The sequence below is a fragment of the Nicotiana tomentosiformis genome, chromosome 1, assembly GCF_000390325.3.
Source record: "Nicotiana tomentosiformis chromosome 1, ASM39032v3, whole genome shotgun sequence".
In the NCBI taxonomy this organism is placed as follows: domain Eukaryota; kingdom Viridiplantae; phylum Streptophyta; class Magnoliopsida; order Solanales; family Solanaceae; genus Nicotiana; species Nicotiana tomentosiformis.
In genome coordinates this window covers 48,987,059-49,059,147 of record NC_090812.1, presented here as the reverse complement: position 1 = coordinate 49,059,147, position 72,089 = coordinate 48,987,059, and the positions used below count along the sequence as shown (strand labels likewise).

General features: G+C 39.0%; 1 protein-coding gene and 1 long non-coding RNA gene across 2 annotated transcripts; one reads left to right on the top strand and one right to left on the bottom strand.

Moving 5' to 3' along the window:
* Nucleotides 1-36,452: 36,452 nt before the first annotated feature.
* LOC104105485 (ferric reduction oxidase 2-like) lies at nucleotides 36,453-40,525 on the bottom strand. Its single transcript, XM_009613796.4, has 8 exons — nucleotides 40,309-40,525; nucleotides 39,370-39,472; nucleotides 39,081-39,272; nucleotides 38,749-38,983; nucleotides 38,318-38,645; nucleotides 37,967-38,210; nucleotides 36,935-37,641; nucleotides 36,453-36,603 (listed from the first exon to the last, which is right to left on the bottom strand). Exons 1-8 carry the CDS (start codon nucleotides 40,514-40,516, stop codon nucleotides 36,464-36,466), a joined length of 2,157 nt encoding a protein of 718 aa, XP_009612091.1. The 5' UTR covers nucleotides 40,517-40,525; the 3' UTR covers nucleotides 36,453-36,463.
* Nucleotides 36,519-36,960, top strand: LOC138896843 (uncharacterized). Its single transcript, XR_011410264.1, has 2 exons — nucleotides 36,519-36,653; nucleotides 36,926-36,960. It is a non-coding gene; the product is annotated as an uncharacterized lncRNA (long non-coding RNA).
* Nucleotides 40,526-72,089: the final 31,564 nt, after the last annotated feature.

Below are 72,089 nucleotides of genomic sequence, written 5' to 3'. Positions count from 1 at the left end.
AATCGTTTTTACTTTACCTTTAATTTTAACACTATCTTATATAGAGTGTGAGAGTGAGAGCGATTAATGTTGGGAAACGTGTCAGGCTAATAGAAGGGAAAAAATATTTGAAAGAGAAAAATACTAAATTAAACAAGACAAGACAATAGAAGATTTACGTGGTTCAACAATTTTTGTCTACTTTTCTTTCTTTCACATACAACATGTTTGCTACTATCAATCTCCCCCTCAAACCTATGTTACATCAAGAAAGAAATTAAAAAAAGATTTGCTATTCTCTGGTGACGCCTTCACGCTATCAGTCTTGAAGGTTAACTGAGGCAGTGCACAACCTCAGTTTGTTAACACCGACAACTTTGATCAACATGTCTGACGGGTTCTTTGATCCTCGTATCTTCTGCAGGGAAAGAGTTTCTTCACTTATCAACTCTCGGATATGATGATCATCTCAATTGGATATGCTTCGATCTTGCATGAAATACTGGATTCTTGGCAAGATGAATTGCACTCTGGCTATCGCTGAAAAGCTCACAGTTGTCCTGCTCTTTACCTAGCTCTTTAAGAAAATTCTTGAGCCAAATTATCTCTTTTCCAGCTTCTGAGATTGCTATGTATTCTGCTTCAGTGGTAGATAGAGCAACACTTTTCTGAAGTCTGGACATCCAGCTAACAGCAGTACCACCCAAGGTGAACATGTAGCCTGTGGTACTTTTTCGACTATCCAGATTGCCGCCTAAATTTGCATCAGCAAAATCGTGTAAGATAATATTGCTCCTTTTAAAACAAAGTGCCATACCTGAGGTGCCTTTGAGATATCGCAATATCCATTTTACACCTTCTCAATGCTCCTTTCCTGGATCTGACATGTATCTACTGATAACTCCAACTGCATGGGCTATGTCAGGTCTAGTGCAAACCATAGTATACATCAAACTTTCTATTGCTGAAGCATATGTAAATTTAGACTTGTACTTCCTTTCTTTATCTGTCTTAGATGATTGGTCCTTCGACAGATTAAGATGGCTTCCGAGTGGAGTGCTTCTGGTCTTTGCATTATGAAGACTGAACCTGCTTAGTACCTTCTGTATGTACTTTTCTTGAAATAATTTTAAGGTTCTTTCAGACCTATTTCTGCTAATCCTCATCCCAAGCATTTGCTTAGCTGGTCCTAAGTCTTTCATTTCAAACTCCTCCGCCAGTTGTTGCTTAACCCTGTTGATCTCATTTATGCTAGATGCTGCAATTAGAATATCATCAACGTATAACATTAAAATGATATAAGATTTTTCAAGATTTTTAATATAACAACAATGGTCCATCTCACATCATGTGAAATTATTATTTTGCATGAATCCATCAAATTTTTTGTACCATTATCGGGGTGCTTGTTTCAAACCATACAAACTCTTTTCAACTTACACACAAGGTTTTCTTTACCAGATATTTGAAAACCTTCAGGTTGCTTCATGTAGATGTCTTCTTCAAGGTCACCATGCAAGAAAGCCGTTTTAACATCTAGCTGCTCCAAATGCAAATTTTCTGCAGTTACGATACTTAGCACCAACCTGATAGTAGTTAATTTGACTACAGGAGAGAAGATCTTAGTGTAGTTAATCCCTTCCTTCTGCTAAAAGCCTTTTCCTACTAATCGTGCTTTGTATCTCTTCTTACCATCATGTTCTTCCTTGATCCTGTATACTCATTTGTTTTGCAATTCTTTATTTCCTTTTGGTAACTCTGTAAGTATCCATGTTTTATTCTTTTGAAGAGAATTCATCTCTTCTTTCATGGCTAGCTTCCACTTATCAGAGCTTATCACCAGCATTGCTTCAACAAAATACTCTGATTCTCTAGCATCAGTCAGAAGTAAATAGTGGAGAGAGAGAGTTAATCTATCTTGAGCATTCATGACTCTTTTGGATCTCCTTAATGTAGGTTCAGGATTAACTGATCCCGAATTTGATTCAAGTCCTGACTCTAGACTTGGTTCTCCATCTGATTCTATCTCTGGTTCTAGTTCTGATTCTAATCCAGATTCGGCTTCTGGTTCGGCATCTTCAATTTCAGATCCAGTTGTAGTCTCTCTAGCCACTTTATTTTTTGAGATTTCTTCTAACTCAACTGTTTCAGATGTCTGTCTGCTGGTGCAGGTTGGTTCTACTTCAAGCTTGTCTTTGTACATCACCTTTTCATTAAATGTGACATTCCTGTGTCTTAGCATCTTTCAATTCTGATCATCCCAAAATCGATAACCAAAATTATTATCACCATAGCCCTAAAAAAATATTTCTTAGCTTTAGGATCAAGCTTATATGTAACGACCCGACCGGTCGTTTTGAGCTCTAGCGCGTCATTCATCGGTTTGAGATCCTGAGCAGCTTCCTTCAGGTATTAGGACTTGTATGCTGTCACACCCCTTTTATACCACCCAAAAAGATATGTATTATAGCTTGTTGTAGGTTAAAGAGTTTTTTCAATTAAAATGACAAATTTGAGTAGGGATTATTTTATTTATAGAGTCGCCACTTGGAATTAATTTTTTTGGGTGTTACAAGTCACCTTTTATTTGAATCCCTAGTCAAAGGAAAGTTTGACTCTATTATTATTGGTCTGCGAAAATAAAGTCCGGGTAAGGAATTCTGTTGATCGGGAAGAAGGTGTAAGGCATTCCCCGAGTCCCGTGGTTCTAGCACGGTCGCTTTATTGACTACATTTGGCTTGAATTAATTTTGAATAAACTATAATTTATTGGTTTTCGTGCTTTATCTATCCGCTTTTAATTATTAAAATATAGAATTATCTTTAAAACGAATCACGTGTGTGAATCCGTTTTGTTTATTGTGCCAAAACCATGCCACGCGTACGTGTACACAATGAATAGCATTTTATTATATTAAGATTGTTTTGACCAAAGTTGCGCGAACACATACTTCAGTTTTAATTTTGAAAATCACAATTATGCTACGCGAAGGTATACATAATCGCGATAAACTACATAAAAGCGCGCCTAAAGCACTCTAACGATGTTTATTATTCTTCCTAAACTTTGAGATTATTGTGAGGTCATGAATTATGGAATTACTTGTTGAAGAATTGTATGATTTTAGATATTTGAATAAATAAACCATCATATACCAATACCCTATAGCCCAACAATTGAAGCCCAAACTTATTAGGGTCCAAATCTTCCCAACTTTAAAGCAAGCTTGAATACCATATTTCTAGAAACATAATTAAGCATATAACTTTTAAGGACTAATTTATATTATTATTTATAAAATTTAAAGGCAAATAAATAAAATCACATGAAATAAGATAAAAAGAACAGAGGAAAGAATAAACCTTTAATGCAAAATTTTCAATTAAATGAGTCTTCAAGAACAAGTACAATAACTCAGACGAACGCCGAACAAACATAAGCGAAGAAGAACATTAAAGCTAATGAACGAAGCTCCAACGGAATTCTCGACCTCGACTATTGACTCCACTGTTTGGCGTGTGAAAAGGGATGTTTTAAAATATTTTTTATTGGGTTTTGGGTGATGACTTGCTGGATTTTTCGAAAGAAAGACGAATAAAGAATCCAACGAGTAGAAATTCTCTTAGCGTAGAAGAAGAAAAATAATTTCTCTCAATTACCTCCTCCCTCCCTTCCTTTTTTTTTTCTTTTCTTCTCTCTTTTCTACTCACATTTCTCTTCTATTTATAGAAAATATTTCGAATTTTTTTTCCAGATTTTATTTTATTTTATTTTATTATTTTTTAATTAAAAATAATTCCCACTTTCCTTTTTTTAAAAATAATAAAAATAAATTCCTCACTTTCCTTTACTTTTAGTTTTTAATTTTCCATTTTTTTACTTTTATTATATTAAAATTACCACTTTTTATTTACTTTTATGTTTTTTACTCTCCACTTATTTTACTATTTTTTTTTAATTTTCCCTTACTTTTACTTTCTTAAAAAAAAATTCAGCTACATTTACTTTTATTTTTTAATTCTAACTTTATTTTACTTTTCATTTTTAAAATTTTCACATTCTTTTACTTTTATTTTTAAAAATTTTCACTTTCTTTTACTCTTTTATTAAATAATTTTCACCTACTTTTACTTTTACTTTTTTATTCCATACTTTTAATTTTTCTATTATTTTCCCATCCAATGTTTTTAAAACAATATTTATTTTTTTTGGTTTTTTTTAAATTTATTTTATTTTAAAATAAAGATAAAGATAAAAATAATATTAATATTAATAATTTGACCTTTTAAATTATTTTTAATTCTTAACCTATATAAAAAAAATGTAACAAAGCTAAAAAAAATATATACTAAAATTTTAAAACTATTTACATAGTAGAAGGTGGTAAAAATTCAAATATAGTCAAAAATTAGGTGCTCACATACGCGTGGTCGGAATTTAATTTCGGGACGTTCAGAGTTGATTTGGAAACAAAAAAAATTCTAATTTCGGAAGCTTTAAGTTGGAGGAATTGACTATAGGGTGATTTTTGAGTAAACGACCTCGGAATCGGGATTTGAAGGTTCCAACAGGTTCCTATGATCAACAGATTTGTATGATGATTTTGAACTTGGACGTATGTCCGGATCAAGTTTTGAATGACCCGGGAACATTTCAGTGCCTATTGTGGAAGTTGACATTTTGGAAGGATTTCATAAATTTGGGTTGGATTGCATTTCTATGCTATCGATGTCTGTTGGGATTTCTGAGTCTGGGAATAGCTCCGTATGGTGATTCTGGTATTGGGAGCGCGTCCGGATGTGGATTTGGAGGTCCATAGGTCATTTCATGGAGAAAGTTGGAACTTTAAAGGTTTTTTTGAGAAGTTTGAAGGTTTTTTGAAGGTCATAGAAGTTTGACCGGAACTTTGAAGGTATTATAAAAAAGAAACTAAACAAGTCTTTCATCTATGAGTTATAAGATTACTATTTATTTGTCTTCTGAAACTTGATCTTGAGTTTTGATTGGTTCTTCATGTAGACTCTGATCTAAACCTTGATACTCGCTAGCTGTAGGTGCTAGTTCATTGTTCTATAGCTTCTTCTAATCAAAACGGGACTCCAATACTCGTGGCTTCAGTCATGTCTTGAGCACTCAACATCTTTCAACTACTTTTGCATTTTGGATTCACCTATTTTTCCTTTTCTTTTATTCTAAATTGAGACTTCATATTTTGGCCATCTCGAATCATGTGCCTCGAGGTAAAACCTACTCAGACACCAAAGCAAACAAACGAACAAAATTTTTCTGCCCCAGTTTGCACTAGGAAACTTTCGTGAGTTATTGTAACAAAATTCTAAACTACTTTTTTATATAAAAGGTCGGGAATGGTGTGCCCTGAAAAACAACAGAGGCTAGGGAATGGATATCCTATCTCTAAAATGAAAGAAACTAGGGAGTGGAGACCCTATATTGGAAAAACGACTAGGGATTGGTGTACCCTGATACTGGTAAGGAAATGTAACCAGGGGTTGATACCCTGTATTACAGAAAAAGAATGTAATCAGGGGTTGGTACCCTATATTACTGAAAAAAATATAGCCATGGGATGACGTCCTGTATTACTGAAAGGAAATGTAATCAGGGGTTGGTACCTTGTATTACTAAAAAGAATGTAGGCATGGGATGACGTCCTGTATTACTGAAAGGAAATGTAACCAGGGGATGTCACCTTGTATTACGGAAAGGAAATGTAACCAGGGGATGACACCCTGTATCGCGGAAAAGAAATGTAACCAGGGGATGGTGCCCTGTATTACTGAAATGAAAATGAATCCCCTAGGCGAAAAGTTTCTACCTAGATTAAACTGCGAAAAGCGAGCCTGGGCGAAGAGTACTTCTACCCGGAACTATGAGCTGGATCCCCCTAGGCGAAAAGGTTCTACTTGGGTTAAGCTACGAAAAGCAACCTGAGCGAAGAGTACTTCTACCTGAAACTATGAGTTGGATCCCCCTAGGCGAAATGGTTCTACCTAGGTTAAGCTACGAAAAACAAGCCTGGGCGAAGGGCACCTCTACCTAGAACTATAAGTTGGATCCCCCTAGGCGAAAAGGTTCTACCTGGGTTAAGCTACGAAAAACAGCTTGGGCGAAGAGTACTTCTACCCGAAACTATGAGCTGGATCCCCCTAGGCGAAAAGGTTCTACCTGGGTTAAGCTACGTAAAACATCATGAGCGAAGAGTACTTCTACTCAAAAACTATGAACTGGATCCCCCTAGGCGAAAAGGTTCTACCTGGATTAAGCTACCTAAAACAACCCGAGCGAAGAGTACTTCTACCCGAAAACTATGAGTTGGATCTCCCTAGGTGAAAAAGTTCTGCTTGGGTTAAGCTACGTAAAACATCCTGAGCAAAGAGTACTTCTACCTGGAACTATGAGTTGGATCCCCCTAGGCGACAATGTTCTACCTGGGTTAAGCTACGTAAAACATCCTGGGCGAAGAGTACTTCTACCCGACACTATGAGCTGGATCCCCCTAGACGAAAAGGTTCTAGCAGGGTTAAGATACGTAAAACAACCTGGGCGAAAAGTACTTCTACCCGGAACTATAAGCAGGATCCCCCTAGGCAAAAAGGTTCTACCTGGGTTAATCTACGTAAAACATCCTGGGCGAAGAGTACTTCTACCCAAAACTATGAGCTGGATCCCCCTAGGCGAAAATGTTCTACCTGGGTTAAGCTACATAAAACAAGCCTGGGCGAAGAGTACTTCTACCCAAAAATATGAGCTAGATCCCCCTAGGCAAAAAGGTTATACCTGGGTTAAGCTACGAAAATAATCTGTAATAGTGATGCATGCTAAAAATAAAAGAAAATAGAGATTTTGCGAAACTCAACTTTGGTGAGATTCGTCCTTTAGGAATCGCCATTCTGCACTACTTTGTTCCTGCTGCAAACAAAGAAAAATTGTGAGTTTTAAAAGTGGTGGTCGGTTTGTGGCTTTGATGTCTTTGGCAGCTTGGCTTTGTGCCACTAGATGCTTCATAAATACCACTTGCATTTCTGGCCCCAGATAGCCTTTGACTTTTCAAACTTTTACATGACGGTTGGTCGCATGGGACTTAACTTTTTCAACTTTATTTTGCCTTTGTGGCATTTCACTTTCGAATTCTTTCCTCGAAAACTTCACAATTTCAGAGCATTGGGCAACCTTTAGCTTTTCAAACTTTGCCAAAATAGTTAGCCACTTGGGGCTTAACCTATTCAACTTCATTTTGCCTTGTAGGCACTTTCAATTTGATTTCCTCCTTACAGGAGTTTTTGATTTCTAAGCATCGGCCGCCATGGCCAGTCGGGGTCGACTTGATGCCCCTGCCGAGTCTGGATGCCTTTTTTGCATATTAGCTTGTATTAAACGAGAGCGCTGTAAATTAGTCTTGCCATCCCTTCTTTGCCTTAGTTTTTGGAACAGATTTAGACCGAAAGGGATTCAAATAACAACAAACAATGGAATGGATAATGAATATAGACAAGAGGTATCCCTTTCAGGGAAAGGAAAGGACTTATGTGAAGTACATGCAGACTTCAATGAACATGACATTCCTTTTGGACTGGATGCCTGATCTGTGTACATCGTCTGACTCTTAGAAATTCACCACCACTTTTGCCTCAAAATCGAGAAACCTTGCCCAGGATTGTGTCGATGCCAATGGTTGTGAGGATCCTCTTTTTGATCAGTGGCGCCCTTTGTGGGTTTTCACCAGTTGACCTTTCTCTTCTCACCATCGCCTTATAGTGCTCTTTGCTAGTTTTCACTAACAAGACTCTCTCATTTTAATTTCTCTGCTCGCCATCGCCCTACGGTGCCCGTGAGGATTTTCACCAATAAGACTCTCTTATTTTATTTCTCTCATTTGGTTGTATTAGATCCAAGTAACTGTATCCTCCAATTCTTGAACATTCTCGTTGATTGATTAGAAGGACTTGAAAAGGATTTGGGTAAAAAGGATTTGGATTGAGTTACAACTTTGGAACCTTTCAGGAGAAACCATCGCCGAACCAATTGTAACATCTGCCCCAGTTTCAATTTCTTTTTTTTTTTTGGGAATATGGATTTTTATGTTGGTGTGACTGAACCTCAGAGAGAGGCTGCCTACGTATCCTTTCGGAATCAAGTCGAACGTAGTTCAAGTGTAACATGAACTGCTTTTTTTTCTTTTGTCTTTCTGTCTGTTTTGTTTTCTTTCTCTTTCCTTTTTTTTTTCTTTCTTGTTTTTTTTTCTTTTCAATAACTCCTTCAGGTTCCAAAGAGGGTAATCAAAGAAAGGTAACCGGCTCAAAGGGTTGGCAAAAAGGGTTAATGGTATTTGGGTAGCGAGAATGAAAGCCTTCATCATCCCAATCAAAGAGCATTAAAGCTGCGTGAAGTTTGACTGCATCAATTTGGAGCCAATTTCCTTTAGCTTCTTCATGATGCAAGAGGATACATCTCAGAACGAGTTGCCCCGCTTCAAATTTTCTGGGCCGCACTTTCTTGTTGTAGGCACTGGCCATTCTTTGTTGGTACAACTGCCCGTGACAAACAGCGGCCAATCGCTTTTCATCAATCAGTGTCAATTATTCCAATCGATTCTTGACCCAATCTTTATCCTCAATCTCGGCTTCAACAATGATCCGAAGAGAGAGAATTTCAATATCTTCTGATTTCATTCAGACTTGGCCTAGGCCTACTGTTCCAATTCTTTATTTATTTTCTCACAAGCCTTATCTTCAATACATTCTTCTTCTTGATTCATTATTTCGAGGTCTAACAATATTTTAAGATATAGGCATGAAGTCCGCAAGCATGTCATGTTATTAAAATCTGTATTAACAGAACTTTAAAAAGAATAAGGAATGTGACAAGATTAAGAAAAGAGACATTCCTCTACAATGAAATATTAATTTCATTTGATTTGATTTTTTTAATTTTTTTTAAAGATAAAAGGGTTTACATCAGAAAATAAGACAATAAAAGTAAAACGTTCGGATTACACCCTGAAATAATCCAGACGTAGAAAAGATAGCTAGACCGGCTACCGAGACTCCCATCTGAAAGAGAACTTTTCAGGTTTGGCGCCCGTTTTTAGGTTTCTCTTCTGTCGTAGCAATGGCTACTGTGGCTTTCAGTGCTTGATCAAATTCCTCATCTTCACAGATCATTCCGACTACTCGCCCATTGGTGTGAGTAGGCAGAGGATTGTTCATTATATTAGGGACCTCTTTATCTCTAAGCACTATTGCCTTGACCTCGATGAGGTCTTCCACTGCTCTCTTAAAAATCCAACAGTCTTCCGTATCATGTCCCACTGCTCCAAAGTGGTATTCATATCTAACATTACCCCGGTGCGAGGGTGGGTCTCAGGGTTTGGCCGGTTCGGGGCTTCTAGCTGCAGTAGACCTAGCTTGACAACCTTTCGGAACATGCTCGAGTATGATTCTCCGACAGGGGTGAACTGATTCCTTTTAGGGAGGCTCTCTTTTTTTCTTCTTTTTTTCTTATCTTGATTTTTTTTTGTTTTTTTTGTTTTTCTCTGTTATTTTTTGTCACTCTTTTCTTTCTTTTTCACTCAATGTTTTTTCGGTTTATGTTTTTACTCAATTTGTTTATGGATATGATCGAATCCGATGGAGATTGCCTACGTATCATGACGCCGCATGAATCAGATCATTACATTGTTCAAGAGAAGATCAAGAATAATAAATAAATAAACTAACTCTTTTTTTTATTCATATACAAAACAGACCACGAAAGCTTCTAACAAAGAAAATATTTTTGATTTTTGAATTTTGATTTTTTTTTGGGGAATTTTTTTTGAAAGGAAAACCTCTTTAAGAATAAAGAAAATATTTTTGGATTTTGATTTTTTAAATATATTTTTGTTTATGTTTTGTTTTTTGTAATTTTAGAAATAAAGAAAATATTTTTCTTTTGGATTTTGATTTTGTTTTTGAGAATGTTTTAAAAGAAAGACTTCTAAAGAAGAAAGAAAATATTTTTTTTTGAATTTAGATTTTTGTTTTAGTTTTTCCGAAGAAAGACTTCTAAAGAAGGAAACCAAATATATATTTTTTGATTTTAGTTTGGTTTTCTTTTTCGAGTAAAAGACTTCTAAAAAGAAAGAAAATATTTTTGGTTTTTTTATTATTTGGGATTTTCTAAGGAAAGATTTCTAATGAAGGAATTAAATGAAAATATTTTTGGATTTTTAAAAATTGGGGCCGGAACCGATGAGGTTTGCCTACGTCTCTCACATCCGGTGAGAATTTGACCCGCGTAGTTCGGTGAAAACAACTGTCTTTCTCTTCTTTTTTTTTTTAATGAAAATTAATCTTTAAAAACCATATGCACTAGACCACATCATTTGTTTTCTTTTTTTTCTCTGTTTATTCAACTGATTTGTGCTAAAGTCGATCAACATGCAAGCCTCCCAAATAATGCAACAAATAACACATAACATGACATAATGGTCTCAACAAGGTACCTGTCCTAAAACAGGACTCGGCCCCTGTGCCGACCCTTGCTAAGTCAATTGCACGTGATGCAAATAAAGCAAACCTACTAGGAATATCCGGCATGAGGTTTATTCTTCTAGGTTTAAATCCTGATGGAGAAGGTATTTAGACTGGCTTACTCGAGCGGACAACTCGAGCCGAGGAGGGTCAGCGTACCGGCAGCATTGCTTTTCGGCTTAGCTGGTGGTGCTCCCTGCCTAAAATATGTGTGACTTAAATACTTCACCGGGTGACAAACACCTCGGCTATCTCAAAGAAAGTGGGCTATGTCAAGAAAATGCCCAATTAATTTCAAGAAGACTTAGATGGGTGCGTGAGAAGATAATTTATATGTACAGTTCAACAATATCAAAGCGGTAAAAAGCGGGGAAGTAGCATATTAGGCACCAATAAATTATAATATATACAAAATTAATAAAGCCAAATAAAAGTCAATATGTACAAGCTCGAATTCTAGTTGAGGTCCCCAGCAGAGTCGCCAGAGCTGTCACACCCTTTTTATACCCCCAAAAAAGATATATGTGTTATGACTTGTTGTGGGTTAAAGAGTTTTTCCAATTAAAATGACAAATTTTAGTAGGGATTATTTTATTTACGGAGTCGCCAGTTGGAATTGATTTTTTTTGGGTGTTCCAAGTCACCTTTTATTTGAATCCCTAGTCAAAGAAAGGTTTGACTCTATTATTATTGGTTTTCAAAAATAAAGTCCGGGTAAGGAATTCTGTTGACCGGGGAGAAGGTGTAAGACATTCCCCGAGTCCCGTGGTTCTAGCACGGTCGCTTTATTGGCTACATTTGGCTTGAATTAATTTTGGATAAATTATGATTTATTGGTTTCCGTGCTTTATCTATCCAATTTTAATTATTAAAATATGGAATTATCTTTGAAACGAATCACGTGTGTGAATCCGTTTTATTTATTGTGCCAAAATTATGCCACGCGTACGTGTACATAATTAATAATATTTTATTATATTAAGATTGTTTTGACCAAAGTTGCGCGAACAAATACTTCGGTTTTAATTTTAAAAATCACAATTATGCCACGCGAAGGTATACATCATCGCGATAAACTAATTAAAAGCGCGCCTAAAGCACTCTAACGATGTTCATTATTCTTCCTAAACTTTGAGATTATTGTGAGGTCATGAATTATGGAATTACTTGTTGGAGAAATGTATGATTTTACATATTTGAATAAATAAACCATCATATACCAATACACTATAGCCCAACAATTGAAGCCCAAACTTATTAGGGTCCAAATCTTCCCAACTTTAAAGCAAGCTTGAATACCATATTTCTAGAAACATAATTAAGCATATAACTTATAAGGACTAATTTACATTATTATTTATAAAATTTAAAGGCAAATAAATAAAATCACATGAAATAAGATAAAAAGAACAGAGGAAAGAATAAAATCAACCCAGGAGGAGCCATACGGTAGGGAGGAATAGAAATGGGCTGAGTGCCCGGCAACAAATCAATGCCAAAATCAATATCTCTGTCGGGCGGCATGCCCGGAAGATCAGCTGGAAACACATCTGGAAATTCCCTCACTATTGGAACTGACTCAACTGTACGGGTAACAATACTGACATCTCCCACATAGGCCAAATACACATCACACCCCTTCTCAACCATTCGCCGAGCCTTAAAAAATGAAATGACCCTGCGGGGAGTATACTCCAAGGTACCTCTCCACTCTAATCTCGGCAAGCCTGGCATAGCCAGTGTCACGGTCTTAGCGTGACAATCAAGAATAACATTATGGGGCGACAACCAGTCCATGCCCAAGATAACATCAAAATTTACCATACTGAGTAATATCAAATCGGCTCTGGTCTCAAAACTACTAAGAGCAATCAAACACGACCGATATACGCAGTCCACAATGAGAGAATCTCCCACGGGAGTAGATACATAAATAGGGGAACTCAAAGAATCTCGAGATATCCCCAAATGTGGAGCAAAGTAAGAAGACACATATGAATACGTAGAACCTGGGTCAAATAATACTGATGCATCCCTATGACAGACATGGACGATACTTGTGATGACTGAGTCTGAAGCAATGACCTCTCAACGGGCTGGAAAGGCATAGTACCTGGCCTGGTCTCCCCCTCTAGGGAGACCTCGACCTCCCCGACCTCCGCCTCGAGCTGGCTGAGGAGGTGGGGGTAGAAGTTGGTGCTGGAAGAATGGCCAGAGGACCTGGTGGAGCACGTGGAGGCTGATAAGTCTGTGAGGGTGCACCCCTGGCCCTGGGGAAATCTCTAACCAGGTAACGAGTGTCACCACACTCAAAACAACCTCTCAGAGGCCGCGGCGACTGAGACTGACTCGGACTTGGCCTGCTGGACTGGCCGGTAATAGCACCTCGAGTAGGAGGTATACTGGATACTGGCGGTGCAAAATAGGGCTCCTGAGGTCTAGGAGGAGCTGGAACACCGCTGGCTGCTGGAAGAGCTGAATGAACAGGGCGACTCACAAAACCCCTACCGTAGCGTGCTGCTGGTGCACGAGCTCCTGAGTAATGACCAGTCTCTCGAGACCTCTTGGCCTCTCTCTCCTCTATGTCCCGGTCAAACATGCCCTCCATTCTCCTGGCAATGCTCACTGCCTGTTGATAAGTGAAGTCCATCTCCAACTCCATGGCCATACTGATCCGAATACTAGGGTGGAGTCCCTCAATGAAGCGATAAACCCTCTCTCTGACTGTAGCAACTAGAGCTGGTGCATGGCGAGCTAACTCACTAAAACAGACTGCATACTCCGACATAGTCATAGCACCCTGACGCAACTGCTCAAACTCTGCGCGCCAAGCATCCCGGAGGCTCTGAGAAATATACCCACACAAGAAAATCTCTGAAAACTGAGTCCAAGTGAGTGAGGCTGCCTTATCCAGACTACTCAGCTCATAGGCATGCCACCACTGATATGTTGCTCCCCTCAGCTGAAATGCGGTGAAAGAAACCCCACTCATCTCCACAATGCCCATAGTATGGAGAATACGATGACACTTCTCAAGAAAACCCAGAGCATCATCTGAAGCTAGTCCGTTGAAAGTAGGTGGGTGGTACTTCTTGTACCTCTCAAGTCTGAGCTGCTCTGCCTCAGAAGCAGCTACCATGATCTCATGCTGAATCGGAGCCACTGGGGGCATAAGAATATACTCTGGGGCCTGATCAACCTGGACCCTTTGCTTAGGAGTACAGGCTGCGGGAGTCTGTGCCCCTCCCCTGGCCTGAGATGTAGCGGGAGCTATCGGAAATAGTCCAGCCTGAGCCAGAGTGCTGAACATGCTCATGAACTAAGCTAAAGTCTCCTGGAGGGCCGGAGTAGCAATAGGGATCTCCGATGCTGGCCCTCCAGCTGGAGCTGCTGGGGGCTCCTCTGACGCAGCTCTCGCAGGTGCTTGGGCTGCATCGCATGGTCATCCTCTACCCCGACCCCGACCTCTGGAGGCTCTAGCAGGGGGCTTGGGTGCATGATCGTCGGTCCTCCCATTACGGGTCCTCACCATCTGTGAGAAAGAATGGAATAGAATCTTTGAATTTTTTGGTGTCAATAACTCGCACGACAAGGAAATCAAAGAAATATGATTGTTCTTAACAGTTACATAGCCTCCCGAAGATAAGTACGGACGTCTCCGCACCGATCCGCGAGACTCTAATAAACCGGCTTGTGACTCGCGACTCCTATGAACCTAGTGCTTTGATACCAACTTGTCACTATCCAAATTAATCCTCTGTGAGGTGTCGTGATGACACCTAGTCTTTACGACCAGGTAAGCCTAATATTACGAAAATTATAAAGAAAGAACAATATTTTAAAGATAAATAGCATATTGTGAATAGCCAAGAGTAGTACCACTCGACATATACAAAATAATTTTTCAAGACCCGGAATATCACTAAGTCACAAGTTGCTATAATCTTTGTAGCTCTATACAAAAGTCTGAAGATAATAAAGAAAGTCTCTAGGCGAGGGAGTAGAAGGGAACTCCGAGGATCTGCGGATTGCATTTGGGTTGGATTGCATTTCAATGCTATCGATGTCCGTTGGGATTTCTGACTCTCGGAATAGCTTCGTATGGTGATTCTGGTATTGGGAGCGCGTCTGGATGTGGATTTGGAGGTCCGTAGGTCATTTCGAGGTCATTTGGCGAAAGTTGGAACTTTGAAGGTTTTTTTTGAGAAATTTGACCGAAAGTGGACTTTTTGATATCGGGGTCGGATTCCGATTCTGAAAGTTAGAGTAGGTCCGTAATGTCAATTATGACTTGTGCACAAAATTTGGTGGTTTCGAGAGTTCGAGCGAGTCCGCTATATGATTCTAAACTTGTTGGTATATTCGGGCAAGACCCCGGGGGCCCCGAGTGTCAATCGAAAAAGGCTCGAACCAAGTTACAAGCTTGGAGTAACATCTGAAGCTCCCAGATCTGCATAATCGCATCTGCGCTTGGCCAGCCACAGGTGCGGACTCGCAGGTGCGAGCCATGAGCCGCTGAAGCGAGAAATTGAGGGTAGCCCAGAATCCGCAGATGCTGAAGATTGGGCGCACCTGCGTGAGCGTAGGTGCGAGAGACATGGTCGGAGGTGCGGCTAGGCTCACAGAAGCGGTCCTCCTTGTCCGCAGATGCGGAGCCCGGCCAGGTGAGGGAAAAGCGCACCTGCGAGGCATTTGTCGCAGGTGCGAAAGTCGATGGGCAGTTAGGGTTTATTTAATACAGGACTAAGGCCATTTTTTGTCACATTTTCATTCACTCTTGGGCGATTTGAGATCTTTCAAGGAGGGCATTTTGGCCTAGCTTTGTGAGGTAAGTAATTTCTACTTAATGTGAGTTTAATACATAGATTATGGGTAGAGTTTAACATGAAAATTGGTAAAAATTGTGGAATTTTGATAGAAAACCTAAAAATTGGTATTTTTGGAATTTGACCACGAATTTGGATAGGAAATTGGAAATAAATTATATAGTTGAGTTCGTGAGGTTATGGGTAATAGTTATCTTCGAAAATTTAAGGAATCCGGGCACGTGGGCCCGATGGTTGCTTTATTGATTTTTCGAGCGGAGTTGGAAATTGTTATAAATTGATTAATTATGAGTATTAGAGTACTTTTGATTGGGTTGCATCTTAATTGCCTAGTTTGGAGCGACGAGCACCGGTTTGAGGTGTTAGAGAGGCTTTGGAGCCGGTTATGGAACTTTGGAGCGAGGTAAGTCTCCTGTCTAACTCTGTGAGGGGGAAACTACCCCTAGGTGTTGTAATTGATATTTGCCACTTGTTGCGGGGGCTACGTACGTACGAGGTGACGAGAGTCCGTACGTAGCTATATTCATGTTATTATCCGGGTAGACTCAAGTTCATGCCATGCTATAACTGTACTATTTGAGTTGCCTCTTGCCTATTAGGTCCCTTATTACATGTTAAAATTTGAGACTAGACTTGTGTAGAGCAGTAGACTCGTTATTGTAGAGATCAGATGAACTTTATGACTTGCCACAGAATAATTATACTCCTCTTACGAATTTCCCACGCGTTACGTGTTCTCATCGAAGGGCTTTCCCCAAAGCTTTCCTAAAATTTATCTGTCCCTTCGTGAGTGGGGTCAACGACCCGTCAAAGCTTTCTTATTCTAATGGGAGCGGGCCGTTCTCCTCGGCAGGATATATACATCTATGGTTTGTGTCGTTCGACCCTTGGCAGTGCGCACACTTTATGGGATCAGGCTGTACGCCTCAACATTTCTGTAAAAATCCTTCTAGGGAATCATGCGTATTAATTGTACAAAGGGTTAGTATATCTGGGAGTTTTTCTGATTTGAATTATGGCGACCCATATGGTGAGGTCCATTATATATATATATATATATATATATATATATATATATAGGTGACTGCTAATCGAGAGTTGAGTTTATTGTTGAGAGGAAGATTGTACCACATATTTATATTTGTTTAATTCGCGTATTTATTCTGCCCCATATCTGTTTTACTTCTTATTGTATTTGCCTTATTGGACCACTAGTAAGCGTCGATGTCGACCCCTTGTCACTATTTCTCTGGGGTTAGGCTAGATACTTACTGGGTACACGTTGCTGACGTACTCATACTACACTTGCTACACATTTTTGTGCAGGTACATATATGTCTAGAGGCCATATGAGAGCAGAGGCGTGTATACATGCGGGGACCTAGGTGAGCTGCATTCCATTTGTCGGCCCGCAGCCAGCAGAGTCTCCTTCAGAGTATTTACATTTTTACTGTCCAATTTGTATTCTGGACAGCTGCTGTATTTTATTTTATATTCCTAGTTAATGATCATGCACTTGTGACACCGAGTTTTGGGATGATTATGGGTTGTTCTGTATTAAATTTGTTAAAAGTATTATTATTTACTCTGTGAATCCCCATTCTTTACTATTTAAATTGAAGGAAAAATATTATTTCAAAAATAATATAATGAGAACCCAATTAAGTAATTATAGATGGCTTGCCTGACAGTGGTGTCTGGCCCCATCACGACCTTCATCGATTTTGGATCGTGGCAGTTTGGTATCAGAGCATTAGGTTCACTTGAGTCTCACGAGTCATGAGCAAGTCTAGTAGAGTCTTGCGGATCGGTACAGAGACGTCTGTACTTATCTTCAAGAGGCTACAAGGCTGTTAGGAGTACTTCCCTTCTTGTTTCCTCATCGTGCAATTTGTTTCTTTTGAGGCTTATGCCTTTATTTCCTTCCTACTCAATCTTATGCGACGTGAAGCACTTGTTATCGATTGGGAATCGAGGAATTGTAATTGTATTGTGGATGTGGTGCAGGATGTTTCTCCCTGCTATTTGATCAGGCTATTATCTTCGCCTTGCGGAAGGATGTTCTGTCGTTTCAGTTCAGTAATCGGTATTGCTTATGGTTTAGAGGTAGGACACTGATTGTTATGATGATTCGTGCATTGCATCACACAATGTTGGTGTAATGGTAGGGTGCTCATGTATGGGTCGCGACAGTGAGTGACTTGAAAGAAGGATTTCTCAGTTCACGGCTTAGAGGTTGAACATTTAAATTCCAGCGGAGGGAAGGCAATAAGACTATGGATGTTCAGGCCTTGGTTGGTGAAATGACAAGACTTGGTATTTTCTAGCAAGGTGAAATTCTTAATTGTGATGTAGCATTGTCGTCCTTGTTAAAACATTAAGGTTCGCCGGTGTTATGGTCTTCTTTGATTTTTGGCCTTCGGGGCAGGGTGTTGCGAAATGGTGCCCGATGAGCGGTTGTCAGAGATAGCGGTGTGTCACGGTTCGAAATCGAATTGGTGTTTCTAATATTGATGGCTCAATAAAGATGATCTTCTAGGAGGTTTAGAGTTGGTAGCGACTCATTTGTTAAGGTGCTACAGGTATGTATTTGATTTGGGGCAATATTCGGGCAGCGAAGTTTGAGGAAGGGCATGGCGGGAGGTGTTTTGCGGTGGTTGAATTGCTATAAGGTCAAGAATGAAAAGCAAAAGTCGAGGATTTGCTTAAAGGAGAGGGTTTAACCAAAGTGGGAGAGTGGCAGAGTAACATATGGGTTCTGTGGTAGGATAGGCACACGCCTTGAGGAAACTTTACATCAATTTGGGGATACATAATGGGCAATGACTAGGTTCATGGATTTTATTTGTATGCAACATGACTTCGAGTTTGGGATGTATTGTTGCACTTTCAGCTGATGTCAATGGGGGAGAAGGAATCTCGGTGGGTCCCAAGGTTATGTAATTGTAGCTTCAAGCTAAGTGAGAGAGCCCCACCATTTATAATTGGATTGCGTGGTTGTCTACTCGTGCGGTTTCTGGTTATCGGTGTATTGGTGGGTTATTACGACTAAGGAAAGAAAATATCAGTGGTAATTTGAGCAAAGGATTGGAGGAATGTGTTCTAAATTTGGCCTTATCAGTTCATGTCCAGGTTTTGGTAAGACTCGGAGTCTATGCTTCGTGTGGATGCGATGTATAAAGAAAGGAATTCAATGGGTTGCTTCACCGAGAGGGTGTTCATGTGCTAGCAGAGCCTTAGAGTTTGATTATATTCGGGGACAAGCCAGAGTGGGTGGCTCTCAACAATGGTCCTAGTAGGTTCAAATTTTTATTTTTAATTAAAAGTGTGGTGCCTAAGGATTTCGAGCCAGTAGTATGGTTAAGTATTTGAGCTTTTGTAGTGGATTATGAAAGGTGGCTTGGAGTGTTCTACATTATTGTCGGTCTACGGTATGGCATTTGAGGAATGGGATAAAATAACTTCGGATTCATAGAGGGGTTTTCAGAATGGGTATAACAGTTGAAGATGCAAATATGCGTATAAGGAGGGTATGAGATGGTTCGTGGGTTTTGGAGACAACGTGGTCTCGTGAAATAAGGTCACTCAGGATGAGTGCGGATTTGGGTTCATGATGTTTTGAATGGATCTATCATTATTTCTAGGGCAAGTCCCGAGTAAATTAGAAGAAGTGGCTCGGTTGGTAATGGTTGAATCATCACGGTTATGGCAGTGGACAGTTTCTCCAGCGTGAAGTTATACATGTAGTTTGTGGTTGTACACTTGGGCTTGAGCGCCACCACAACTTGGTTGATTTGGGAGGTATTCGATTCGTATGGCTTTGTTATGTAAAGGGATTTTCGGAAGAGTTATGACAGTTTTGATTACTACATGAGGTAATATTTTTTGCAGTTTGGGAATTAGGTTGTGTGTTGCATTGGTTCTTCCGAAATGAGCTAAGTAAAAGATTTCTATATGATAAAGTGTTTATCCTATTAGTGGATCATGGGTTATTATGGAATTCTGGTACTGTCACGTATTGGCATGTTAGGTGCAACGAGCGACATGGGAAATTGGAAGCTGAGGATCAAGGTTGCGGTTCAGTGTTGTCAGGAATGTCACGAGCTCGGATGATCAGGGAATAATTCAGATGTTTAGAGCAAGATGGTATTGTCTTTAGCGTCACCTGAGATCGATGTCCTGTGTAAGAGGCTTTGTGTGCTGATTTGCGGCTTCTTGATTTGCTTTACAACATTAGTGTGACCGGTGGTATGGATGTGTAGACTTGTTACCTGATGCGGAATGCGGAGGGTCGTGGGAGTGTATCCCACGGAAAGATTGTATAAGTGTGACATGTAGTCACTTGATTGATTAAAGATTTAAAACCAAGTATGGAGATTGTGGTATTATCGCTAATGTGAGAATTTATACCTCAAGAGCGCTCGGTTCATTTGGTTGTGGAATGTGGAAGTTTGTTCCGAATTTGACGACTGTTCTTATGTGTCGTGAATAGGTCATTGTGGGTCCTTGAGAGGCTATTTAGCCAAGCATGGTATGATCAGAATCGGTTGAGGACCGTGGATGGATCTAAATGTGAATGTGGGCTCTATATCAGGCCGAATGTGCTCATCTCAGCATAGCATTATTTTCGGAAGGGTCTTCGGGCCTTGGATGTTATTCCTATCGTCAGCTATCCCGTATAATCTATATTATACCAAGTGGGTTGTGAGGTGGTTTGAATATTCGCACTTGTATTGAGATCCCGTATAGTTTATGGTATTTTGTGAGCAGGATGGCTCTCGAGATGCAGGTCATATATCGCACCTTAGTGGTGCTTGAGTATTGTAGAGCATGACGCTACCCGTTTCCCCAGGATTTGTATTATGCATTTGGTGTTCTTATGGTTGATATTCGAGCATTTCGTGTGTTTGAGCGTTATGGCTCGATGTATGTTTTCTTTAGATTATTATGTGTGGATCGGGTGGCACGCCGCCATAAGTATATGGTTGGATTGGGTGGCACGCTGCCACAGATCTGTTGATTGGATCTGGTGGCACGCCGCCACGGGTATCATGGTTGGATTGGGTTGCACGCTGCAACGGTATCATATGTGGATCGGGTTGCACGCCGCAACATTGTGTTATTGAGTACAGTTTCCCATATCTATTATTGTGTGTTTTGCTTCTCATTTCCTGAGGAAGGTTCATAACATCCTTTCAGTTGTTTAATTAGTTACATGGGTTGAGTAGTTCTTTCCATAGTTCATTTTTCCTTATGTATCGCCTTCGAGTCTGTAGCTTATTGGCACATTGTAGCATTATACGAGATTTTTGGCAGTGTTTGAGGTGGCTTATTGTCTGAGTAGCTTGTACTGGGTGAGACGAGATTATTGGACCTGGGATCAGTGCGATTAGATTTATATGAAGAATATTAAAGAGTAAATATTGTTATTCAGTCTAGAATGAGGTTATGGTTCTTGTCGGGAGGAGAGACTCCATAAATTGTGATTTGGAAGGTGGTTATGAGTTCTACACATCTTCTCTGTCGTGCCAATATCGCAAGAGTTGGAACATGACTTATATGGGTCATGAGGCGTGTTGTGAGCATCAGATTCGTGGGATTTCAGTTGTTGTTATTAGGGTATGTTATTATGGTCATGTGAATTATGCGGTGCATGGTTTGGATTCCACGAAGGTATGCAAACATGTATTAGTGCATTGTGTAGTGACCAATACGGTGTTCGTATGTTGGAAACAGATCTGGTAGAGGATTTCAGATGTTGGAATTTGGCTCTAAGGCTTATTTGACTAGATAAAAGTGAGGATTTTTAGGTTTGCTCGAGCAAATGTGATCAACTGGGTTATGGTAGCACGAGTAGGTGCACGAGGTGTTAAACAACAATTTTAGACAACTATAGAGCAATTTTTAGCACGTTCGCGGATGAACGTATGTTTAAGTAGGAGAGAATATAACGACCCGACCGGTCGTTTTGAGCTCTACCGTGTCATTCAGCGGTTTGAGACCCTAATCAGCTTCACTTCAGGTATTATGACTTGTACACGTGGTCGGAATTTAATTGCGGGAAGTTCGGAGTTGATTTGGAAAGAAAAAAAATTCTAATTTCAGAAGCTTTAAGTTGGAGAAATTGACTATAGGGTAATTTTTGAGTAAACGACCTCGGAATCGGGATTTGAAGGTTTCAATAGGTTCGTATGATGATTTTAGACTTGGACATATGTACGGATCGAATTTTGGATGAATCGGGAAGGTTTCAGAGCCTATTGTGGAAGTTGGCATTTTGGAAGGATTTCATAAATTTGGGTTGGAGTGCATTTCAATGCTATCGATGTCCGTTGGGATTTCTGAGTCAGGAAATAGCTCTGTATGGTGATTCTGGTATTGGAAGCGCGTCCGGATGTGGATTTGGAGGTTCGTAGGTCATTTCGGGGTCATTTGGCGAAAGCTGGAACTTTAAAGGTTTTTTTGAGAAGTTTGACCGGAAGTGGACTTTTTGATATAATGGTCAGATTCCGATTCCGGAAGTTGGAGTAAGTCCGTAATGTCAATTATGACTTGTGCGTAAATTTTGGTGTCAATCCGAGTAGTCTAAGTATGTTTCGACGCATTTTGAGTGAATAGAAGAACTTGAAGTTCATAAGATTGATTCTATTGGTTTTGGGGTGCGATTCTTAGTTTTAATGTTGTTTCAGGCATTCCGAGGGTTCGAGCGAGTTCACTATATGATTCTAAACTTGATGGTATGTTCGGGCGGGGCGTCGGGGCCCCCAAGTGTCAATCGGACGAGGCTCAGACCAAGTTGGAAGCTTGGAGTAATAGCTGAAGCTCCCAGATCTGTCATAATCACACCTGTGCTTGGCCAGCCACAGGTGCGGGCTCACAGGGGCGAACTACGAGCCGCAGAAGCGAGAAATGGAGGGCAGCCCAGAATCCGCAGATGCGGAAGATTGGGCGCACCTGTGTGAGCGCAGGTGCCAGAGACATGGTCGCAGGTGCGGCTAGGCTCGCAGAAGCGGCCCTCCTTGTCCACAGAAGTGGAGCCCTGCCAGGTAAGGGAAAGGCGCACCTGCGAGGCATTTTCCACAGGTGCAGGACCGCATATGAGGCCCAAAGCACCGCCGGTGCGAAAGTCGCTGGGCAGTGAGGGTTCATTTAATGCGGGACTTAGGCCATTTTTATCACATTTTCGTTCACTATTTGGTGATTTGAGAGCTTTCAAGGAGGGGATTTTGTCCTAGCTTTGTTATGTAAGTAATTTTTAATTAATGTGAGTTTAATACATAGATTATGGGTAGATTTTAACATGAAATTTGGTAGAAATTGTGAGATTTTGATAAAAAAACCTAGAAATTGGTATTTTTTGATTTTGACCACGAATTTGGACATGAAATTGGAAATAAATTATATAGTTTAGCTAGTGAGGTTATGGGTAATATTTATCTTCGAAAATTTTTGGAATCCGCGCATGTGGACCCGAGGGTCGCTTTATTAATTTTTTGGGCGGAGTTGGAAATTGTTATAAATTGATTAATTATGAGTATTAGAGTACATTTTGATTGGGTTGCATCTTAATTGACTAGTTTGGTGTGAAGGGCACCGGTTTGAGGTGTTAGAGAGGCTTTGGAGCCGGTTATGGAATTTCAGAGCGAGGTAAGTCTCCTGTCTAACTCTGTGAGGGGGAAAATACCCCTAGGTGTTGTTATTGATATTTGCTACTTGTTGTGGGGGCTATGTACGCACGAGGTGACAAGAGTCCGTACGTAGCTATATTCATGTTATTGTCCGGGTAGACTCAGGTTCATGCCATGCTATAACTGTATTATTTGAGTTGTCTCTTGCCTATTAGGTTCCTTATTACATGTTAAAATTTGAGACTAGACTTGTGTAGAGCGATAGACTCGTTATTGTAGAGATCAGATGAACTTTATGACTTGCCATGAAATAATTGTACTCCTCTTGCGAATTTCCTCCGCATTACGCGTTCTCATCGAAGGGCTTTCCCCAAATCTTTCCTAAAACTCACATGTCCCTTCGTGAGTGGGGTTAAGGACCCGTCAAAGCTTTCTTATTCTAATGGGAGAGGGCCGTTCACCTCGGCAAGATATATACATCTATGGTTCGTATCGTTCGACCCTCGACAGTGCACACACTTTATGGGATCGGGCCGTACACCTTGGCATTTCTGTAAAAATCCTTCTAGGGAATCATGCGAATCAATTATACAAAGGGCTAGTGTATCTGGGAGTTTTCCTGATTTGAATTATGGCAACCCATTTGGTGAGGCTACTCCGGGGGAGGAGGTGACTGCTAATCGAAAGTTGACTTTATTGTTGAGAGGAAGATTGTACCACATATTTATATTTGCTTAATTCGTGTATTTATTCTGCCCTATATCTGTTTTACTTCTTACTGTATTTGCCTTATTGGACCACTAGTAAGCGTCGATGTCGATCACTCATCACTACTTTTCTGGGGTTAGGCTAGATACTTTCTGGGTATATGTTGCTTACGTACTCATACTACACTTGCTGCACATTTTTGTGCAGGTACATATATGTCTAGAGGCCATATGAGAGCAGAGGCGTGTATACATGTGGGGACCTCGGTGAGCTTCATTCCATTTGTCGATCTGCAACCAGCAGAGTCTCCTTCAGAGTATTTATATTTTTCCTGTCCAATTTGTATTCCGGACAGCTGCTGTATTTTATTTTAAATTCCTAGTTAATGCTCATGCACTTGTGACACTGGGTTTTGGGATGATTATGGGTTGCTCTGTATTGAATTTTTAAAAAATATTATTATTTACTCTGTAAATCCCCATTCTTTACTATTTAAATTGAAGGAAAAATATGATTTCAAAAATAATATAATGAGAACCCAATTAAGTAATTATTGTTTGGTTGCCTGACAATGGTGTCCGGCGCCATCACGGCCTTTATGGATTTTGGGTCGTGACATTATCTCTATCATTAGAGTTTACATGCACATAAGGAACACAACCAAAAATTTTCAAATGTGAGAGAGTTACCTCCTTGTAAGGCCCCGTTAAAAAAAATCCTAATGATTTAAGATTTTAAAGTGAGCCAACGGAATTCGGGAATAACATATTCGAGTATTAAAGGAGATCCATGGGATAGAACCACATCATTTTGAAATGAAAATATGTGTTTAAGGTGTGTTGGAACATACTAAGGAGTTTTGTGAATGGAAAGAACTTGTGTGGAACAAGTTGGATACATTAAGTGGAAAGGATGTTTCAATTAGCACAAGACCCGACTTCAAACGAATAGAACTACCATAATATAAAGACTTAGGTGGTGATATACCTATCAAATTAAATCCCTTTGCGTCTAGTTTCCAACGCATCGAACCGTTTGTCATTTAGATATTTCTACAGAAGGTTATGGCTATTTTACCGGACATATGTCATATGCGTGCCCAGATACGCGGCCGTGCATATTAGAGGGTATTCTGGCTTGTATGCGCGGTCAGTTGCCCAGGTGCGCAGGCGCACACATAGGAGCCTGTTAAATACCCCCAAGGCCAGGTAGAGAGAGGGAATATGTCATTTCTTAAAGACTAGGTCTTTCTCTCCATCACCCATCCAGCCAACGCTTCCAATACACACCTAAGGTGAGTTTTTAAGTGTGTTTTTATGAGGATTTCACTTCTCAATCACTCGTTACAACAAGGTTTTGATTGGATTCCATATGATTTATTCAAAATCTCAAGAACACCCCAAAAGTTGTCTTTCAATATTTGGTGTACAAGAGGTATATCTACCATCTCTAACTAATCTATAGAGATTAATTATGTATGAAATATATGTTATGACTTATGGGATGGTGATTGGAAGCCATAAGTGCCTAACCTAGGTTGTGTTGGTATTGTAGAGATTGTAAAATGAATTAATTGATAACATTTATGGGTTGGGAGTGAAGTGTTGGGGGTGCGTGTGCTAATGGAAGTTGTGACGTGAATCATTGGTGTGGGAGGTGATTGTTAGGTGAAGAAATTCCATTGGAGGAAGTTGTAGAAAGATATGCACACTAGATGTTTGATAAAATGTCTAAATGACTTAAAGTATATAAATCTTGCTAATATTGGTGCAATTGTGTTGCATTATTGTAGATTGAAGTTGTTTAGTGTGGTGGAACGTCGTAGTATTATTAAGGGGCGAATTCCAGGTATGTTGGCTAAACTCCTCTTTTAGAATTGAACCCCACAATGGCCCTGTAAGTCCCGTGTTGCTCATTATAAATTAATTATTCCGAATAAGCCTTGTGTTAGGAGATATATGCGTTCAATTTGTAATCCAAATGTACTTGTTATGTTGAGTTACTATTTGAGAAGGTAATTAAGCGTGGGTTGTGTGTTAATATACTATGATTTGAAAACGTGATTCTAATGAAAACTAGCATGTCGAATTGTGAAAGAAATCACATGTGCCTAAGACCCTTAATTTGGTTAGTTTCTCAAATGTGTATTTAAAGTCTTGAGTAGAAATGTCTTATTGTTGATAATCTACAAGGATGCTTGAAATTGAAAGAAATGGGTTGGAGATATAAAGTGTGGCCAATGTGCCAAGAATGAAAGTTATACTTGTGGCCAATGGTGCCGAGAAAATGAAATGATGTGAGAAAGGTTACGAAATATGCCTTGATTCAACTGTCCCAAATTGACTTCAAAAATAGATGTTCCTAAAAGCTTATGTGCTCAGGTCATACCCAAATGTGGTTGTCTTAATTAATGCTATGCTTTGTAAGTATTTACAAAGTATTTTTAGCTCATATATGTTCATGAGTTGAAATTTTGTATTACCCTTTTTGGAAAAAAGTATTTCAAGAATGAATGATGTGTTAAAGATTTTCTAATGTGACTTAATTATGTTATACCCACTTCTTGGGATGAAAACCTTGTATGAAACAAATGTAATCAAACACTTATTTCTCATATGATGAAACCTTATGAACCTACCCTTGCTAAGGCCAAACGTGTGAAACGGTTGATTGGAAGAGAACCCATTGTACAAACTATTATCATTTTGGGAATCTAGAGTTTTGGTGTTACGATTACACCTCCACCCGCATATATTGGGGTGAGGCGGCAGGGCCTCTTTGTATAGGGATTGTGGTATTGTGATACACCTCCACCCGCATATATTGGGGTGAGGCGGTAGGGCCGCTTTGTGTAGATATTATCGTATTGTGATACACCTACACCCGCATATATTGGGGTGAGGAGGCATGGACCCTTTATGTAGGGATTGTGGTATTGTGATACACCTCCGCCCACATATATTGGGGTGAGGCGGCAAGGCCTCTTTGTTTAGCGTTGAGGGTATCGTGATTGTACCTCCACCCGCGTACATTGGGGTGAGGCGGCAAGGCCGCTATGTGTAAAGATAGTTGTAGAGGATCCCCGACTTAATAATTTATAAATGTTATTTAAAGCTTTTAATAATTTGCTATGACTTTAACTACTAACTTTGATTCATCATATTCATGTTGTATTTCTACGTCCTAGAATAGGTGTTTTGGTTTTCATACTAGTACTATTCCATATGTACTAATGTCCTTTTTGCCGAGGGCGCTGCATCTTCAATGGATGCAGGTGGTTTGTCAGCGGGCGATTTTGATCCTCGTTAGCAGTTACTCTCTATTCAGCAGATTTTGGTGAACTCTGTTCCGGGCTTCATGTCATTTGACGTTGTACTTTTTATTTTGAGGTATAGACGGGGCCTTGTCGCCGGCACTTATATTCTTCTCTTCTATTGTACTTAGAGGCTCCGTAGACAGGTTGTGGGTGGTGTTTGATGTTGGGAATTGAACTTGTAAGTGTTGGTATTTGGGAAAACTTGTTTTTCATCATATCTATAAACGTGTTATATTTTGGAAATCGTAAATGAATATCCTTTAGTAATGGGAAAAGAATGGGGAACATTTCACTCTCCTCATATGTATTTCTTGATACTGATTTTATATTGTTCATGGGTAAGATTGGTTAGACGACATCAAGTAGGCTCGCGCTCCTAGAGGTCGAGGCGTGACAAACTTGGTAACAGAGCCTAAGGTTTTAAAGTGTCCTAGGATGTCTCGGAGCCTTGTCTAGTAGATTCTTTCTTATCGGTGTGTTGTCGACCACATCTATAATGAGGAAGCTACTTGGACATTTAGGAATTTTACACTTCTTTGATACTCTAGATCGTGCGATAGAGCTCAAGATAGGAAGAAATTTCTTCGTCATGTCTCATTTTCCAGATGAGTAATCCACGTGTTCGAAGCAGCAATGAGGGAATGACCTTGGCATTGAATTTGGGGGAGATTACACGAGAGTTCGTTGGGAGAATGTGTCGAGCCGTGGAGGGATTGGAAGAACTTGTTGCTAAGGGTAGTGTCCTTATTCCTATTAATGTCACCACGGCACCAAATCATATGGTGAGAACACCTAAGAAGCGAAAGAGAGTTGTTTGTACCAATAAGCCAGAATGTTTGATTTGTAAGAAGCGCCACTTAGGGACGTGTTGGATGACTCTTGAAATATATTATGGTTAGGGAAAGAGGGGGCACAAGAAGAACAAATGCCCTAGGTTGGGTACACCTAGCCCGGTCTGCCCGATATGCGGGCGGGAACATTTTGTGTCATGTTGTGAGTATGCTCAGGAGTGTGTAAAGGGTGGCAGGCTTGGGAAATTCGAAAGGCCCACACAACAAACCGGTATAGAGATTGTTACTCCCACCATGAAGTCTTGGAGTAAAGATATTGGGAATGTTTTTATGTATGCAAAAGGGTGAATATCAGGTCGGTGGGGCGAGTCAGTTTAAGGGACCTCATCCATGTTGTGTGAAGTGTAGGAGATATCATTCAGGGGTATGTCACTATGGTACCAATGTATGTTACAGATGTGGAGTCGAGGGACATCAGTTAAGGCACTGCCCCGTCAATCTAAAGTTACCAAGTAAGTCACTCCTTAGTATATCATTCTGAACACCACATGATTTTCCTTGTTGTATATGTACATCTATATCGAGAGCCTATATAAATCTGGTCTTAACCAAAATGTTGAATCACAAAACATTGCATGTACCTACTTTTTGAATGAGACGTAGTATTCGTGAAGCCTCTTGATCACAATTCTCTTATTTACGACCTCTTGAGGAATTGAGTTCTATAATTATGTCCTTGAATTGAGTTATAACTCTAGGATTAATACTTCCCACCTGCTTTCCTAAATTCTCAACAGGGGATTATACCTGATGAATTTCTTGCAAGAACCTTTTGATTCAAATGGATAACATCTGCTCACTTGATCTATGTATGCACAATAATAAAGTTTACCTATGTGGTATCAAATCCAATGTATATCGACCTATTGTTGAGATCCTTCTTGAGCCACTCTTTTATCTCTCCGGTGTATGTGGCTCCTATGGTTTGAACAATCATTTTACTCCTTTGTGAATATTATCATGAATCCGTTTCACTGTCTAGTAACATGAGAGCATATCTCAGCACCTATCATATGTGTACCTGTTAGTTGAAAGAGGTCACTTACCAGCATAAAAGTTTTTGGGAAATTTGAGATTTTCACAAATTCATCACAGGTAGATGGTTTTGTTTGCCCATCTCAGTATGACTTTCATGTCCACTTAGATCATTCTGCAGTAAGTAGATCACTTTGTTCCTAGTATTGTAGTTGCCTATGAAGTGGCCTGGTATCGCAACTTGAAAGTTATTATGGCGGAAATGTGTCTAGCTCATAGCAAAGTGTTCATTCTCTCTAACAAACATATGATTTCATCCCAACATTAAATTGTCATAGCTACATGGTTTCCCTTGTGTGTGGTTGAAAGTTAAGTAGCCTTACCGCGACCTTTCCCTCCCAACCTCAGGTGGAAGTTTAAGATTCTAGCACATATCATGAGCATATTGATTTGAAAGACAAGTTTGTTGTATCTCTAGTCCTCTCATATAGGATCAACTATCGTGAAGGGTTAAGTTGTCAGAATGATAATAATCTCACAAGTGTTCAACTTCTTTTTTCATCCTCATGGGCTTGTGGCATATCTATTCCTTGTGTTAGTTAATGTTAAGAGCGTAATGCAACTACATGAATTTTGAAACCCATATCACATTCAGGGTGCCAGAATATTCTCATTTCGCGTTAAACTGATTTTCCCTACATTCCAAGAGGCGACTGGTGTCACATACTTGGCTATTTCTCTTTGAGGCCTACTATTGCCGAACAAGGCACATATAGAATGAAACAATTGTTGTTGTCGTTTTCATGACTCATAGTCTTCCAAGAATAATTGACGCTAAGGTCTTTATCCTCCCGACCATGCCTCTCATATGTCACATGTCTAAAATGACTCATTTCTTTTAAATCTCAGAATCATGAACATGGTCCCTACATTATCAATGCCTACTAGGAAACTCTATGCCTTATTTGTTGAATCAATGATGTCATCACAATGATTAACCATGTCAGCACTATTGGTATCAACCTTCCTGTCTCTTAGGATATAACCTCCTAAAATGCCTTGCTCAGCACATTGATGGATTCTTGAAAAATTCCCGCCCAATCTGGAACCTCGTTGTTCTTATTTATAGTAAACCTATGGGGGTTGAAGGTTCAAACATGTTAAAGAAGAAGAATCATCCCGTGATAAAATATATTGGATAGAAAATTTTATGGTCATATTCATGCTAGCACATCTTAGAGTAATTGTTGGAGGTCTCCAAAGGTTTAGTTTGGGTGTTGGGCATAGGGATTTAGAGTTGAAGAAAGTTAACGGGTTTTTCTCAAAATGTTATCTATGAATATATTGGGTGAATTGTTAAGGAAGGTATAGTATGTGTAGTCACATTAGGCCTTATGGAATATTGAAGGAAATAGGCCAAACTATGAGTATGATGTTTTCCCATCGTTTTCCTCCATGCACCCGATGCATCATGTATCTAGGTTCCAGAAGGTTGTTGGAAATCTTTTGCCTATCGTTCCGGTAGAAACTATTGAAGGTGAAGTTAATGGGTAATTGGCTTATAAGAGGTATTTAGTTGTCATCCCTGTTAGATAAGTCCGGAAATTGAGATCTGCCTCCGTCAAAGTAAAGGAAGTATTCTCACTTGCTTGTATAACCAAATGGTTGTGGTTAAAAAGAGTACTTGTTATGTGTTATGATTTAAATATGTGAAACTCATGTCTAGATACCACTTCTCTTAATGTAATGCCCTTAATGTTGAGATCATTGTTGTTGATATATACTGTGACACTTTGTTGAGTTATGGATATGTTGTTAGGGTGGTTTTGGGATTCTCTGGCAGATGGATAGGCCCCAATTACAGGGGAGACTCTGACAAATTTTTTGAAAATTTAGGGAGTTAGTCAAAAATTTGGAACTGTTGGTATGTGTTATAGCAACTGAGTCACATTGGGTGCTAATGGTGAATTTTTACCCTCATTTGAGGACGAATGATACTAAGCGGGGGAGAATGTAAGGCCCCATTAAAAAAATTCCTAATGATTTAAGATTAAGTGAGCCAACGGTATTCGGAAATAATATATTCGAGTATTAAAGGAGACCCATGGGATAGAACCACATCATTTTGAAATGAAAATATGTGTTTAAGGTGTGTTGGAACATACTAAGAAGTTTTGTGAATGGCAAGAACTTGTGTTGAACAAGTTGGATACATTAAGTGGAAAGGATGTTTCAATTAGCACAAGACCCGACTTCAAACGAATAGAACTCCCACAATATAAAGACTTAGGTGGTGATATACCTATCAAATTAAAGCCTTTGAGTCTAGTTTCCAACGTATCAAACCGTTTGTCATTTGGATATTTCTACAGAGAGTTATAGACATGTTACCGGAACTATGCCATATGCGCGCCCAGATGCGCGACCGTGCATATTAGAGGGTATTCTGCCTTGTGTGTGTGGCCAGATGCGCGGTCACTTGCCCAAGTGCACGGCCGCACACGTAGGAGCCCATTAAATACCCCCAAGGCCGGGTAGAGAGAGGGGCTAAGTAGTTTCTTCAAGACTAGGGCTTTCTCTCTATCACCCATCCGACCAAGGCTTCCAATACACACTTAAGGTGAGTTTTTAAGTGTGTTTTTATGAGGATCTCACTTCTCAATCACTAGTTACAACAAGGTTTTGATTGGATTCCATAGGATTTCTTCAAAATCTCAAGAACATCCCAAAAGTTGTCTTTTAATATTTGGTCTACAAGAGGTATGTCTACCATCTCTAACTAATATATGGTGATTAATTATGTATGAAATATATGTTATTACTTATGGGACGGTGATTGGAAGCCATAAGTGCCTAACCTAGGTTGTGTTGGTATTGTAGAGATTGTAAAATAAATTAATTGATAACATTTATGGGTTGGGAGTGAAGTGTTGGGAATGCATGTGCTAATGGAAGTTGTGAGGTGAATCATTGGTGTGGAAGGTGGTTGTTAGGTGAAGAAATTCTATTGTAGGAGGTTGTAGAAAGGTATGCACACTAGATGTTTGATAAAAAGTCTAAATGACTTAAAGTATAGAAATATTGCTAATATTGGTGCAATTGTGTTGCATTGTTGTAGATTAAAGTTGTTTAGTGTGGTGGAACGTCGTAGTATTATTAAGGGGAGAATTCCAGGTATGTTGGCTAAACTCCTCTTTTAGAATTGAACCCCAGAATGGCCTTGTAAGTCCCGTGTTGCTCATTATAAATTGATTATTCCGAATAAGCCTTGTGTTAGGAGATATATGCGTTCAATTCGTAATCCAAATGTACTTGTTATGTTGATTTACTATTTGAGAAGGTGATTAAGCGTGGGTTGTGTGTTGATATGTTATGATTTGAAAACGTGATTCTAATGAAAACTAACATGTCGAATTGTGTAAGAAATCACATGTGCCTAAGACCCTTAATTTGGTTAGTTGCTCAAATATGTATTTAAAGTCTTGAGTAGAAATGCCTTATTGTTGATAATCTACAAGGATGCTTGAAATTGAAATAAATGGGTTGGAGATATAAAGTGCGGCCAATTTGCCAAGAATGAAAGTTATACTTGTGGCCAATGGTGCCGAGAAAATGAAATGATGTGAGAAAGGTTATGAAATATGCCTTGATTCAACTGTCCCAAATTGACTTCAAAAATAGATGTTCCTAAAAGCTTATGTGCTCAGGTCATACCCAAATGTGGTTGTCTTAATTAATGCTATGCTTTGTAAGTATTTACAAAGTATTTTTAGCTCATATATGTTCATGAGTTGAAATTTTGTATTACCCTTTTTGGAAAAAAGTATTTCAAGAATGAATGATGTGTTAAAGATTTTCTAATGTGACTTAATTATGTTATACCCACTTCTTGGGATGAAAACCTTGTATGAAACAAATGTAATCAAACACTTATTTCTCATATGATGAAACCTTATGAACCTACCCTTGCTAAGGCCAAACGTGTGAAACGGTTGATTGGAAGAGAACCCATTGTACAAACTATTATCATTTTGGGAATCTAGAGTTTTGGTGTTACGATTACACCTCCACCCGCATATATTGGGGTGAGGCGGCAGGGCCTCTTTGTATAGGGATTGTGGTATTGTGATACACCTCTACCCGCATATATTGGGGTGAGGCGACAGGGCCGCTTTGTGTAGAGATTGTGGTATTGTGATACACCTCCACCCGCATATATTGGGGTGAGGCGGCAGAGCAGCTTTGTGTAGAGATTGTGGTATTGTGATACACCTCCGCCCACATATATTGGGGTGAGGCGGTAGGGCCGTTATTTGTAAAGGTAGTTGTAGAGGATCCCCGACTTAACAATTTATAAATGTTATTGAAAGCTTATAATAATTTCCTGTGGATTTAACGGCTAACTTTGATTCATTGTATTCATGTTGTATTTCTATGTCTTTAAATAGGTGTTTTGGTTTTCATACTAGCACCATTCCATATGTACTAACTTCCTTTTTCCCATGGGCGCTGCATCTTCAATGGATGCAGATGGTTCGTTAGCGGGCGGTTTTGATCCTCGTTAGCAGTTACTCTCTATTCAGCAGATTTTGGTGAGTCCTACTCTGTTCCGGGCTTCATGTCATTTGACGTTGTACTTTATGTTTTGAGGTATAATTGGGGCCTTATCGCCGGTACTTCTATTCTTCTCTTCTATTGTACTTAGAGGCTCCGTAGACAGGTTGTGGGTGGTGTTTGATATTTGGAATTGAACTAGTAAGTGCTGGTATTTGGGCAAACCTGTTTTTTATCATATCTATAAACGTGTTATATTTTGGAAATCGTAAATGAATATCCTTTAGTAATGAGAAAAGAATGGGGAACATTTCACTCTTCTCATGTATATCTCTTGATATTGATTTTATATTGTTCATGGGTAAGATTGGTTAGACGATATCAAGTAGGCTTGCTCGACCGAGTTATCTTGATTGAGCATTGGTCGCGCTCCCCGAGGTCGGGGCGTGACAGTCCTTTCCTGTCCATACCTCCCCAGGAATTTCAAAATTCAGCGGTAGAGAGGGTCCCCTGTTTATGAGGTAAGCTGCCGTGTTAACAGCCTCAACCCAAAAATACTTCGGCAATCCAAAATGTATTCTCATACTTCTGGATTGTTCATTCAGGGTTCTGTTCATCCTCTCAGCAACGGCATTTTGTTCCGGTGTTCCAGGAACTGTCTTGATCATTCTGATCCCATTCTCAGAGCAGAATGCTTTAAACTCTTGACTATTATACTCTTCTCCATTGTCAGACTTCAGATATTTTAATTTTAGACTTGTTTGATTTTCAATTTCAACTTTCCATCTTTTAAAGGTAACAAACACATCAGATTTGTTTTTCAGAAAATAAACCCATATCTTTCTTGTGGAATCATCAATGAAGGTGACGTAATAGCGCGAGCCTCCTAGAGAAGTTACAGGAGCTGGTCCCCACACATCTGTATGCACTAGTTCTAGCTTCTCTTTCTTTGGCGTCCTTCCCGCCTTTGAGAAACTAACTCTCTTTTATTTCCCGTAAACGCAATCTTCGCACAAACCTAATTCAACATGCTTCAGGTTTGACAACTTTTCTTTGGATGCCAATAATTTCATTCCCTTCTCACTCATATGCCCGAGCCTCCGGTGCCACAATGTTGTATCTCGACCATGATCAACTGTTGCTATAATATCTCTCTGTATTGAAGTTACATACAGTGTTCCCTTCTTGAAGTCTCGTGCCACAACCAAATTTCCTTTGGTTATCTTCCACGATCTGTTACCGAATGTTGTATATCCTTCACTGTCAATCTGACCCATAGATATCATATTTTTCTTGAGGCCAGGAACATGTCAGACATTTTGCAATTTCCATAGCGTGCCTTGTGAAGTCTTTATATGAACTTCACATTTCCCAACAATGTTCAGAGGCTCGCCGTGTGCTAGATAAACCTTTCAGAATTTTTCATCAATATAATTATGCAATAATTCTTTGCATGATGTAGAGTGAAAGGATGCACCTGAGTCCAAAATCCAAGATTCAACTGGACTATCTGCACAACAAATTAGTGCATCACCGAGTTGTTCAACAATTAAATTTGTTGAATTTTCTTCCTTGTATTGATCGTTCTTCTTCTTTTTTGGCTCTTTACACTGACTACTGTAGTGACTCTTTTTATCGCAATTCTAACATGTAATGTCTTTGCGATTTTTGGATTACCCTCTTCTCCTTGACTTTGATCGGCCACGACCATGACTTTGTCCTCTTTGGCTGCTTCTCCCACTGCTTTCGGTATTCAAAGCAAATCCTGAGGAATCACTTGATTCTCCCCGGCGAATATCTTCGCTTAGAACCAAGTCTCTAATATAATCCAATTTGAGTTTGGTACTTCCCGATGAACTGCTAACTGTAATTACTGTTGCAGACCAACTCTCCGGTAAAGATGATAGTAGAATCAATGCCTTGACTTCATCATCGAATGTTATATTGACAGAACTCAACTGAATTAATATTACATTAAACTCATTGATATGTTCTGTAATATATCTACCTTCTGTCATCTTTAAGTTGAACAATCGACGCATCAAATAGACTTTATTTAAAGCAGATGGCTTCTCGTACATATTTGATAACGCCTTCATTAGGCCTGCTGTGGTCTTCTCGTTAATGATGTTAAACATCACATTTCGTGTTAGCGTCAAACGAATCACACCAAGAGCTTGACGATCTAATAGATCCCAATCCGCTTTGGCCATATTCTCTGGTTTTACCTCGGTCAGAGGTAAGTATAATTTTTTCTGGTACAAATAATTCTCTATTTGCATTTTCCAGAATCCAAAATCTTTGCCATTGAACTTGTCAATCTTAACCTTCCTTTATTCCAATGCCATTTTTCAATTTTTTATGTGAATAGTGTGTATGAATAGTAACAATGATCAATAGTGTCATACTATTCTTGTGATAGTACGTGCATCAATACCGTACTTTTCTATCAGAATTACACTGTCTGTGCTCTGATACCAGTTGTTGGGAAACGTGTCAGGCTAATAGAAGTGAAAAAATATTTGAAAGAAAAAAGCAATAAATTGCACAAGACAAGACAAGGGAAGATTTACGTGGTTCGTCAATTTTTGCCTACTCTACGGTCACACAAAGAATAGCTCTTTATTAATTGAAGAGAGAAAGAAGAAGTTGAGGGATGATATGCAAATGAAAATGCATACCTCTTTTATAGGCATTTGAATGCCCTGTCGACGTAAGTACTTACATCAGAGGAATGCCGATGTAAGCGCATACATTATAAGAATGTCGATGTAAGCGCTTACATCATAAGTTATCTCTTTTTGACTTTTTTTAATTTTATTTTGTCTACTTTTATTTCTTTCACATACAACAACATGTTTGCTTTTATGGATTAAAACAGAGAACATACAGTATCTTTTACATTTCACAACAAAGGAAACTTGTTATAGGAGCACTTGAAAAAGCTCAATCAACCGGAGCATAACAACACACGCAACAAAAGATACTGTTATCTTATTTTTCCCTTTGTGTAGGGGGTGGGGGAGGGATGAATTTTTTTGTCATTCTATGCATAATGCATTATAGTCTCTTGAAATTTAAAAAAAAATAAAATCACCAACTGAAGCTGATGGACTCGAAATGAAGGTTGGAAGCTAAACCAGAGGAACAGATGTTTGCAACTTCATGTCTCATCTTCTTCGGGCCACACACTAGAACTCCAACACTTGATTCTTTCCTCTCAAACAATAACCCTGCAACATATTTACAACTTATTAAAGCAGAGTTCTTCAAATTGGAGCAGGTAAGAGTCTCCAATAGATCTTTAAACTACTAGTAAGGTCAGGTAATTTGAATAAGAGTTTCTTTAGCTATGATGATCTTGGGATATATGTTTTAGACACTAAAAGCAGTAAAATAAATTTACACCATCAATTCAATTTAATTGGTTATAGCAGGTTATTTATCTATTTTCCGTGTTACTAGTATACCAAGCTTGATATATGACGGGTTAATGTTGTTGTAGGTTAACTTAAGCTGGTGATATAAAAAATCCATATATTGTCAATACTGCAGGTAACTTACTTTTGAGGTCTGGTCTTTCACCAAAATGGAGATTAGTTGACTGAAGAAGTGACTGTTGGGGCAAACTCTCCATTTCCCTATCTGCATTATAGAACCAAGAATTAGGTGAAGCCATTGGAGTTGCTCCTTCCATGTTCTGAATTTGGTTGGCTTCCACTCCAGTGTGTTTCTTGTTCCAAAGAAATGCTGCAGTACTTGTGATGACTATGGAAATGCAAATGAGAAGCATATTCAGCACAGCCTTTATCGGATAAGAGTAGATCTCGTTGGTATTTTTATCGATTGGGTAAATGTAGTATTTATCCAAAGCCCCTAAGGAAATCAAGAAAATGATGAAGGAAGATGATATGATAGCACCAAGCCAAAGCCAATTGTTCTGGCCAAGAATTGGAGTGATGGGCTGATCAGATGGGTTGGGTTTGAACCATATGGTCCTCAAGTTCTTCTTGTCTTCTGTTGTTGATTGCTTTTCTCTTGTTACATAAGCCTCAATTTGTAGGCCTAACTTAGAAGTTTCAGATGGGGCACCAGAAATGGGAAGGAGAAGGTCTAACATGGTAAGGTCTTGTGAGTTCTTGAACACACTTATGAGTAGGATTTCTGGTGTCTTGCATTTCTGTGACTCACTTGTGTGGATTAGCTCCCTTATTATGGAGATGAAAGGAGTGATTCCACTCCCGCCGCTCACCATAACCAATAAATCATGCCTGCAACAACGAAATAAAGAACTTTAGTTTATTATTGTAACATACACTATGAAATAGATCTAGAACGGATACTGAACACACCGACTCTAAGTTAAGCATTCGCTTCTGCTATACAATATAATATTTTCAATCATGTTCAGTTTGTCAACACATCTTGTCATGTGACAATATCACCAATTTCATTACCAAACTGACCATGAACCCTTAAATTTCCAGCCATCCCCACATCTACTGATGGCATGTATGAGGGCATAGTAGTCAATTACAGTGCAACTTACTGGTTACTGGACTCTAATGAACTCTGTATTATATTTTTCAAACATACCTTAGGAAATGTGTGGAAGGAGGTCCATAAGGTCCTTCAACAGAGACATTAAGACGATCGACAGAATTAGGGGAAGAAATAATCTGGTAAAGCTTCTTGGACCAGCTTCCTTCACCCTTAATGACAACACTGAGCTTATCTGCCTCCAAACTACTGCTTGAAGTGATTGTAAAAGGATGCCATTGCATTTTTGAAATGCTAGGTACATTCACAAACATGATGCTAGTTGGTGTATAACTTAAACCTGTGGATTGAAAAAAGGATAAAAATGTCAATTTAGCTATGTGAATTATCTTATAACATTCTACCTCAATCACTGTCAATGTAAATGATGTTAGTTCCTTCAGTTACCTTTACTCTTGGAGAAGTTTAGCTCAACAGTTTCACATGGTAGAACTCGAGCTGAGACCAAACGAACATTTGATCGCGACTGTAAGAATCTCAAGTATCGATCAACAATGAAGAGGTAGAAACCGGGAAGCATAATTCCAGCATAAGAGACGCCAACATGGAAAACAAAGAAGACGACGAAGAGAATGTAGAGGTGGTGAGTGTAGAAGAAGAGCTCAAACATCTTTCTCCTAATGCGAGGGAATGTTGCTATCCACAAAACCAATCCAGAAAGCAGTGACAATTCTCCAGCCAAATTTGAGATATCGGTTTTTGCCCATTTAAGCATCTGTTTCATTTCAATCAAAGAGTAATTACTACTAATTAGAAATTCACCAATTGGACTTAGTTGTATTTTAGTACTTCTCATGATAAATCCTACTATAAATTACCTCAGACAATTGATGAGTGGCAGCCCAATAGATAATGTAACAAATTCCATGAGCAGAGAAAAGGGTCATTACAATATGGCCAAGCCATATATGGTATTTAACACTTGCTTCAGAAGTCAGACCAAAGAGTTGCAACACTGAGGAACCTCTTGCAACTGGAACAAACAGAAATGTAAGCACTACATTTCCTACAAGTCCTAACATCAGTCCTGCTTCTTCAAGCTTGACTTCCCATCTGTCATTACCAATTTAAAATTGTAAAATAATCGGATAAAATGTCATACACATTATGATAACAAATTATAAGTACTATATAGAGGCAGATTACTTACACTTTCTGCCCACTTTCGGCAACAGACTGTGGTGTGATAAAGGGAAAGGCAGCGTGCAAGTAAGACGCATAAGACCAGACTAAGAGTGCGATAAACATTACAAAAAAGCAAAGTTCAATCCTTGTAACAATCCCTAGCCCCTTAACTATTATCGGTCTCCTCCATATTGCCAACTTTTGTTTTCCCTCGACTCTGTTAATCAGAAAATACAAAAAAAGAAAATTATTACATATATAACTAGTTTTGCATATTTATATCTTCGTACTGGAAAAAAAAAACTTTTTCTTACCTGTTGGTGTTTTTATCACTGGATTTCTTCCTTAAGTGGAGGTATATACACCCCAAGACAGCAATAAATAAGAAAGGAAACGTGTCCAACAACAATGACATTCCTGTAAGAAAAAAAATGCATTTAAAGAAAATCGATAAACCGCACCAATCCGATAATCCGAGTCAAACCAGATAAAATAACCCGATTGTGATTTGGTTTGATTTGATTTGATTGGTATTGAGAAAGAAAACTCGACCATAATTGGTTTGGTTTGATTTTAACTGGAAAAAAAATCAAACTGAAACCAAACTAACCCGACATTATATATATACAATTGTTAAATATTTTATATATAGAAATATTTATTATAATGTAATTTATAAATATTTCTTAAATAATTTCATAGTTTTATCTTTTTTACATATTATTTTAAGGTTGGACTTAATGTAATAACTCAAATAAAGTTCAAATCAATATTAATGCTAACAAAAGAAGTTCAATTCAACAAAAAAAGGGTAATGTATAGGATATCTATATTTTAGTTTTGCATTAGTTTGTAATAAAAATACATAACTTAGTTCATTTTTTTCTTTAGTGTTTAGTCATGTATTTAGCTGTTCTTATTTTAGCATGACTTAGTATTTTTAGATTATGTTCATTTTATTAAGGCTTATTAATTAACAATATTTATTTTTGCGATTTCATTATCTTTATTATTGAATATTTAGTACAATGCTATATTATTTTCTTGGAAAATACATTATGAAAACTTTACTAAAAAAATTGAAAACTATGAGAGAAACCGAGATTGAAAAACCCGAGTTGATTGGTTTGGTTTGGTTTGGTTTGGTTTATAGATTTAAGAATCCGGCACCATTAGTTTGGTTTGGGAATTAAAAAATCCGAACCAACCCGGCCCATGTACGCTTCATAAATAGAACAAACACGTAGGATTACCTTGAGCTCCAAAGTACGTGGAAGTGGCTGCCCGAGCTTTAATCTTGGGTGTCCATATAAGATAATACATATTGGTTGGTGATACGATCAAAACCAGAAAATAGCCAAGTATAACGGTTACCACTAGAGCCATTATAACTGCTTGGATAAAGCCATTGTTGTCACTTGATGAAGGAGATGATGATCTTTGAGCCATTCTTGAATCCATTTTCTTTGTTTATAGCTCCCTCTCCTTTTCTTAGTGATAATGAGTTAAAAAAACCTTTTGGATGGAAAGTATGGTAAAGGAATGAAGTCTTATATAGTAGTAAAGTAGGAGAGAATTGAAATAATATTTTCTAAATTTTCAAGTGTACACAAATTAAATATGTGAGCTCGTGTTCTTGAAGTATAGCAAGATTCATGTCCCTACTCTAAAGTATTACGGCTGGGAAAATTCCTTTCTTATTATTCTGAATCTGATACTATATATATAATAACGTGTAAAATTCCATGTTGAAGTGAAATACATATAGTATAGAAGTCAACAGGAAGATAGGTGGGGGAGGAGAATGTCACGTGGATAGCCCCATTGTACACAACTGCAAGCTTCATGCAATGTTGCTTCATGTCACTTGGAAGATCTTAAATAACCATTTTATAGTATCTTGCAAAATTCTCTAACAAAGACATTTAATAATTGTAATTACTGTGTTTGAGTATTTTGTCTAAAATAGTAAAATGTATTTTCTCTAAGTAGAAGAGAGTTGCAGACTTGCAGTATGCTTATTACTTGCTCTCTATAAGACAGTACGCAAGAAATTGTTGGGATCGTTAATTAACACAAAAACTTAAGGGGAAGAAAAGAAAAAAATTGCATTTAGATGAAAAGTGTAGATTCCCAATTTTAAAGCAGTTTTTTCGTTTAGATGCTAACGTATATAGTTTGTAAAACTTTTAAACGATGTAGATACTAGACAGTATCAATCGACATCGCCCAAAATTCACCAAAATCCAATGAAAAAATAGAGATGCATAAAAATTAATCTAAGACAGGGTCAATCGGTAAATCAAAGCGTGGGGATCTTGTGTTTTCTTGAGGACTGCGATGCACTGTTAATGTGGTGGATGTGTGTTTACACGTGCCCATTAATCTATTTTTGGATTCAACTTGGGATATAATTCCCATAATTAATCAGTTTGTTTACTTTCATTTTGTCATGCAAAGTCCTTATAATATTAGATCTAATTTTCTTTATCTTGAGTATCGACTAAGTATTCTTTGATCATCTGTTGTGAATCAAATAAATATATCCAAGGATAGTAAGGCCGTCAACGGAAAGGTTTAGACCTATTTTAACTTGATTGGTTCAGTAAATTAATTAATTTCAAAGAGAGATAATCAAAGAAGAAAACAAAGATTGCTTATTATATTACAATTCACACACAGTGTTACGTGAAACTTTATATATATATATATATATATATATATATATATATATATATATATATATGATGGCAAGCATATGTAGCATGAACTAGTGTTCTAACTCCTTTTTCGATAAAAATTTACCCGCATTCAATATTTATTCCAAAATATACTAAAGTTTGCGGAGGAAGAGATTAATCATCATTTCTAGTTACTTATCCAATGATCTATTGAAAATTATCTTTCTGTAAAAGTAAAAATAATCATAGACATAGGTTTTCTACTTTGATGTTATCATTCGATGTTGATGGGGGAATGTAAAACAAAATTGGAGCCTTATCAAGTTGCATATTGCCAAAAGTTTCCAAGCAGCGTGCAGAAAGTAAAGAGGAATTAAACTAAATAATACCTACAAATTACTATCACATAGATTTACTGTTTGTTTATCATAATAAGAGTAACTAATCATGTGATGAAGACAACGAGAAAATAACTAATCAGGTTCGGAAGTAGGTAGCTGAGGTTGTGTTAGGTGTGTGTGAACAAAGTTCCACATGCAAAGTAGAAAAGAAAAAGATTATACTTATAAGGAGTTAGATACTCTTAATGGTGTGGGGTCTTTTGGAAAAATCGTGCGGGCTTGGCTCAAAGTGGACAATATCACACCGTATTAAGAGTATCTTTGGGCTGTTTTAACCCGGCCAACACATTGATCATTGAAACTAACTTCATAGAAGTAATAAACATTTTGTAAAGTAACAGTAATTATGTAGATGGTAGAAAACCTGAGAATTAATCATGTCTAGAGAGAGGCAAACATTGTTGCTAAGGATTAGTAAAGCATAGAGGCAGCATTGAAGTTTTCGAAGGCTTGAAGAATTAAGAACTCCTATCTTTTGTTTTACTAGTTTTTGTCCAGATAACTATAACGGATTGTTAAGTCTTATCAAGTTCACCACGCTCGAGAATATTAAGTCTCGTTACTCCTTAAACCAAAGCCTAAACATTTATAGTCCAATTATTTTTCCTCCGCTGGGATTAAATGCCGAACCTCTAAACCATACACTCAGAAATCCTCATTTCGAGTCATGATTCACTGTCTCGACACATAAACAAGCACCCTACCATTACACCAACATTATGGGATAACAACACATGAACATTATAATAATCTGTGCATAGCTTCGAAACCATAAGAAATACAGATACTGAGCTGAAACGACAGAACACACTTCTCGAGCTGAAATGACAGAACAAACACGTTTGCAGTACCACTACAACTCCTCTATGCCCAATTGATAACAAGTGCTCCACGTCGCATAAGATTGAGTAGGAAGGAAATGAAGGCATAAACTTCAATGAAATCAAATCGCACTATGAGGAATCAAGAAGGGAAGTGCTCCTAACAACCCTGTAGCCTCTCGAAGATAAGTACAGACGTCTCCGTACCGACCCGTAAGACTCTACTAGACTTGCTCATGACGCGTGAGACCCAAATGAACCTAGAGCTCTGATACCAAGTTGTCGCGACCCAAAACCCACTATAGGTCGTGATGGCACCCAACGTCGCCGTTAGGCAAGCCAACGGTGAACTAACAACTTAGTTATTCATTTTATTATTTTTGAAATCATGAATCTTGTTAGGTGGAGACATAAATGCGTTAAAGTCGTAGATAAATACCATTTAAATATTATACAAGTAAAAGTGTATCGAAGTTAAGCAAACCATAAACAAATTCTAGAATCATCCCAAAACCCGATGTCACAAGTGCATGAGCATTTACCAAGGAGTACAATAATAATACAATATCTGTCCAAAATATAAATAAGACAGAGTAAAGTAAATAGTACTGTAGAGACTCTGTAGGCTGCGATACGTAGCCTAGCATGCAGCTCACCATAAAATCTCCTCAGCAGCTGCGCCTACGCGCCAAGATGACCACTAATTGAACCTGTCAGATCCTGCATATTTAGTGCATAAGTGTAGCATGAGTACGTAAATTAATGCGTACCCAGTAAGTATCTAGCCTAACCCCGGATAAGTAGTGATGATGGGTCGACATCGACACTTACTAGAGGTCCAATAAAGTAATATGATAAATCATAAGCAAATATGAAGCACAATAACCATAATGGGGTAAAACTGTAAGTTACATAATCTTCCAAAAATTTTTTTTAAAGATATAAATTTTTCAGTCTTGTATTCTATCTCAATAGCTCAGATGTATCAAGTGCCAGTATCAAACGGATAAAGAATGCCATATAAAATGTCAGGCATCAGTGGAAGGATAATCTCGTGAATATTCGGACGGCTAGCGATATAACGCACGATTATGCCGAGGTCGTACGGCGTGATCCAGAATAATATGTACACTACCAAGGGTCGACCGACACGAACCATAGATGCATCTATTATACTGCCGAGGTATTCGGTCTACTCCACAAGAAAGAAAGGAACTTACCGAATTACAAGACACGTGCTTACAATACAGTACGTGAGCATAAGATGACCTTTACCTGTTTCTCAATTAATTTGCTAACAACTCAAGGTGATAAGGCTCGGCCTAATATATATATATATATATATATATATATATATATATATATATATATATATATATATATATATATATATATAAATTTCAATTATGAATTCAATTAATTAAGCTAACAGAATGAGTTCAAATAATTCAAATATTATATGATAAAGTCCTAATTTTACCCGGATATATACTTTAGCTACGTACGGACTCTCGTCATCTCGTGCGTACATAGCACCTACAACTAGTAACACATAACAATTACATCACCTAGGGGATAGTTTTTCCCTCACAAGGTTAGATAGGAGACTTACCTCGCTCCAAAGTTCTATAACCGGCTCCAAAGCCTCTCTAACATCTCAAACCAATGCCCATCGATCCGAAACTAGTCAAACAAGGTGCAAATCAATCAAAATATACTCCAATGCGTATAATTTAACAATTTATAATAATTCTCAACTCTGCTCGAAAAGTTAACAAAGTCAACCCTCGGGCCTACGTACCCGGATTCCGAAAATTCTTGAAGATAATCATTACGTATAACACCACAAACTCGAATAAATAGTTTATTCCTAAATCCATGTCCAATTTCGTGATAAAAATCCAAAAATACCAATTTCTAGGGTTTTTTCAAAATCTCACAATTTCTACTAATTTTCATGTTTAAATCCTTGTAGAATCCATGTAGTTAGCTAACAATATCAGGGAATTACTTACCTTGACATAGATAATTAAAATCTTCCCTCCATGAGCTCCAAAAATCACCCAACCAAATGAAAATGAGAGAGAAATGAGCTAAGTCCCGTATTAAATCAATCTGCCCAGGCTTGCTCTTCTTTGCAATCGCGGAAAAACCATCGCGATCGCGAAGGCCAGAATCAATGCCTCAAAAATTTCCTCTATGCGTTCGCGACCTCCTCGTCGCGTTCGTGAAGCCTTCTGACCCCTGCCCTTCGCGTTTGTGGGCCACGAGCTATGTTCGTGAAGGCTTAGCGCCTGTCAGGCCCCAACTCCCCTTCTTTCTTCGCGTTCGCGAACTCCAAATCGCGTTCGCGTAGGCTACCCCAGCCTCTTCTCCGCGTGCGAGGCTCCTACGTCGCGTTCGCGATGAGCAATTCCCAGCAGCCCTAAAATCCTTCTTCGCGAACACATGAGACCCTTCGCGTTTGCGAAGAACAAAACCAGACACCAGCACCAGTAGTTGCAAAACAAGAAAAAATGGCGTGAAATCACTCCGAATCAACCCGAGGCCCTTGGGACCCTGTCCAATCACACCAAGTCCCAAAACACAACACGAACCTGCTCGAGTCCTCAAATTACACCAAACAACATCAAAACTATAAATCGACAATCGAAACCTTCCTTCAACTTTCCAACATTCAAACTTCAACGAACGTGTCTGATTCATATTTAAATATTCTGGAATGACGCCAAACTTTACGTGCAAGTCATAAATCACGATATGTAACGACCCGACCGGTCGTTTTGAGTATTTGCACTTCGCTCGGTAGTTTGAGGCCATGAGTAGCTCCGTATAATGTATTATGACTTATGTGAATCGTCGGTTTTAGTTTTCAGGTTATTCTGAATCGATTTGGAAGAATGAATTTCATGATTTAAATTTTAAGCTGGAAGAGTTGACCAAGTTTGACTTTTTTGAATTTGACCCCGGAATAGAGTTTTGATGGTTCCGTTAGGTCCGGATGGTGATTTTGGACTTGGGCGTATGCCTGGATTTGCATTTGGATATTTCTAGGAGGATTCGATGCTAAGCAGCGAAAGTTGGAAATGTGTGTGTTTGTGTGTATATATAAATACAAAATTAATTAAATATTAAATATTATAATTTAGGATATTAAATTAATTAAATATTATATACATATATGTATATATACATACAGAGATAGGATATAGTGTCCATATAAAAATAATTTAAAAAAATACACACACACACACACAGATATATATAACAATTAAGTATTAAATATAATTTATTTAAAAGCTATTTATATAAATTGACTAAAACCAACCGACTTCGATCGGTATTTTTATTAAATTAATATTATAAAAAATTTAAAATTTAAATACCGATCAAATTCGGTCGGAAATGTGGGGTCAAATGGTCAAACACTCCACTTAAAATACCGACCGAATTTTTCGACCGAAGTCGGTCGGAAAATTATAATTTAGGGTGCCCAGCAACGGGTTTCTTCCCCATTTTCTCTTTTCTCTTTCTCTCATTCTTTCTTCCACATCCGCCAACCCTTCCCAAATTCCACCCAAATCCACTCATCACTCCCTTCTCACCCAAAATCAAACCCCCGCACTTCGTCTCTCCCCGTTCTCCGTTGGTCCCACCTCTGCCGCCCCACCATTGCTCCTCCGCCCACTGCCGCGCCAGTTCCAAAATCATACCCCTCTCCTCTCTTTGAAGGGTAGTTATCTATACTTGTTTATTTTAGTTATTTAAATTCTTTCAATTGTATAAACGAGGGTTTATAATTTGGGATGTTGGGAGTATTTCAATTGATTATAATTCTTTAGATTTATGGTTTACTCTAATTGATTTTGTTTATGATATCATGTAAGGTACTTGCTTAATTAGCTAATTTTTATTTTTTTCAATTTTATTGCTAATGATTTATGGCTTATTAAACTATGATTTAGGGCATATTAAATTATGATTTAGGGTTTATTAATCATGATTAATAATAAGTGAGTTAGTCTAATTGAATGACTTAACTAATTAAAGATTCTAGCAAGTCTAATTATGTTTAATGGTAGGGTTAGAATAATATTATATTCAAATTAATATGCACTCAAATTATTTAAATATTGTAATTTGTATCTAAATTTTATTATGTAACTTAATTCTATAAATTAATTTGAATTATGATAACATGTAATGTATTTGTTCTTTATGTAGATGGAATACCGTAGTTGGATGTTGTCACGGCCCAAACCGATGGGCCGTGACGAGTGCCCGAGTTCTACCTATCGAATACCCCTAAGCATTCGTCTAAGATATAAACATGAAATAAGTGTAGGTCATGCATAACGTCTGGAAATAAACTACTGATTCATATGAACAACATACGTGGGAAAACATGCCCAAAAGACACACACACACACACACACACACACGCACACACACACACACACACACATATATATATATATATATATATACGGAATATGGTAGGGCGAGCCGACAAGGCCATATACTATCCAACTATACCTGACTGTCTACAGACCTCTAACAGAGTGTACAGCTGTATAAAGGACGGGACTGGGTCCCGTCATACCCATATGTATACAAAAAGTATCGTACCAAAACTCAATAGCAGCTCCGGATCAAATGGATCACACCAACTCTTGCTGAGCTGGGATCCTAAGATGGGGGAACGTCAGCATGTCTACCTGCACCTACGGGCATAAAACGCAGGCCCCCAGGCAATAGGGGCGTCAGTACGAATAATGTATCGAGTATGTAAGGTATAAAAATTAATATATAACAGACATGAAAGAAACATGGAGTAAAGGACTCAACCTGTAAGTATGAATAGCTCTGGCAAGCCCCCAGGCAATACGGGCGTCAGTACGAATAATGTACAGAGTATGTAAGGTATAAAAATTAATATATAACAGACATAAAAGAAACATGGAGTAAAAGACTCAACCTGTAAGTCTGAATAGCTCTGTGAGTCATGAAACATTTATAATGTCATGCATATGTGTAAGAATGTCATATCATGCATATGTATATGCGTACATAACATCATCAAGCCTCTGAGGGCATCCCATCATATCATCTCAGCCTCTGTGGGCAAAGTCATAAACGTATACCAGCTAATCAGGTGGTGGTGCGTATATAACGCCATAACCTTTCCCCATACCCCATATACATATACTATACGCGTATATAACGTCATCTGGTCATGGGTCAATATACATGCATAAATGGATGCAATGCATAATGAAGTAAGTCAATAAGATCTCTCGGAATGTCATGAGACCTATGAACAGACGATATGATAGTAGGACATATGGGGAATCCAGAACCTAGGTAACCCTAGTACTTTTAAGAATAGAATCATTTATGAAAGTTGTGTACTTATTCGTTTCGTTGTATTATATGGATCATGCCAAAATGAAAGAAGGGATAGCCTTAACATACCTCAAGTCGTCAATGCAACTCAACAACAAGCTTATGATAACTAGCGCGCCAACCCTATAACAAAGAAATACATGTACGACTTAGATGGTGCTAGTATATTACGTATCTCAAATGATAACTCGATTCCAAAATAAAACGGACATCATTTCCCCTGATTTTACTGCTCCCTCAAGCCTACTATAGGCGAGATACAAACATAATACAATCAACAACTCAAAACCAACCTAATTACAATTCAGAACCTTCAATACAACAAAACCCCAATTATACCATAACACACCCAATCAACAAGTTATCAATTAGCCTGAAACTGCAATGACGAGCGACCAACCTACTACCCTACCACATGTGTTGTTTATCCACGCCCTTTTATCATTCCAAACTCCATAAATCAGCAGCACAATAGGCCAACACGAGTGGACTACAAAACAGTCCACTAAAAGTGGAAAAAAATCGAACTCACGGCTTTCGATCACCGTCCCATGAGTTCTAACTATTAGGAAACTAATTTATCAACCTTCCTTGACATTTAAACACTTAAATACAGAAATTAGACGTTTCTTAACTATGAAGTACCTTACAAAACTCGAACTACAAAGAAAAAAGAGAGGAGGTATAATGATACTTATGTCGTAGGGATCGTTCTAATGTTATCGCTTCTCGATTTCGTACCCGGGATGTTAGTATTCTTTGAAACCCTATTAGAGAGATCAAGGATAGGTTTTATGGTGTTATCTGGTCGGATTCTATGTAAAAATGAAGTGAGAGACGAGTTAAGACCTATATATGAACTTTTGAAAAGTCAAAGAGGTGCTAGATTGGCACCCTCGCATTGATCCATTTTCCGACGCTTATATCTTTTTATCCGGATGTCGTATGAATGAACGGTTAAGTGCGTTGGAAACTACATTCCAAGAACTTCAATTTTATATATAATATATCCCAAAAAAATCTCATATAGCATACGAAATATCTCAAAAAGCTCTATTACAAGGCAAATCCTTAGTCGGTTTTTCCGCAACTTAAATCCGAATTTTCCCAAACTTTATATTTTTTATCCAAACATCATATATAATTAATTTTATGACTTTAAACTCATTTAAATCATTATTAACAAGTCTCATATTCATTATACATCACCTTGGGATGCATAGGGTGTAACAATCTTCCCCCCTTAGAAACATTCGTCCTCGAATGTTAAACTCCCCGAGATTTATAGAAATTTTGGCAGAGCCTCCTCTGTAATGGTACCACTACCAACTTGTCAGACAAAAAACCCAACAATACAAAGCCACACAGGGCCACAATCATCAATAACACCAATGGCCTCACATGACCAATGACAATAACTAACATAAGAATCAAGTACCTTATATGTACCTAAGGCTGTGATGTCTCAGTCCGATCCTCCTCCGGAAGTGGAAACAAGTGAGGATACCTAGACTTCATGTCTTTTTCAGCTTCCCAAGTCATCTCCTCCACATTATTATTCCTCCAAAGTACTTTAACCGAAGATACGTCTTTAGTTCTCAATCTCCGAACCTGTCTATCTAGTATAGCAATGGGAGCTTCCTCATATGATAGTTGCTCTGTGACCTGAACATCGTAAATTGGAATGACTCTAGAAGGATCTCCGATACACTTACGGAGCATAGACATATGAAAGACTGGATGTACTGAATCCAAGTTGAAAGGCAAGTCTAACTCATATGCTACCTGGCCTACTCTGCGTATGATCTTATAAGGTTCAATGTACCGAGGACTAAGCTTTCCTTTCTTACCGAATCTCATAACGCCTTTCATCGGCGATACCTTTAGGAATACCCAGTCATCTACCTGAAACTCCAAGTCTCATCGTCTATTATCTGCATAGGACTTCTGACGACTCTGAGTTGCTAATAGTATTTCCCGTATAAGCCTAATCTTCTCAACTGCCTATTGTACCAACTCTGGTCCTACTAACTTAGTTTCCCCAACCTCGAACCATCTGATAGGAGACCTACACTTTCGTCCATAAAGAGCTTCAAATGGAGCCATCTGAATGCTGGAATGATAGCTATTATTATACGCAAACTCAATAAGTGGAAGATGATCATCCCAGCTACCCCTGAAGTCTATCACACAACATATCCTCTAGTGTCTGAATAGTACGCTCAGCCTGACCGCCTATCTGGGGATGAAATGCTGTACTAAGACTTACTTGAGTCCCCAATCCTTTTTGAAAGGACATCCAGAAATTAGCTGTAAACTGAGCACCTCTATCTGAGATAATAGATATAGGGACACCATGAAGTTGTATTATCTCCTTAATGTAAAGCCTTGCATAATCCTCTACTGAATACGTAGTCCTGACAGGCAGAAAATGGGCTGATTTTATAAGTCTATCAACAATAACCCATATAGAGTCAAGCTTACGCTGGGTACGAGGTAAGCCTATGATGAAATCCAAATTACTTACTTCCCATTTCCAAGTCGGAATCTCTATAGCCTACAATAATCCACCGGGTTTCTGATGCTCAATCTTAACCTGCTGATAATTAGGGCACTGAGCAACAAACTCTGCTATATCCTTTTTCATTTCGTCCCACCAGTATATTTCCCTCATATCATGATACATTTTCGTCTCTCCTGGATGAACAGAATAACGAGAATAGTGAGTTTCTCCCATAACCTGCTGGCTCAGTCCTGCCACATTAGGAATACATAATCGACCTTGTTATCTAAGGACTCCATCTCCTGTAATCTCAAATGGTGTCTTCTCCTTTTGAGGGGCTGTATCTCTATAATGAGCTAGCACAGGATCCTCATACTGGCGTTCCTTCACTTTAGTTACTAAAGAGGATGTTGTTGTGTCCTGAATAGTAACTCCGGTATCACCTGAATCTAGTAATCGAACTCCAAGATTAGCTAGCTGATGAATCTCATGGTCTATCTCACTCTTCTCTGACTGTAAATATGATAGGCTACCCATAGATCTACTGCTGAGGGCATCGGCTACTACATTCGCCTTCCCTGGATGGTATAAAATATCAACATCATAGTCTTTCAGTAGCTCCAACCATCGCCTCTGACGTAAATTCAATTCTTTTTGGTTGAAGACATACTAAAGGCTCTTATGATCCATATAGATATCAACATGAATACCATACAAATAGTGCCTCCACATCTTTAGTGCATGAATCGCCGCGGCTAAATCTAAATCGTGGATCGCGTAATTCTTCTCGTGTTTTCTTAATTGTCTAGAAGTATAAGCTACAACCTTACCATGTTGCATCAGTACACAACCCAATCCAACGCCGAAGCATCACAATAGATAGCATAACCATCGGTCCCCTATGGGAGTGTTAGAACCGGTGCTAAAGTCAATCTGTCCTTCAATGCCTGGAAACTCCGCTCACAAGCATCACTCTACTAAAACTTAGTTGCCTTCTGAGTCAACTTTGTCAATGGTGCTGAAAGAGAAGAAAATCCCTCTATAAATCTCCTGTAATAACCTGCCAAACCCAAGAATCTATGAACCTCCGTCGGTGTCGTGGGTCTAGGCCAAGTCTTCACTGCCTCAATCTTCTATGTTTCAACACGGATACCCTCATCTGAAATAATATGTCCAAGGAAAGCTACAGAATTCAACTAGAATTCACATTTAGAGAATTTTGCGTACAACCTCCTTTCTTGTAGAACTCTGAGCACAGTACGCAAATGATCTGCATGCTCAGCCTCTGAACAAAAATAAACCAAAATATCATCTATAAATACAATCACGAATAGATCTATAAAGTGTCTAACACACGGTTCATCAAGTCCATGAATACCGCTGGGGCATTGGTCAAACTGAACGACATAACACGAAACTTAAAGTGTCTGTATCTGGTCCTGAATGTTATCTTCGGAATATCTTTCTCTCTAACCCTTACCTGATGGTACCCTGACCTCAAGTCTATCTTCAAGAAACACCTGGCACCCTACAACTGATCAAATAAATCATCAATCCTCTGGAGCTGGTACTTATTCTTGATCGTCGCCTTATTCAACTGTCTGTAATCAATACACATCCTCAAGGAACCATCTTTCTTTCTCACAAATAACACAGGTGCTCCCCACGGTGATGTACTGGGTCTGATAAAGCCTTTTTCAAGCAAATCCCTTAGTTTTTCTTTCAACTCTCTCAGCTCTGCAGGTGCCATTCTATAAGGAGGAATAAATATTGACTGCGTATCTGGTAATGTGTAACAAGCAAACTCAATCTCCCGCTCTGGCGGAAGGCCTGAAAGCTCATTGGGAAAAACATCATGAAACTCATTAACCACCAGGATAGATTGAAGGGTCGGTGACTCTGCTTTCACATCCTCTACCTGAACTAAGTGATAAATATAGCCATTTCTGATCATCTTCCTTGCCTTGAGATAGGAAATAAACCTACCTCTTGGCGATGCAGTATTACTTTTCCACTCTAGAACTGGCTCCCCTGGAAACTGGAACCGAACTATCTTTGATCTACAATCAACGTTAGCATAACAAGAAGCCAACCAATCCATACCTATTATAACATCAAATTCTACCATATCTAGCTCAATCAGATTTGCTACTGTAGAATGACTAAGAACTACTACTATATAATCTCTATATACCCGTCTAGCTATCACTCGATCCCCAACAGGTGTAGACACCTCAAAAGGTTTAATCAACTCACTTTCTATCCCAAACTTACTAGCAACTAACGGAGTGACATACGATAAGGTGGAACCTGGATCAATTAATGTATATACATCATATGGGGAGACTGATAATATACATGTAACAACATCAGGTGACGACTCCTGATCCCGTCGACCCGCTAATGCATAAATGCGGTTCTGAGGACCGCTCGAGCTAGATGCTCCACTTCTGCCTCTACCACGACCGGCTGGTGCCTGTGAACCTTGCCCGGGGGGCGTACTGATGATGACGAACTAGCTACAGATCCCGCTGGTCGAACTATACCTGCACCACCTCTCGTCGAACAATCTCTCATAATGTGGCCTGGATAACCACAAGTATAACAAATACCCAACCCCACGAGGCACTACCCGACATGCTGCTTACCACAGTGAGCACATCGTGGTAAGGGTGGCCTCATCTGACTTGACTCACCCCTATACTGAGAACTAGAGGCCCTGGATAGGTGGAACGATCAAATCTCTTATCGGCAAACTGAGGGGGTGCACTAGCCGATGGCTGGGCTGGATACCTCAGGTACTGCTGTCTCTGACCACCTCGAAACTCACTAGAAGGACTTGAGTATTTTGCTCTCTTACTCTGGCCCATATCATGCTCACGATTGGGCCTCTGCTTCTGCTTACGCTCCTCTACACCTTGAGCATATACCTGAATATGAGAAATATCAATGCCTGGATGAAGTGAGATCGACATACAATCATTAAGCAGGTGCGGCTCTAACTCCATCACGAACCGGTGAACCCGATCCTCCATCTTAGCTACAATAGTGGGAGCATACCTATCCAAAGAATCAAACTGAAGTTTGTACTCCCGAACACTCATATTACCCTACCGAAGGGTCAAGAACCAATCAAATCTGGCCCATCTATGCTCTGGTGGCAAATAATGACGAAGAAAAGCCTCTGTAAACTCCTGCCATACTGCTGGAAGGGCATCCTCACCTTTGGATAACTCCCAAGACTCGTACCAATTAATTGCAACATCCCGAAGTCTATAGGAAGCTAGCTCAACTGACTCGGTCGCAGCGGCCTTCCTTACCCTCAAAGTCCTCTGCATTCTATCGATAAATACCTGAGGGTCCTCGTTTGGATCTGCTCCAGTGAATATTGGAGGGTCCAAATTAATGAAATCACGAACCCTCGCACTAATGGCCCTATCTGCATGACCAATATATACCTCCTAGCGTCGAGCCTGTGCGGCCACTAATCGATTCAATAGCTGAATAGCATCTCTCAACTCCTGACCCGATGCATCTGGCTAAGGAGCCGGGGGTATTGGAGCAAGTGCTATAGCCGGTGCCCCTCGGATCTCCTCTGGAGAGGGCAGGGTATGTGAAGTCTGAGATGGAGTCTCACTATGCGACTCTCCCCGAGCCCTAGTAACTCATGGCGTTCGACTTGTAGTCTCATCAGCCACGGACTTGCCCTTCTGGGTGACTGTAGCCTTCTTGGGCATCGCTGAAAACATAACATATCGTTAGGCAAATGAATCCTCATATCGCACGATATAAGATAAGAAGGGAGGATAACATCCTATATGTCCTGCAACCTCCTGTTTATAAGTATGGTCCACAACACACTCATAAACAAGACTCTACTAGACACGGTTTGTAAACAACCCTAAGATGGAACTGCTCTGATACCACTTTTGTCATGACCCTAACCGATGGGCCGTGACGAGTGCCCAAGTTCTACCTATCGAATACCCCTAATCATTCGTCTAAGATATAAAAATGAAATAAGTGTAGGTCAAGCATAATGTCTGGAAATAAACTACTGATTCATATGAACAACATACGTGGGAAAACATACCCAAAAGACATATATATATATATATATACAGAATACGGTAGGGCGAGCCGACAAGGCAACATACTATCCAACTATACATGACTATCTACAGACCTCTAACAGAGTGCACAACTGTATAAAGGACGGGACTGGGTCCCGTCATACCCATATGTATACAAAAGTATTGTACCAAAACTCAAAAGGAGCTCCGGATCAAATGGAGCACACCAACTCTTGCTGAGCAGGGATCCTAAGATGGGGGACCGTCAGCCTGTCTACCTGCACCTGCGGGCATGAAACCCAGCCCCCCAGGCAATAGGGGCATCAATACGAATAATGTACCGAGTATGTAAGGCATAAAAATTAATATATAACAGACATGAAAGAAACATGGAGTAAAGGACTCAACCTGTAAGTCTGAATAGCTCTGGCAGGCCCCCAGGCAATAGGGGCATCAGTACGAATAATGTACCGAGTATGTAAGGCATAAAAATTAATATATAACAGACATGAAAGAAACATAGAGTAAAGGACTCAACCTGTAAGTCTGAATAGCTCTGTGAATCATGAAACATTTATAATATCATGCATATGCGTATAAATGTCATATCATGCATATGTATATGCGTACATAACATCATCAAGTCTCTGAGGACATCCCATCATATCATCTCAGCCTCTGTGGGAGAATTCATAAACGTATACCAGCTGATCAGGTGGTGGTGCATATATAACGCCATAACCTTTTCCTATACCCCATATACATACACTATACGCGTATATAACGCCATCTTGTCATGGGTTAATATACATGAATAAATGGATGCAATTCATAATGAAGTAAGTCAATAGGATCTCTCGGAATGTCATGAGACCCATGAACAGACGATATGATAGTAGGACATATGGGGAATCTAGAACCTAGGCAACCCTAGTACTTCTAAGAATAGAATCATTTATGTAAGTTTTGTGCGTATCGTTTCGTTGTATTATATGGATCATACCAAAAGGAAAGAAGGGATAGGCTTAACATACCTCAAGTCATCAATGAAACTCAACAACAAGCTTATGATAACTAGCGCGCCAACCCTATAACAAAGAAATACATGTACGACTTAGATGGTTCTAGTATATTACGTATCTCAAACGATAACTCGATTCTAAAATAAAACGGACATCATTTCCCCTGATTTTACTGCTCCCTCAAGCCTACTATAGGAGAGATACAAACACAATACAATCAGCAACTCAAAACCAACCTAATTACAATTCGGAACCTTTAATATAACAAAAACCCCAATTATACCATAACACACCCAATCAACAAGTTATCAATTAGCCTGAAACTGCAACGACGATCGACCAACCTACTACCCTACCACATGTGGTATTTCTTCACGCCCTTTTATCCTTCCAAACTCCATAAATCAGCAGCACAATAGGCCAACACGAGTGGACTACAAAACAGTCCACTAAAAGTGGAAAAAAATCAAACTCACGGCTTCCGATCACCGTCCCGTGAGTTCTAACTATTAGGAAACCAATTTATCAACCTTCCTTGATATTTAAACACTTAAATACAGAAATTAGATGTTTCTTAACTATGAATTACCTTACAAAACTCGAACTACAAATAAAAAACAGAGGAGGTATAATGATACTTACGTCGTAGGGATCGTTCTGACGTTATCGCTTCTCGATTTCGTACCCGGGATGTTAGTATTCTTTGAAACCCTATTAGAGAGCTCAATAGGTTTTATGGTGTTATCTGGTCGGGTTCTATGTAAAAATGAAGAGATATAAGAGTTAAGACCTATATATATGAACTTTTGAAAAGTCAAAGAGGTGCTAGTTTGGCACCCTCGCATTGGCCCATCTTCCGACACTTATATCTTTTTATCTGGATGTTGTATGAATGAACGGTTAAGTGTGTTGGAAACTAAATTCCAAAACCTTCAATTTGGTATATAATATGTTCCAAAAATACCTCACATAGCACACGAAATGTATTTCTCAAAAAGCTCCATTACAAGGCAAATCCTTAGTCGGTTTTTCCGCAACTTAGATCCGATTTTTCCCAAACTTTACATTTTTTTATCCAAACATCATATATAGTTATATTATGACTTTAAACTCATTTAAATCATGTTTAACAAGTCTCATATTCATTATACGACACCTTGGGACGCATAGGGTGTAACAAATGTATAATAGAAATTATCCTAATCGTCGGTTTTTTAGGGAGGAATTTATAAAAGGGGTTAAGGAATTTATTAGCTATGCAATGTCACTTGAACCATTTCGTATTGGAGGGATGATTAGGTGTCCTTGTACAAAGTGCAAGTGTTTGAAATGTTTGGGTTCGGAGGATGTTACGACTCATCTTTATAGAAAGGGGTTTATGGATAATTATTTTGTGTGGACTAGTCATGGAGAGGTTGATGGTACTGATGGTGTATTTCATAACGTAGTTGTTGGTGAAAGTAGTAGGTCGGTGGAGAATAGCGTTCAACATCCTAGATACCATGAAATGATGAGTTTTCTTTTATATAAAAAGGAATTAAACTATACCTACAAAATATTATCACATAGCTAGATTTACAGTTTATTTATCATAACAAGAGTAACTAATCATGTGATGAAGACAACGAGAAAGTAACTAATCGGGTTTGAAAGTAGCTAGCAAGGCAGAATAGGTTCATATCATTGATCATTGAAACTGATATTTTATACTTCAATACCACACAAGAGGGGGGGGGAGGGTGATTTGTGTGGTGCCTGATTTTTGTGTGCACTGAATTATCGAAGGACTTTGTTCTTCTATGTGTTCCTTACACTACAGTTGCAGAATAAATAATGCAGAAAGTAAAGAACACAAGGATTTTTATGTGAAATACACCCGGCTCAAAAGGTGAAAAAAACACGACCTACTACCCAGTAGGATTATTCCCAAATACTTCACTACAACTCTGAGCCAACAACAAAGTTTACAAACTCTTGCAAACCCTAAGGATTACCTCTAACCCTTGTAGCAACCAGCCACAGGCTGTGCGAATGCTTCAAGTTAACTCTAACTTGAACTATACAACTAGAGTTTACAACCTCTTGCAAACCTAAGGATTAACTCTAACCCTTATAGCAACACGCCACCGGCTGTTGCGACTACTTCAAGTTAACTCTAACTTGAATGATACAACTCAGGTACCTAGTATAATTTGCTTCTTAGAAAGCTGAAAGGTACAACTCAAAATGCCTACTACACTTTGAACTAGAAATAAAGAAAGACACATAAAACTCTTTATGGAGCTGGTTCTTCAATCTGGTTTGTGTAGCTTCAAGATCACACTCTTAAATCTCACAGGAATTGCTCACAAAATGCCTTGCTATTTTGCTCTCAATTCGTAATTAACTTAAGTATGTGTGCATCACCTATAAAAGAGAACATAACTGATATATATATAGAGTTAGTAAATAAAGATTAACAACAAGTCTAATGCTTTACTCTTCCTTTGTGGAAGAGTTCTAGTTATCTTCAACTTCTAACTCTTTCCTTATTTTGGATAGAGTTCTCTTCAAGTAAGGAGTCTTGCTCCTTATCAAATATGCAACCTTTTCATTCAGGGATTACAAGAAATAACCACTTATACTTATCCCTTTCACGTGCATGCCTTTTGCTTGATTCTGCCTATCACATGTGTACACTGTCCATGGACCTGGTTCATGCATGTGTTCCTTTGTCAATCATCAAAACCAAAACCGCTTAGGTCAACAAATTCTCCCTTTTTTATGATGACAAACTTCGTGATTTTCATAAGCATGAAACCTATTTCAACTCAGCTCAACATCAACACACTATTAGAACATTTTCCATTTTAAAGACACAAATCATCAAGGACCAGGTTCATTAGGTTATAAACATCACAGTCCAAAGCAAAAGCACAACTTATCTTCCCCCTTTTGGCATCATCGAAAAGTTGCATAATTAAGTTAAGTAACCAGATTTTAGAAGATATCACTCATGGCCATTGGGATACTTCAAGTGTAATCATGGATTTAATTTTTTCTTTATCAATCTAAGGATATTAGCCATCTAAGAAATATCAACAAACAATTAGAGCAAAAGCAGTGAATTTTATTGATTGATAAGATCCTACCACAAAGCATAAGAAGAAATAAAAACATAGAACCATGAACAAAAGACAGAGAAATCTCACTTGGGTCACTGGTTACAACTAGGCTAGGAAGAATTTAGAACTTGGAAGGACTAGTTTTTTAGTTCTCGGCTCGTAGTAGTTTCAGCATATCTTGAAGAATACCATCATTCTTCTCTTTTTACTTTGCAAGATTACACTTGAGAGAGTCTCTCTCGTCCTCTACTTCAGCCAATCATTTCTTCAGCCTTTCAATCTCAGCATCCTTAACCATTTTCTTCCACTATTTGAGCCTCCTTACTCCTTTTGGCAGACCTAGTTCTTTTAGACATAATTGAGCCCTCGGCCTCAACCTCTGTTTCTCGAGAATTATTTTGAGAAATCTTTCTCTTTTTGACACTAGGTGTGGGTACTTCCACATCCTCATATTCATATTTAAGAACCAGGTTCATCTCCTCAATCTGGACTACTCCACTTAGCTTACTAGCCTTTTTTTCAAGCGACTTTCTTGGCATTCTCAGCTAAGGCCTTTTTTACATTGGCCTCACTCTGCTTCTTCTGGCTCCTTGTAGTTCTTCCTCTTGTGGGAGGAGTTGCTACAGGGATAGAAGGAGCACTCTTTTCCTTAGTGCCACACATGCCCTTTCCTGCAGTCTTTCCAACTTTGTTCTTCTTTTTTTGATTGTAACTTTCTGACACCTTTTGCAGCAGATTAGGACTCTTGTTTATTTTAGCAAGAGAAGGAACTGGTTCATGAAACCGTTTTCTTAACCTAACCAGCCCATCTGCTGCACTTCTATCACCAGAACCATCACCTATCTCCTCTGATTCTATCCCCATACTTCCATTCATAGTCTCCTCATTATCACTAATCTCTTCACTTAATACAATCATTTCTCCAGCTTCTTCAGTCAAACCAACAAGAGTGCGTGAAGGAGATCCAACCATTCTTTCTTCTCCCTGTCCCCTCACATATACTTCAGCACCCTCATTTTTTTTATTTTTACCACCAATCTTTTCAGACCCACTAGTTTCTACCCCAGCAATCGTACCAACCAACACAAACCTATTTTCAATAATCTCAGCAATTTTAGAAGCAACATCAGAAATTTTTAACCCAGAAGTTACCTGCTCAGTTTCAGATGAAACTGGTTCTTTCCCCTCAGTCGCAGACTTGAAGGACTCATCAGATTTTTAGGGTTCTTCTACTTGACTGGCTTTTAGCATCTCACTCGATTTCTTAGCTTGTTCTCTACTGGCCACTGTGTTGCATGCAATCATTTTGATATGCTTTTTCTTGGGATTTTGGGTGGTTGAAAGTGTGATTGAAGGTTCTTTGGGTGATGAGGAAGGCTTCATAGTTTTTGGGATTCTCATGGGTGTTTTGAGGTTTTGGAGATTTTCGATCTTTCAAAACAAATTGAGATAAGAGGGTAATGTCAGATCAATTTAAAGAGGAAAAGGTTTAGTGTATAACGACACCTTTTTGAAGTCTAGAAGTCTAATCACATTGGAAGTTTCAGTTCATTATCCATATGTAGTTATTTCAAATTATACGGAGTGTAGAATACATACCTTATAAGCTCGATGAACCAGGTTCTTCACTGAAAGTTCTCTTATGTAAGACTGATTTCTTTCCAAGAAAATAAGGATAATATCATTAGACATCAGTGAGACATTTTATCACATGTCAAAAGAGTATACTAATAAAATCATGAGACTGAGCAATATCTAATCTAATTATTCACAAAATTCACAAATTATCTAACCAATCATTGAGTTAGAACCGGTTTCTTTTAGGTGATCTTAATCATCCCTATTTCTAACATGTTCCTTTCAAAGTGATCCCTACTCAAAGCTTTTGTGAAGATGTCAGCAATTTCCTTATCAGTAGCACAAAATTCCATAGTGATCAACACCTTTCAAAATTATCCCTTTGAAAACGATGCCCAACATCTATGTGCTTAGTTCTTTTGTGATGGATAGGTTCTGGTCATACTAATTGCACTAGTGTTATCATAAAAGATGGGGATACAACCTACATCAATTCCAAAATCCATTAATTTCTTTTTGATCCACAACAATTGAGCACAACATGAGGCAGCAACAACATACTCAGCTTCAGCAGTAGATAAGGCCACAGAATTTTGCTTTTTGGTGGCCCAATACACAAGACATGAGCCAAGAAAGTGTGCCATACCTGAGGTGCTCTTTCTATCCACAAGAAAACCTGCATAATCAGCATCATCATATCCCACTAGATTGAAATTACTACCTTTTGGATACCATAGACAAAGATCAGTGGTGCCTTTTAGATATCTCAAAATTCTCTTGAAAGCAATCAAGTGAGACTCCTTTGAATTTGCTTGAAATCTTGCACAAAGGCCTACACTGAAAACAATGTCAGGTCTACTAGCAGTGAGATACAACAATGAGCCAATTATTCCCCTATACAACTTCTAATCAACAGATGAACCAGGTTCATCTATATCCAACTTTGTAGTTGTTGCAATAGGAGTGTCAATTTCTTTGGAATCTTCCATTTTAAACCTTTTAAGCAACTCTTATACATACTTCTGCTGATGGGTCATAGTTCCATTTGAATTTTGTTTAATTTGTAAGCCTAAAAAGAAATTAAGCTTACCCATCATGCTCATTTCAAATTCACTCCCCATTAGTTTAGCAAATTCTTTACTTAACTTATCAATAGTTGCTCCAAAGATTATATCATCAACATATATCTGAACTATCAAGAGATCTTTACCTTTTTCTTTCAAGAACAAAGTATTATTAATTTTACCTCTCTTGCTCAAGCAAAAACTTTGATAATCTATCATACCATGCTCTTGGAGCCTGCTTGAGCCCATAAAGTGCTTTGTCAAGTTTGTACACATGATCAAGACTCTCCTTTCTTTCAAACCTCGGAGGTTGTTGTCACGACCCAAACTCCCTCCATATAACGTTGTGACGGCACCTAGTCTCTACGACTAGGTAAGCCTAACAAATTGCGGAAAATACAAAATGAAAATAAAACTTGGCAACTAACAGCAGTGGATAACTGAGTAACTAGTAACAATGCTGCTCGACATGTACAATGACCAATACTCTATAAATACACAGTCTTCCCAAAACTCGAAACATCATAAGTCACAAGCTATAGAAAAAAACTAGAATCTCTATACACCAGAGTCTAACAAAAGAAGTACGGAAGGTAAATGACATAGGAGAGAATAAAGGGGGACTCCAAGGTCTAAGGATGCAGCAGATGTACCTTGAAGTCCGTACAACAACAAGAACTCTTAGCTAATAGCGGGGTTGATAAGAAGTTGTTACATCTCGCATTTTTCGTACGTTAAAGTTTCGTCTTCAGTTAATTGACATAGACTCGGGGATGAGATTATCTTGAGGTTAGCATATTTATGCTATTTATAACAAGCGATAAGTAAGTACCATGAAGGATAAAGGGTACACGAATTAAGAAAATGAGTTTCGTTGAAGGTTGTTGATTTGGGATAAAATACGGTCTGAGCTATAATACCCGATATTTATGGACTAGTACCATACAAGGTACCATATGACCGTGATTAGTATGATGTATAAAGTATATTAAAAATGAGTAGAATTTTAAGTAATTTGAGATAATTCTTAATTATACGGGTAATTGGTTAATTACCGGATAACGGGACATTACCTAATTACCTAATAAGTGGATAAAGATTAACATTTCCCACCCCACCCCCACGTGGCAGCAAGGAGCTAACCAAACAAATGACTAAGGGTCATTTGGGATTAGGTGGCAACGTAATGTATGAATTTCAAGACACATCAATTCCAACACTTTCAATACAAATCAAAATATGTAGCCTTGGGCAAAGTTAGTAACATTCCAACATTGTCAATACAATTAAGATGTGAGCTTTGCACATTAGCAAGTGAGTGCTTACAAATTCCTACAAAATAACACTACAATTAGAAGTGGGGAACGTTGGCCATTACTGATATGTTTCCAACTTTTCATTTTCAAACACTTAAGTCAGATTCTAAATCTTACATTAAGCAACGTGATTCCTACAAGTTTCAATAATTCCAGCGAGAATTATTTACATATTAGCAACGTAAGATTTTGCGATTCTAAGGGAGTACGGTGCTACCTTTTCCAAGAATATCATATAGAATTTTTTCCTACTCCAGGTATGTTAAGGCTAAGCCCTTTCTTCATTTTGGCATGATCTCATAATTACACAAGTTTGATGACGAGGTATAAAGAAAAACATTCATGTCCCGGAATTTACGTATATTTTCCTAGTCTTGTAAGTTACAACATTCTCCTTATCGTGACTTCATATTCAATTGAGTATTTTCTTTTTCGATTCAAGAGAGTAGAAAGTCTATATATACAGTATTACAGTATTTTCATTACAATCGAGCTATAATCGATGGGCAGGCCCCTATTGGCAACCTCTGATCAGATCGTAAGTTAAATACCGAGCCTACTGTGGCCGAGCGCCTATGAGCGAGCCCAGTTGGCCGACATACAGAGCCTAGTATGGCCGAGCGCCTATGAGTTAGCCTACTACGGTAGAGTAGTTACATACACATACCGAGATTTACAAGGTTGGACAATTATTTTACTTACTATAATAGAGTCAGTATCAGCAGGTGAGCATATCTTCATATTATCTTTGACCCTCACATGCTTTCAGTTATTATATTATCAGTTTAGTTTCAGCTTTCAGTATATTACCTTACATACTCGGTACACTATTTCGTACTGACGTCCCTTCCTGGGGACGCTGCATTTCATGCGTGCAGGTTCAGACAGAGAGACGGGTAGACCTCCTCAGTAGGTGTTACCCGAGTTCAGCTTTATCGGTAATCTCCCCGTCCTTCGGAGTTGCCGGGTCTAGACGTTTTGTGTACATCTCGTGTATGTATGTAGATAGGTTATGGGTAGGTCGGGGCCCTGTTCTGATCACAATACATCCATCAGTTGAGGCTTGTAGACATATCCTGTCAGTTAGTGCAATATGTTGGGCTTGTAGGCCCTGTACGTATATTTTGTTGGCTTGTCTGTTATAGTAGTTATGACGGCCTTGCCGGCCCAGCTTTATGTTGACATTTAGTCAGCATTAGTCTCTATTCAGTTTTATATTTTGCTTTGCAAATTGTCTTGCAATGTGGCCCCTGGCCAAAGTATGACATTACATGTCCAGAATTCCTGAGTCGTAAGTTGGTGCGCAAGGATAGATGAGGCACCGGGTGCCGGTGCCGGTCTCACCCCCAGGCTCGGGGTGTGATAGAAGTGGTATCAGAGCAGTTTTGTCCTAGGGGGTCTACAAGCCGTGTCTAGTAGGGTATTGTTTATATATGTGTGGTGTACCACATTACATAAGCAGGGGACTACATGGAATTTAGGAGTTGGTTACCCATCTTTCAAATCTAAATTGTGCTGTAGAACTGAGTTATAGGAAATATGATTTAAACTTACGTGTTGGTGTTTGCATGCACAGATGACGGTAACTAGGAAGACTACGGCTAGCTAGAGAAGAGAAACAGCAGTAGGTGAGGGGACTAGCAGGGTACCCCCAGTAGATGGGGCCCAATCGGAGGCCCAGGAAGAGACCCCTACTCAGCCATTACCGGCTCCTCTGCCACCTGAGGAGATTCCTAGGGAGACCGCACATCCAGTTCCCCATCCGCTTCTATCAGATCAGGACTTGAGGAGTGTGGTGCATTTGTTGGCACAGTTGGTAGCTACCCAGCAATAGGCTAGGGCATCCGTTAGTGCAGGACCTTCTCAGGGATCTGGGAGTTCAAGGGTCTGAGAGTTTATTGCTTTGAGTCCCCCAGAGTTCACGGGGACAGATCAGAGGGAAGACCCGTAGGATTTCATAGATCAGCTTCACAGGATCTTTCGGGTTATGCATGCCACGGAGAAAGAGGCAGTTGAGCTAGCAGCTTTTCGACTCCGAGATATAGCCATCCTTTGGTACGAGGAATGGGAAAGGTCCAGGGGACGTGATGCACCTCCTACTATTTGGGAGAATTTTTTAGATGCCTTCGTTGACCAGTACTTACCGCGAGAGATCCGACAGGCCTGAGTCGATCAGTTTCTAGCCCTCAAGCAGGGCAATATGAGTGTTCGAGAGTATAGTCTCTGTTTTGACTCATTGGCCAGATATGCACCATCCATAGTTGCGACTATGCGGTACAGGATCCACAGGTTTATAGCAAGGTTGGCCCCAGAGTTGACCGAGGCATGTGCCACCGCTGCATTACAGGATAGTATGGATAGCTCTCGGATTCAGGCATTTGCCCAGAATATAGAAAGGGGTAGTCGTCGGTAGCAAGTTACAGAGAGGACTGACTCAGGGCAGCATAAGAGGATGAGATTTGCCAGGTCTCAGGAGCAGTCTCAGGGTAGTTACAGTCCCCAGTACTTCAAACGGCCACCTAGAACTCCGCCACCTCAGCTACAGGGTTACAAGTATAACCGCTATACTCCATCAAGACTAGGTGAAAGCTCCCAGGCGTCAGGTTTGCAGCGATAGCGAGGTTCGGGGTAGACATGGCCATTTCCGCCATGGTGTGCCATCTGCGGTAGAGGACACTTGGGCCAATGCCGATTCGATTCCAATGCTTGTTACACATGTGGACGTCCAGGGCATATGATGCGAGATTTCCCAAATAGAGATTCTGGGGTATGGCACAATCAGCGAATTCAGCAACAGGATCATCTATGTCCGTACATCCTTCAGGGCACGAGTCTTAGTCTTCGGCTGGTAGAGGTCAAGGCAGAGGTAGAGGTTTCAGTTCAAGTGGTAACCAGAATCGTAGCTATGCGTTAGCGGGTTGACAGGACCAGGAATCCTTACCAGACTTTGTGACAGGTATGTTGACCATTTGCTCTCACGATGCTTATGCCTTGATAGACCTAGGATCTACTTTATCATGTATTACCCCATTAGTCATGGGGAAGTCTGGTATAGTTCCTTAAATACTAAGTGATCCTTTTGCGATATCTATACCGGTCGGAGAATTGATTATCGCTAGACGGGTTTACCGAGGTTGTACGGTATCCGTTTATGGTCGTCAGACCTCAGCCGACATAGTTGAGCTAGAGATGTTGGATTTTGATACTATCATGGGCATGGACTGGTTGGCAGCTTGCTATGCCACAGTTGATTGTCGAGCAAAGATAGCTAGATTTCATTTTCCGGGTGAGCCAGTCCTTGAGTGGGTAGGTAATACAGCGACACCCAGAGGTAAGTTTATTTCCTATCTGAAGGCAAGGAAAATGATCGCAAAAGGGTGCATTTATCATATTATGCTAGTTAGAGATGTGGATGCAGAGATACCTACACTTCAATCTATTCCAGTAGTAAAAGAGTACGCAAATGTATTCCCCGATGAACTTCCAAGTATTCCTCCAGAGCGAGAGATTGATTTTGGCATAGATTTGCTTCCGGGAACTCAACCAATATCCATCCCTCCATGTAGAATGGCACCTGCCGAATTGAAGGAGTTGAAGGAGCAGTTAAAAGATTTACTGGAGAAAGGTTTCATCAGACCCAGTACCTCACCTTGGGGTGCACCGATACTATTTGTACGAAACAAAGACTGCTCGCTGAGGATGTGTATTAATTATAGGCAACTGAACAAGGTAATTATTAAGAATAACTATCCACTTCCAAGGATAAATGACTTGTTTGATCAGTTGCAGGGAGCTAGATGCTTTTCAAAGATAGATTTGAGGCCGGGGTACCACCAGGTTAGAGTTCGAGAGAGAGATATTCCCAACACAGATTTCAGGACCCGATATGGCCACTTCGAGTTCCTTGTCATGTCCTTCGGGTTGACGAATGCACCTACCATATTTATGGACTTGATGAACAGCCTATTCTGGCCATATTTAGATCTGTTCGTAATAGTCTTTATTGATGATTCTGGTTTATTCACGTTCAGAGGATGAGCATGTGGACCACCTGCGAGCGGTACTCCAAACCCTCCGTGATAATAAATTGTATGCTAAGTTTTATAAATATGAGTTCTGGTTGAAGTCTGTAGCATTCTTGGGGCACATTGTATCCGATAGAGGTATAAAGGTAGACACTCAGAAGATTGAGGTTGTGAAATCCTGGCCTAGACCTACCACTCCGACAAAGATTCATTTTTCTTCTCTTTCAGCACCATTAACGAAGTTGACGCAGAAAGAAACTAAGTTTCAGTGGACGGAGGCTTGTGAGCGGAGTTTCCAGGAGCTTAAAAATAGGTTGACTTCAGCGCCTATTCTAGCACTTCCAGAGGGTCCAGATGGTTATGCCATGTATTGTGATGCCTCAGGTGTCGGGTTAGGATATGTCCTGATGCAACATGTGAAAGTAATTGCGTATACTTCAAGGCAGTTAAGGAAGCATGAGCAAAATTATCCGACCCACGACCTCGAATTAGCTGCGGTTGTCTATGCACTTAAGATACGGCAGCATTATTTATATGATATTCATGTTGATGTATTCACAGATCATAAAAGCCTGCAATACATCTTCAAGCAAAAAGAGTTGAATTTGCGACAGAGGCGATGGCTTGAGTTATTGAAAGATTATGATGTTAACATTCTCTACCATCCAGGGAAAGCTAATATTGTAGCAGACGCCTTAAGTCGCCGATCTTTGAGTAGCTTAGCACATGTAGAGGCCGAAAAAAGATAATTAACTAGAGAGATTCATCAATTGGCTTATTTGGGGGTTCGGTTAGTAGACTCTGGCAATGGTGGAGTTGTACTCCAAAATACTGCAAAATCATCCCTCATAACTGAAGTAAAGGAGAGGCAGTACGAGGATCTAGAGTTGGTCAAGTTGAGAGAGCGAGTTCCGTTGCAGAAGGAGCCGTTGTTAGAGCTCAAGGGAGATGGGGTTCTCAGATATAGGGGTCGTTTGTGTGTTCCAGATGTAGCAGGGCTACGAGACAGGATTATGTCAAAGGCACATCATTCGTGGTACTCCATTCATCTTGGGTCGACGAAGATGTATCATGACATTAAGGATGTGTATTGGTGGAACGATATGAAAAAGAACATTGCTGAGTATGTCGCTCAGTGCCCTAGTTTCCAGCAGGTGAAGATAGAGCACCAGAAGCCCGGAGGGCTAATGCAGACTATAGAGATCCCGACATGGAAATGGGAGGCGATAAACATGGATTTTATCACGGGTTTACCTCATTCTCATCGTAAGTTTGATTCCATGTGGGTGATAGTCGATAGGCTCAAGAAATCAACTCATTTCCTACCTGTCAGATCTACATATACAGCAGAAAATTATGCAAAAATTATATATTAAGGAGATAGTGCGACTACACGGAGTAACAGTATCTATTATATCTGACAGTGGGTCCCAGTTTACAACACATTTTTGGAGGTCATTTCAGAGAGGTCTAGGAACTCAGGTGAATCTCAGCACAACTTTTCATCCACAAACTGATGGACAAGCCGAGCCCATAATTCATATGCTCGAGGATATGTTACGAGCATGTGTGTTGGATTTTAAAAGAAGTTGGGATGAAAATCTACCTCTTATCGAGTTTGCATATAACAACAGTTACCACTCCAGTATCCAGATGGCTACGTACGAGGCTTTGTATGGGCGTAAGTGCAGATCTCTTATAGGATGGTGTTGGATTTTGTATCTGTTACTGCTATTGTTTTCTAGAATAATTAGTTGTTTAGTTTTAGGATGAGTCTGCTAGAAGATTCAAAATTTTAATTATAGTAAAAGTTTAGTAATTTAGTTGTAGGAGGAGTCTACTACTTTATTTATTTGGCTATTTAAAGCCCTATGATTAATAAAATTTTAGAGACAGTTTTTCAATCCTATTTTCAACCTTCTTGCTGGTTGCATATTTTTCTAAAATCCATAACAGTGGTATCAGAGCCTCCATTGATCTTAACAGATCTCTGAATTCCCTAAAAACAACCAATTTCAACCACTTTTAAACCATACGCATTTTTACCCATACCAATTTTTAACTAAATTTTTAACAATGACAAGCAGCGGTCTCTCTTTGAATACCCCACAAACTTTCACTGGTGAAAACTATCAAATTTTGTCAGTGAAGATGAAATCTTATCTTGAAGCTTATGATCTATGGGAAGTTGTAATGGAAGAAAAACTTATACAACCACTTCCTGCAAATCCTACCCTTGCCCAAATCAAAGCTTATTCAGATGAAAAAATCAAAAAATACAAAGCCAAAACCATAATTCAAAATTCAGTTGCAGATTCAATCTTCTCTAAAATCATTGCATGTGAGACAGCAAAAGAAGCTTGGGAAAAACTCAAACAGGAGTATCAAGAAAGTAAACGAGGAATACAAAATCAGATCTTAAATTTGAAAAGAGATTTTGAATCTCTTAGAATGCAAGATGATGAGATCATCGCTAAGTATGCTGACCGAATTTCTTTAATTGTCAATAAAATCAGGTTACTTGGCGAGGGTTTCAAAGATGACAAGATAGTTGAAAAAATTCTTGTGACAATTCCCGAGAGATTTGAATCCAAAATTTCCTCTCTGGAAGAGTCTAAAGATCTCCCTACCATCTCTGTTGCAGAATTAATAAGTGCTCTTCAAGCACAAGAGCAAAGAAGGGCCTTCAGACAAGACAAAGTTACTGAGGGTATTTTTTATGCGAAACACCAAAAAGAAAAAGTCGATTATCCATATTGCAAATATTGCAAAAAGAAAACACACTTAGAAAAATTTTGTTGGTGGAGACCTGATGCATTATGTGGAAATTGCAAACAAAAAGGTCATGTTACAAAAGTGTGCAAGTTCAAAGATGCTCATGCAAAAGCACTAATAGCAGAAAAAGGAATTGAGGATGACCTTCTTTAGACTGCAGCAAGAGAAGCAAGGAGGAGTGATGGATTTTGCATCTGTTACTGCTACTGTTTTCTAGAATAATTAGTTGTTTAGTTTTAGGAAGAGTCTGCTAGAAGATTCAGAATTTTAATTATAGTAAAAGTTTAGTAATTTAGTTGTAGGAGGAGTCTACTACTTTATTTATTTGGATATTTAAAGCCCTATGATTAATAAAATTTTAGAGACAGTTTTTCAATCCTATTTTCAACCTTCTTGCTGGTTGCATATTTTTCTAAAATCCATAACAGTTTGATGTTGGAGAATCTAGATTACATGGGCGAGACCTGGTTGAGCAGACCATAGAAAAAGTAAAGCTCATCCGGGAGCGACTGTTGACAGCTCAGAGTCGTCAGAAGTCATATTCTGACGTGCGACGATGAGATTTAGAGTTCGGCATTAATGACTGGGTATTCTTAAAGGTGTCACCTATGAAGGGTGTGATGAGGTTTGGCAAGAAAGGCAAACTTAGCCCACGGTATATTGGGCCTTATAGGATCATTCGGAGAGTGGGCCAAGTAGCTTATGAGTTAGAATTGCCCACAGAATTGGAGTCTGTCCATCCGGTTTTTCACGTATCCATGCTACGGAAGTGTATTGGCGATCCTACCCGAGTGGTGCCCACATATGATGTACATATTACGGAGGACTTGTCATACGAGGAAATTCCGGTTGCCATCCTAGACCAACAAATCTGCAAGCTTCGGAATAAGGAGGTGGCCTCCGTGAAGGTTTTATGGAGAAGCAAGAATGTGGAAGAGATGACGTGGGAAGCGGAGGAAGAAATGAAGTCCCAATACCCCCACCTATTTCAAACTCGAGATATGACTCGAGATGGGATACCTCAGCACCGCTCTATTCAGGCCAGTAGGTCATCAGGTAAGTTCTTATTTTTGACTTTCCGAAATTATAATAGACAGCTGTGTGAGGCCAATGTGGCAAGGATGGTTTTAGTCTAGTATACGGAGGAGACTCTAGGAAAACGTTTCCAAGGTATCTAAGAGTAAATATTCGAGGACGAATGTTTCTAAGGGGGGAAGGATGTTACATCTCGCGTTTCTCGTACGTTAAAGTTTCGTCTTCAGTTAATTGACATAGACTCGGGGATGAGATTATCTTGAGGTTAGCATATTTATGCTATTTATAACGAGTGATAAGTAAGTGCCATGAAGGATAAAGGGTACACGAATTAAGAAAATGAGTTTCGTTGAAGGTTGTCGATTTGGGATAAAATACGGTCCGAGCTATAACACTCGATATTTATGGACTAGTACCATACAAGGTACCATATGAACGTGATTAGTATGATATATAAAGTATATTAAAAATGAGTAAAATTTTGATTAATTTGAGACAATTCTTAATTATGCGGGTAATTGGTTAATTACTGGATAACGGGACATTACCTAATTACCTAATAAGTGGATAAAGATTAACATTTCCCACCCCACCCCCACGTGGCAGCAATGAGCTAACCAAACAAATGACTAAGGGTCATTTGGGATTAGGTGGAAATGTAATGTATGGATTTCAAGACACATCAATTCCAACACTTTCAATACAAATCAAAATATGTAGCCTTGAGCAAAGTTAATAACGTTCCAACATTGTCAATACAATTAAGATGTGAGCTTTGCACATTAGCAAGTGAGTGCTTACAAATTCCTACAAAATAACACTATAATTAGAAGTGGGGAACGTTGGCCATTACTGATATGTTTCCAACTTTTCATTTTCAAACACTTAAGTCAGATTCTAAATCTTACATTAAAAAACGTGATTCCTACAAGTTTCAACAATTCCAGCGAGAATTATTTACATATTAGCAACGTAAGATTTTTCGATTCTAAGGGAGTACGGTGCTACCTTTTTCAAGAATATCATACGAAATTTTTCCATACTCCAGGTATGTTAAGGCTAAGCCCTTTCTTCATTTTGGCATGATCTCGTAATTACACAAGTTTGATAACGAGGTATAAAGAAAAAATTCATGTCCCGGAATTTACGTATATTTTCCTAGTCTTGCAAGTTACAATATTCTCCTTATCGGGACTTCATATTCAATTGAGTATTTCCTTTTTCCAGTCA

Coding starts and splice junctions, on each gene's coding strand:
- LOC104105485 (XM_009613796.4), bottom strand. CDS start 40,516: ATGGATTCAAGAATGGCTCAAAGATCATCATCTCCTTCATCAAGTGAC. Junction 39,273..39,369: donor AGTGATAAAAACACCAACAG/GTAAGAAAAAGT, acceptor TCTGATTAACAG/AGTCGAGGGAAAACAAAAGT. Junction 38,984..39,080: donor GCCGAAAGTGGGCAGAAAGT/GTAAGTAATCTG, acceptor TGGTAATGACAG/ATGGGAAGTCAAGCTTGAAG.